Genomic DNA, 72,089 nt, shown 5'->3' on the forward strand with positions numbered 1-72,089 from the left:
TAACTTACATAGTTGCGAAGTTAGATTGAAATCGTCGCACATTATATGGCAGTCTGACGTGTGCAGCCGATTCATCAGCCAACCTATTACAGAGTTGATGGTGTCCTCATATGGACTGTTTGGGATGTAAATTACTTCTAAGTCGATTAGTGGGTCATTGAGCTTAATTGTGACCAGTAAAGCTTCAAACTGCTGAGTCTGGCTAGAAACAGTGTATATAGATTGTATCTTTGCATATTTCATGAACATAGCTACGACAGCATCCTCCTCTTGAACATGAGCGAGATGTGAATAAGGCCATATACGACGCAGCTGCGGCACACACAATCGTTTCTTGCACTGGTCAAAGCCAAGTTTTTGTAATGCAAATTAGATCTGCCATTTCTGACAAGAGTACCTGCTAGGGCACTAGGATAGTCAATTTATCGGGATACAATACAGCAATATTCCGCATTCTGGTAGAAGACTTTAAGCTTGGGCTGCTAAGGGACGGTTCGTAATACTGATGCTGTTGACGGTTTCTTCTTAGCCACTTGCTTCTCGGTTTTAACCGTAATAAGGATTGTGGTAGAGTGAGGTGCCAGATTTGCATGGATTGATGCAGGAGGGTGGGCAGAAACCTCTGTCCAGGATATATTTATGACTGGCAATGGATTTTCAAGGGGAGAAGTGGTGGATTTGGCACCGATATCCTTATCTTTATAATTCTTTAGACTATTACTAGGCCCAACGTTTTTATTCTCGTTGGAAGAAACATTTAGTTCGTCAATCATGGGTTGAACGGTGTCATGCTACTTATCACACAGAATTATTTCTGGCCTTGGAGCTGAAATCGGAAATTCGATAGAGTGTAGAGTGTGTTTAGTGTCAAACGGCACCAGGGATTTCCCCAATCTCCGCGTGCTATACGTTGTGGGTGTGAAACAGAACACTGTCAATGCCAGAGGTTTGAAAGTGTATGGATTTTGTACATGTGTAGTGTCGTGTACTGTTGTTCCTCTGGTCATTTAGCCGCTGGGCCCCTAATGGGACCCAACGTTGTCCACACTCTGCCTCGTGGAGGCAGACCAGGTACACCACTATTATAGTTATTTACTCTGGCAGGTCCTGCCATCTAATTTCCTGAGATTTCAGTGGCTAGTACCTTAAAAATACTAATAATAAATAAATAAATAAATAAAAATAATAAAATAAATAAAATAATAATAATAATAAAAAAAACCGTTATAAATAGGGGTCAGCCAAAAGGAGTACTATTTATGCGAATAGATGTTAAGTTTTTGGATGTAGGGCTCCAAGACACTAGTAATTATAAGTTAGAGAGAAAGGTGGGGAGACTGAAGGCTGGGGGGAAAAGACAGAAATAAGGGGTCCATAGAGAAGATGACTACCCCCAAATCAGTGGAGCAGGCCCATGCCCCACCAAAGGGAAGAGAGGAGCGGCGATGGGGGAGCCCAGAAGTCACCTCCCCCTCCCGCCCGGGGAGTGGAGGCAAAGGGCCATGCAAGGGTGCGTGGCTAAGGAGGAAAAAAAAAACACGGCAGGGAAGGGAGGGGAAAAAAGTCTAGTCCCCCCTGCCAGGGGTTTTGATAATTAAAAGTGAATAGGGTTAGAGCACCCTATTCAGATCACCCAATAGCATTTGGCACCAGAGGTGCGATCTGTCCAGTTGTCGCAGTCTGATCAATTATAAGGTCATTCGTGGGATAAATCCTATCCGTGCAGTCCGGTGTTTGGAGTCCATCTGTGGTTTGTCAGGTCCGTGGTATTAATCTTGAGCGGGTTCATTCGCTACCTTGGATCGGGTCCTGCGAGTCCTTTATTATGCTAATTCAGTCCCAAAGGAAAGTCTTGTATCTGGGTGATAGCCAGTTTGGTTGGGTCGAACGATGGTTAGTTTTGTCGTGGTGCCTGTTCTTGATCCCTGTAGATAGCAGTAAGTGTCCTCCTTCGGGTGAACAGTCCCTGGGTGGATTTTTTGTCAACTCCTTAAGTCAACTCTTGCAAGTCCAACAGGTTTGATTCCCTGCTGCGAGGGAAGTAAGTCAGTTTTGTTGTCAGGAGGCAGTGGAGATCCTCATAGTTTTCACAGTTGTACATTATGTGAGACCACATGGCCTCACATAATGACTTCCCCACAGACACAGCGGGGATCGTTCACTAATTTAAAACTGTTTTGTTTGGAATTCAGGGCCCCATGACCTGTTAAAAGATACGTAGTGTACAGTCCAGAGTGAAACCATGATGGTGCTTTTGGGTATAATCTTCCGACATTAGGCAGAAATTTCCTCGTTATTTCCCCTTTTGTGGATTCTGACCACCTGTCCTGCCAGACCTGCTGCAGATGGGTGGTGAGTTTTGTTTTCTCTCTTTTCAGGTTTCCTGTAGGGTCAATGGAGTGCCCCAGGAAGGTGCAGGGAAGCCCTTTAGCGAGATGCTGCACCATGGCACAACGCACCACTTCCAGGTCAAGGAGGAGTGCTCCCGTCAGAACCTGCAGAGCATGTGTACTCACAGTGCAGCAGGCCCGTGTAATAGAGAGGGGTATTGTCCGCTGGATGGAATCTAGTGTCCGTCTGTTAACGGAAATTCAGTAGTGGGACTGGCAATGGGCGGAATCTATTGTGTTAGACATGAAGCTATTTTGCCCGTACGCTCTGTCCAACAAGCGCGGTCTACGCGAAGTGATAGCCGAAAAGAAGCACTGGACTGGCTTTTAAGGCATTTGAACAGTATAGTTTCTAGTTATTGCAGGAATTCTAAATCAGCACCTCTGGAGGGTGTAGAATACTGAATCCAAGTGGGATAGACGGAGCAAAATATGAGAAAGTCGAAAAGCCAAGCAAGTAAAGATCTAGTTAATTTGATTTTTAATATAGCGCAATCGACAACATTAAACGCCTTACTGATATCAGCGTAGAAAACGTCAACCAAGTTCCCCACTGTCAATTTCCATGAAAACAAACTAACAGAAGGAAGCACGGTTGGTTGTCACTGCGCGACAACGTCTCAAGACGACCAATAGGTTGTCGTCAACCAATCTACATTAATTTTGAGTGTAATTTATAAACTGGGATAGTTTTTTCTATGAATTATAGTAACAAACATTTTCGCTAAAAACTTTAATATAATGTAATGGAACAATAAATTTTGCCATCAAATTTAGATTCTATAGATTTTTTTTTTTTCGTTATTGTCTTTCAATTTTCGTTTTACTATTGTTGTTCATTGGTTTTTTCGTAGGTTGATGGATAACCGAAAGCTTTAATCCCCATGCTTGCCGGATAACAAAGCCTTTAAGATGTAAAATTTCGTTTACCAAACGTTAGTGCTGACCGATTTTGCATCCCCAAAGTAACTTACACTGCTTCATTGGCTGAGAAATACAGAAAAGCGCTTCCGTTAACGGTTTGACATATCTGAAATAACACTTGAAACTTTTTTCATGGAATATAAGATTGCCTTTATTATTTAATTTTGTTTTGAAAAAGAAAAGGTAAGAAATAGATAATTAAAATAGTTCACAGACTTGGACTAGCTTTAGATAGCGCTTGAAAAATCAAACAAAATACATCTTCTGATAATGCGAACGTTATTGCAGTACAGAATCAAGAGACAGATATACAAAATGCATCCGGAAGAGAAATGTCCTTTCAAATCCCGTAAAGCTTCTGTCTGAAAGGTTTGTGTGAAAGTTTAATAATGTTAAGTCTGAACACCCGACTTATAAACGTGTTCAATTTATTTCCGGACAGTTGTTAATTATACTTACAGTTAGGACGGTAATGGCATCGCCATTACGTTATTTGAGCGCCTAACATCCATCTTCTCCTAGAACTGATGACATCAGAAACCGCAGGCGACAACCAATAAATGCATAGTGTTTTCGTTCAATCAACAGTTGTTTCGTAAGGTTACCTTCTACAAGTACATGACCTTTGAACTCAAAGTCGTTTCACTGGAATGAAATTAGATAATAAATGGCTTTACCAAAAGTCATATCTCATGCCTGGAAGCCGACTTTATATTGATTGGTCATACAACAACCCTTGATGAAAATTACTGATCTGCTGTAGTAACTGAAATAATTGTACTAGTATTCAAAACTTAAACAACAAATATAAAAAATAATCGAATATATAAAATACAATAGGGTATTTAAATGCGAATTTTTGTTTTTAGATTTTGTTCCAACGCCATTAAGAGTTAGTGCATTATTTCTGCTTATTGAGTATGCGTTCAGTTTGCCTGTTTCGTGGATGAAAAATACCATTTTCCTGGAGTAAAATCATGCAACTTTCTTCTGACTGGTTAATCCGGCCATTGTATGAAAAAATAAAAGTTAAAAAAAAAAAAAAACAGGCATGGAAGTGTTTTCCTCTGGATGGAACACGACCCTGTTTTCTAAGCGGTGTGAAAAGATGGCGAACGGTATTGCGGGTGTGAAATGTGGGCATCATCGGGAGTTGTTATTATAATAAAGAAAGAATGGGAAAACAAAATATTAGACTACTCTTGGATATCACCCAGAATATTGAAATTAAGACTAAAAATTCTATCTTGTACAATAACAATCATTGGCAACATTGATGAAACCGCAGAATTTTATGACGAATTACAAAAGATCATAGACCAAACTAACAAAAACGAGTATCTCATACTAGCAGGAAATTTTAATGCAAGGGTGGTGCTCAATCAGTAGACAAAAAATGTATATGATCAGAAGGCGAACCCGTGGTCAACAATAATGGAAGATGCCTGATAGACTTCTGCATTTTTAATAAACTTAAAATTACAAATACTTTTTTCAGACACAAGAATATCCATAAATTCACATGGGAAGCGAGAAACGCAAAGTCTATAATAGATTATATTATCATTAATGAAAATTTAAATGACAAAATTAGAGACACTAGAGTATTCAGAGGCAGTGAAATTGACAGTGATCACTACCTAGTAGAAAGCACTTTCAAAATAAAAAGAAATTATCTTAATAAAAGAAGAAAATACCAACAAAAACTATTAAGAAATTAAAAATACATTTGTTGGAAGATGAAAGCACTAAATTAATTCCTGTATGAAAGTCGATTGAAAGATAAACTCAAATCAGATGAAAGTGATGTTGAAGAAATCTGGTCAAACATGAAAAAATCAATTCTGGGAGCTGCTGAGAAAGTCTTGGATATAAACCTATAAAAAATAAAAACTAGCTAAGAACTTGGAATGAAGAATTGAAACAAACAATCAATGAGAAAAAAAAGACCTATAAACTGTTCCTACAAACTAAAGACCTACATCTACACATAAAATATAAAATGCTTCGAGAAGAAGTCAGAAAACTAACCAGAAGAATCCGACGAGATGACTGGGATAAATTTGTTAAATCTTTAGAACGTGATATCACGGGCCCACAGAGAAGAGGTTTTAAAATTTTTAAGAAATTACAACTAGACACAAATGATCAAATAAAAACTAACTCCATCTCCCAAGCAGAATGGAAGCAACACTATTCCAAACTATGGCATAACCCAGGCACTAGGGAATTGGAAGATGAATCTGTGATAACCAAAGATGAAGAAAATATAACAATGGAAGAACTAGAGTTAATATTACAAAAATAAAAAAACCGAAAAAGCCCAGGCATAGACAATTTTAATGTAGAACTATTTAAATATGGGGGCACCTTACTAAAAAGGCACTACTAAAATTATTTAACATCATATGGCATAAGCAACAGATATCCAAAGATTGGGAAACATGAATAGTAATCAATTTACACAAAAAAAGGCTCCAGAAATAACCCTAACAACTACAAAAACACTGCTGCCAACTGCTGCAAAGCTATACTATAATATACTAAAGAATAACTTAATAAATATAGTGAACAATTCTTAGAAGAAGAACAATGTGGATTTAGAAAAGGGAGAAGCACAATATATGCCATTTTCTCACTACAACAAATTTTGGAGAAAAGAAGAGAATTCAATCTACCAACATTTCTGCTCTTTATTGATTATGAAAAAGCATATGACAATGTAAACCGGAAAAAACTTTGGCAGATTCTACGTGAAGAAAATATCCCAACTCAACTCCGGAAAGCGATCCAAAGCCTATATAAAAACTCAAAAGTCTGTATAAAATATTCTAATGGCCAACTATCAGACCCAATTAACACAAATAAAGGAGGATGGATGAAACAAGGATGTGGACTATCACCAAATTTATTTAATATCTACATCAATAAAATTCTTAAAGAATGGAAACAAACAATTAACAACGGAATACAGTTGAACAACAGGAATAAAATCCAAACTATATTATTTGCTGATGATCAAGTTATAATTGCAAAATCAGAAGATGAACTAACTACAGATAGCAGCAAATGAACTTAATAAAATAGGTAAAAAGTACGAGATGAAAATCTCCACCTCAAAAACAAAATCAATGGGATTATGTGGAAAAAACATGCAAAGAGTCAAAATTGGTATTGATGATAAAATAAATGAACAAATATCTGACTTCACCTATTTGGAAAATTTAATATCAAATGAAGGGAAAGACATGCACACTAAACTACAAAAATATAATAAAATGAATGGAACGATTAAACACCACTTTGGAAAACAAATGACAACTTAAACAAAATTACCACTGCACAGCATCACTTCAAAACCAGCCCTCTTCTATAGCTGTGAGACGTGGGTCATAAATAAGAAATATGCACACAAACTAAAAGCAGCACAAATGAGATTTTTAAGACCATTATTAGGCTTTACAAGGCTAGGCCACCAAAGAAATTTAGATATACGCGAGAAATTAAAAGTAGATAACATAATAAATGACATAAAAATGGATCAGCCACATAGAAAGAATGAACCCAGACCGGATCCCAAAATTAGCCTTTAACTACAAACCTACAGGCAAGAGAGATGTTGGTCGACCAAGACAACGATGGCGAGATCAAGACCACCTCCAAGAGCTACAAAGGAACAGGTCTTAAAAGACCTAAGCCGGACCAAGTTCATGATGAGGATGATGACGGTATTGTACAGGGTGGCCACTGAAAGACTGAAGGGTTGAAAAAGTCATAACTTGTTCATTTTTAATCTTTTTTATTTTCTTTTTTTACAGGTTATAGAGCATCCCTTGGAGATTAAAATGGCTACGTATGATGTCCAGCAACGAGTAAAACTCGTTGGGTTTTTCTATTCCAGTGAAAGATCAATTATTGAAACTCAGAGAAAATACCGGCAACATTTTAAAGTCCTCCTAGCGATAACATAATTCGGAATCTAATCGCCAGGTTTGAAAGAACTGGATCAGTCGGCGATCTTCCAGGAAGAGTTTCTAAGCGCACTGTGCGCACTGGCGCAGCGGTGGAAGTTGTACGGTAGAGTGTCCTTGAGGATCCATCTGCCTCTACCCGTCGTCGCTCTACTCAACTAGGCATCGCCAGAATATCACTTCAGAAGATTCTGAAAGGGTGGTCAGTCTTTCAGTGGCACATTTTACTCACCAAGGGATGCTCTATAACCTGTAAAAAAAGAAAATAAATAAGATTAAAAATGAACAAGTTATGACTTTCTCAAACCTCATTGTGCCATATGTCCTGGACATGTTATATGTTTATTTCACTTCATGACATTGTAATTCATATTACTTTGAATCTGTATATCATCTGTATATAATATGCACGTATGTGTATAGCGGATTTGCCAGTTTCTGGCTAGGGGCAGCTTGTTAATAAAGAATGTAAAAAAAAAAAAAAATGTAAAATGTCCAGATCCTTTTTGGCATAAATTTAACAAAACATCAAGAAAGCATCATAATAGCATGTTTTATTTGATTTAATTATAGAACTCCTACTTCTTGCCTATTACAGAAAGCGAAGAAAGTTGCATTCAATATAACCTATAATATAATTTTTAAATGTCACACTTCAAATTAAGGGAAGTTACAGAATTGCAAGAATAAAATAATTGTTGCCTTCCACAAGCAGTAAGTATTTTATTAGCAGTTTTTTTAAATTAAAATTAGATTAACTTGTTTTGATTGTCCTATACATTTTGTTATTGCCTTGAGTAAATTGTTGCTTACTCAAGGCAATAATTGTGGCCTGCTTCCTCACGGCGTGGCCAAGTACCTGGAGCAGCATCCTGGTGTTAAAAAAAAAAAAAAAAAAGTCGACAGAAACAACTAAACAATACAACAACATACACTCTGCGCAGAACTCACTTCTGATCATTTTACAGAGTCTGTATCGGCACAGTATACAACGCCGGAAATGAACTAACGTTCAGGAGCCATCCTCCATTAAGAAACAACACATGTCCATACTTTTTGTTGTTTACATCGTACTTTGCATTCGTACATATCGGAAATTTTAGTTTTATTTTTGTTATCCCTTGGTTTTTATTAGATTGATGAGAAGCCCGAAATAATCGTAAAATTTAGATCACTGGAACGGCCAATCTTCTTCCCCCACGTCTGTGTCTGTCGGATAAGAAAGCTATTACGGTAGTCTGTTCCAGATTTTTGACAACAGATCACTCTCTTTCCCCTTTGAAATGGATTCTTTGGTATAGCACTTAGTAACGCAGGATCCACAACGCGTGTTGCATTCATTCGTCGGTCGGAGTGACTGTAGTTTCATTGTCGTTAGTAGACGATCCCGGGGATATCACAAGGTGTTTTGCTTTCTGTCACTGGCGATTCTCAGTTTTCTGGGGAAAGGAAATAAAGATGATGATAAACGTAACTGACAGTGATTAAAAATCAAACTGAATAGAGAAAAATTTTGAAATAAATTAAAACTAAGTTTTAATCATATTTTTGGATATTGTGCGGAAGAGGCCGGAATTCGAATACCGTCAATGACGCGAGCAATTTTTATGGCCTTTTTTCGCAAAATGACTGAGTTTGGTATCTGGCGACAGTTGGATGATTTTTTTTTCTCTGAAAATTTGGATTTTCCGTCCAGCCAACTGCAAATTAACCGAAGGGGACCCGTTTTTGACCTTCGGAATAAAAGAATCACCACTATGCCACTGCGGTGAAAATCAGACATGGACACATCTGATACATGAATGTCCCCTCTTTGAGGATATAAGATGTCACTTTATAACAAAAATATTTTTCAACCCAAAGGATCGGGAACACCTTGTACTTTGGGAGGAGGAGGAGTACTGCAGAGCCCTCTCGCAATTTGCGCACGAACTGTTCAACAGACTACGAGCACTACCACAACTTCCCTAGACTCGACACTGGAACTCTGACAACTGAAACGGACAACAATGACTAGGACTTTACTGGATGAGATCTAGATCCCATTAGTGACACCATTCCACACTGACATCCTGATTATTGGACCAGCAGTGGACGGGATCCTAGCCCAACACTGACCAACTATTGGACGGGACACTGTCACGGACCTGACGAAGCCACAGCTTTGCTGCATACACGCCATGTTGGCGATTTGAGCCGGCTCCCTTGTTCGGCCCTTTCTTCTCCCTCACCCCGGCGGGGGAGGGGGGAGGTGACTGCTTTTCTGTCTTCTCCCCTCCTTGCCGACCCCACTCTTCCCTCTGGTGGGGCATGGGTATGCCCCACTGATTCCACCTGGGGTCGTCTTCCCTATTGACCCCATTCTTCTGTCTTTATCCCCCCAATCTTCATTCTCCCTACCCAACTCTATCTGTATGCAAGCGAATGCCCGACACTCCAAAAATAATCGTATCTAAATTACGCTGTTCGCCCACCATTTTGACTTTTCCAATTCTAGCGCAATATCCCCATACAATTTTTTTTAAGGTCCTAGCCACTGAAATCTCAGGAAACTAGGTGGCAGGACCTGCCAGAGTGCAAATTTAAACTAGTGGTTACCTGGTCTGCCTCCACGGGGCGAAATGCGGGCAACGTTGGGCCTCAGCTGGGGTCCAGCGGTTAAATGGCCAGAAGAACAACGGTACATAACATAACACACTCACATAATCCACACACTTTTAAATCTCTGACCTTCCCAGTGAACTGGTATACTCACAATGAAAGCAACGCAGAGATGGGGGAAACCCCTGGTGCCGTTATCACTTAACACACTTTGCACTTTGCACAAGATATACTTTCGCCTTATAGCCTTAGTTGCTTTGGCGCTAAACGCGCACACCTGCCGCAATACTTGTGAGATAACTCCGTATATGGGCAAATTTTGAGCTAAATTCCATTTTGTTACACATAGACAATATCTATGAAGCGTTGGCATTGTTAAGAGGTCTTCTGAATCGTATTGTATTTTTATATGTCAGAATCGTATTCTTTTAAATACGCAGAAATGCAGCTTACATAAGATAACAGAAACGCTTTCCCCATTAACTGGAACCAAAATTGTTAAGATAATCAGGTAAACTTGCTTTCTTAGAAGTTTTTTTTTGTTATCGGAGTAATTTCGTCCTATAATCTGATTTAAGTATCACTGTGTGTGTGCGTGTATTATCTTGACATCGACTATAGGATGCTAATTGCTAGCAGAGATACATATTACTCTGGCCTCCAGCCACCCTTATGAAGAAAGCACAGAAAGGAATCACCATGCTCTTGGAATCGAGCCATCTGGAGGTTAACTCTTGACGGATTAGTCCCCCTTTCACTTCCCTTCGGGTCACTTGACACCGTTGATGTGTTTACAGATGTGTAAACACGCTTCCCTCTCATTAATACAGCGATAATTACAATTTCTTGAGAAATATCTCGGGGGACAGGTTTATAGATATATGGGTCAAAAGTACTAAGCGGAAGTCTGAGAAACATTGAACACAGTTACTTTCAGTAAATGGCGTAAGTCTTACTAAGATATACACTGTTACCAAAAGTATTGGAATACTGCGCTCAAATATAAGATTTTAGTACCTAGTTTTTGAGTAATATTTTTCGCCAATTTTTATAACATTTGTCAACAGAAATATCTCTGCATTTCTCCGGATGAATGTTGTTTGTTGCGGTGTTTTAGGCGTATCAGCAACTTACTGAGCCATAATGCGTCGTATATAATATGCCTGTAAATTTCATGTGTTCTGTAATATATTTGCGGTCTGCTGTTCGAAAACCCGAGTTTCCGGTAGAAAAACCATGCTCCCCTCGCCTGATATCGACAAACTCAGCCACGTTGTGAAAAAGACCCATAAAAATTCCTTGTATCAATGATGGGATTCGAACACGGGTCTTTTCCATCCATTGTGGGCAAGAAGGTGATTATACCAACTGTGCTACCCACGTGGCCCGTTTTTCTAAAACAATTATAAATTGGACCCATGGTATTGGCCTTGTGGGAGAGCCCTTCACATCTTTCTATTATTTTTTCCCTCCTACAGTAGTTTTAATGGATGGATATTGGGACTGCCAGCAGCCCAATTCATTGGTACCACTGTTTTACCTAAACTAAATCATCATACACCTAGGTTTTTTTCGCAACTGGAACATTTTTCCTTTGAAAAATGTAAGATCTTGCGCCATACAACAAATTGCATAATAAAAAGTGAAAATGAGACACCCACCGATGAGTGAGCCAACAAGCTCCGAAACGTGTCTGGGTGGTGGTGCTCCCTGAGAATAAATAACAGTAGTCTCCTCTATTAGAGAAGCGTTGTTTATTCGAAGTAGTTCAATACCTGTATCTCGTTGTGAAGGTAGCCACAATATGAGATAAAATCAAACGATGCCTTTACACTAATACATGTAGTTAAACTTATGGGTAAACTATGGTGTATTTACGCCAATATTATGTAGTTAATTTCAACCAATAACATTATGCCTTGCGCATTGTCTTCAAAATAAGACATGTACATACGAATCACACTCGTCTTCATTAGCTTTTCAGTGACTGACGAGAAAACAGTTGATGTAAAAGGCCTAAAGGGCGGCAAATTATTTCTGGCACCCAGGCGGCAAACACCTGTAAGCGTTCGCTTACTATGGAAGCATGGAGCGAAGCTATACATGGAACCTACTTCAATAGAAATGCGAGAGGGAGAAATTTCTGAGAAGTAGAGCTGTATTGGTTCTATCTCTCTCTCTCTCTCTCTCTCTCTCTCTCTCTCTCTCTCTCTCTCTCTATTTCTATGAAAGGGTCAAATGGATAAGGGAAATAAAAGGGCACAAACACGTACTTCTATTGTTGCTTCTATTCTAGGAAGAAAAATTTAGTATGATGCCCAAGGGCAGATCGGATTAAAGAGGATTAAACAAGAAAAAGGGGAAATGGGAGAACATTTCGAGATGTAAGGGACGTACAGGGGGGGAAAAGGGGCAGTTTCAGGTGAATTTGGAGTGGTGTTTTTAGGGGGTTGTGAAAGTCGAATGGGGTATGGAGAAGTGTAGTTGTGTGTAGGAGCAGCCGCGGAGAATTTTAGAGCCGTGGTCTTAGTTAGTGGCATTGGCTGTAGTTAAGTTAGAGAGGAAGGCAGTGTAAGACACAAAGTCTTACAAGTTAAATTTAAATATAATTTAAGAAAGAATGCTAGATAGTGATATTGTAAACCACAAAGGAAAACACTTAAAGTCACAAATATTGTTTAAGATAATGGGTCTCGTGCTAATGGAATTAATTTAAGAGAAGGTTAAATTTAATGTACAAGCAAATATACCTTGAAGAAAAACATTAGAAACAGATATACGATCAGTGCCCACACCGGAAATAGCAAGCGAAGATAGCAAGACGGAACAGTGGGGGGTCAACTGATAGTATGGCAAGGGACGGTTTGGTCCAGAGATGACAATAGGGGTACCAGCGGGGGCGCTCTTGTTTACTGCAAACAGAGCAGGTGTGGTCATTTTTATAATAAGGCGAGACGAATCAAGAAAATGGACGCAGATGTTTTCCGGATGGAGTCTGAGCTCCGAAATTCTGGTCTTTTCCAGAATATTCGAGAATTCTCTAGAAACGGAAGTTATCTCTACACCGGAAGGGGACGATGATGGTCAAATAGAAATGATTGGTCGAGGAAAAGAGGGGCGTTACTAAATTTTGGGAAATAAAAGGGGAAGAGCACGTGCAAAACGGGGTGTGGAAAAAGTGGAAAAGGTGATAAGATGTTTTAGATAAGTGATGAAGTTTTTTCGGAGGTGAAAAAGTTTTTTCGGAGATGATAAAGTTTTTCGGAAGATGACAAAGTTTTTTTGGAAAGATAGGCCCAGGAAACAGTCTCCGGAAGCGATCCACCAGTAGAACCAGTTATGGTGAGTTCACTAAATTCTGATGGCTTTAACAAAGTGTAAATAAGTTACGGAAAGGGGAACTTTCTCGAGATGGAACATAGAAGTCCGAAAGCGTCCACCGAGAGATATATTTGAAAGGAGGACAGCGAGAAGAACACCGTACCGTCCTGTAGAAATAAAGTGATGGGAAGCGACTCCTACTAAATGATCCGGCCCAGCAAAGAAGGATACGACACCAGGATGATCGGCAAAGCGAAAAGTGTCCCTGGCAAAGTTTAGCATTCCAGATGAACGTTCCCAAACCAATGGAGGACCCGATGCAGAGCAGAAAGTCACAGGCCACACGTATTAGCGGTAAGATCCAAATCCCCAGAAGTAAGTGGTTAAACAACGAATTTACCTCTATGTAATTGCAAAGGACTGCAGGGAAGATAGATAAATATTAAGTGAGATTTAGGGAAGCATACAGTTAAGAGTTAAATTAAGGTATAGATAAGTAAGGAAATATCATAGAAATAGTTTAATGAAGGATGGTTTACAGTTATGATTTATTTACTGATTAATCAATGGAGTAAAAGTAATAATTTTGGACGGGTTAGCCTATAGAGCAGGTACAGTTGTATGTTATTTATATAATGTTACTGAAGTAGAGAAATTAGTCGCTATATGCTGAAGTTTACCTGAGGGAATGAAGAAATAAATAATCCCATGTATATTTCATTAACATGTAACTTTAAAGTGCTGGGGAGAGAATAGAATAGAATAGTTTGTAGAGTGGACTTAATTCCAGAAGAAGAATTGTTTCAACCATGAAGAAGAATGTAGGATTGTGCTAGATAGGTATGAAAAAGGAAGATATAAATAGATAAATAATAAATGTCAATTGTAATTAAGAAAGAGTTAAATTAAACTGATTGTACGAGATGTTAGTGGGCCTATAGTAAGAAGAAGATGATGGATGGGGGAGCCTAATGACCAGGAACGTGATCCATGCTTTGTACCTATATATGAAGTGAATAATGTGTAATGATTTGTCTTATCTTTTATTTGTAAGTATGTATAATAAACTGATTGTATTTCACTTAATGAAAATGGAGTTTGGTCATTTCTGAACACACAGCAAAACCCAAAGGAGGAGTGCTCTAATATAGAAACTCCCTCAGAACCGGAATTCTTCTGTGAGATAACCAGTCAGATGCAAAGTGGGGAATATAAATAACAAATAATAACAAAATAAAAAGTAATATAAAGATATATATAAAGATAGAAACCCCATCCCCACAATTGGCGACCCAGCCAGGGATAAATAGAGATAGATTGTTTCATCATTAAAACCCCACCCCCACAGCAGGATCAGCTTTTCGGAATGTGGATGAACGTCGGGTCCAAAAGAAAGTTTTCATAAAGTTATGAGGAACATTTTGGAAGCTTCAGGAATAAGAGAAAGGGTTGGAGATCCGGAGATAAGAAGGGGAAAAAGCATAAGAGGCTCAAGAAGATTCGAAATGAAGAAATATCGCGCTTAGCAGACTGGTCTGTCCTGGCAAACAAAGAAGGGTCCTGAGGAATAATAATAATTTGCTAAAAAGAACCCCTTAAGAGGCAATCGGTGTTGCTAAAAAACCCTTGACTTTGTACAAAATAGTAATTACAAATGGAATGAGTCTGAACTCTAGGAAGAAAGGTACTTTATGGTGATTGTAAGGGCGGTCCCTAGACCATAAATGAATAGAGATTTTGTTGCGTGATGAATAGTAGCTTGGATTTACTATGAATAATTGCTTGTATAATTTTAGTATGATTAGCATATGCAGAAATAGTACGTCATTGAATTTGATATTGTGAAACCCCATTAGTGTAAATTGTGTAATGAATGTTTTATTAAAAATTCTTTAACCATTACTAGTGTCTGGAGTGAGTTGTGTCACCCTACTGAGTTTTCTAACCGGATTTGGAACTACCATTAGTAGTCTGAGGCCCAAAATCAAACACTGATTAAAATAGGAATTATTGACTTTAGTTAGCTATTTTTAGCAATAGGCTTCAACCAGAGAGAAAAAGAGAACGCCTACACACCCTTGGCGCCCCCCTCCCCTGCGTGTTGATCAGGGTTCGCGTGTATCAACACCGCGAGCGTTCGAGAGAACAAAGGTGTGCACTTGTGATCCGTTAGTTCTAAACTTACGATCACAAAGTGGCGTCTTTAAACTGTGCGCACACACGCGTGCACTGTGTCATAATGTGACAGTGCGCGTTAATGTTACCTTTCGTGGGTCAGGAATGAAGTGTATCAACGTCTTCAGCATTCGAAGGAACAGGGTGTGCGCTTGTGATCTGTCAGTTATTCGTTTCTCATTAATTTGATTCAAAACTCGCAATAGCCATCCACACTAGCGCACGCGGTGTTAGGTAATAGTCTGATGTTTCGTTAAAAAAAATAATATGTGAATAGAGCTTGCCGCAAACAGAAAAGTAACTCCGTCCTTACTTGAGCGTTCATTGTACATTCTGGAGTAACACGTGTTTGTGTCACTCCAGAATGCTGAAGCGTGGACACGGTGAAATTCGTTTTCGACGTAACATATGTCAACATAAAAATGAAACCGAAGGTATTCTGAGCCTCGAGGACACCTTCAGAATATGCATTCTGTGAAATAGCTTGGACTCTTGGAGCGCTGATTCTTCGGTGTAGTGTGGTGTACCCATTGCAGACAAATGAAACGCAGCCTTCTCTCCCCTCTCTTAACACGTGTTTGTGTCACTCCAGAATGCTGAAGCGTGGACACGGTGAAATTCGTTTTCGACGTAACATATGTCAACATAAAAATGAAACCGAAGGTATTCTGAGCCTCGAGGACACCTTCAGAATATGCATTCTGTGAAATAGCTTGGACTCTTGGAGCGCTGATTCTTCGGTGTAGTGTGATGTACCCATTGCAGACAAATGAAACGCAGCCTTCTCTCCCCTCTCTTAACACGTGCATTTCTGTATTTAACTGTACTTAACACTGTATTTCATTGGGTTCCATTTCTTTTCGATATCTTATACATAAATAACACAGGCACTCCATTTTTTCGCAAATTTTCGAAAATTCTTTATTTTTCCTCCCCAGTGACTGTAAAGAAAGTTAACTAAGTTTTCAAGAAAGCGAAATCTGAAGCCTACTATTCATTTCTTAACCAATTAATTTATTACCGCTTGTGCAGATTTAATTGACAAAATTAATTAACCGTGAACTTTTTTGTAATAATTGAATTTTAACGTCTCCCAGAAGGATCGCGTTTAAGCCAAAGGATTATACTGTAGCGTTCTTGGCTTAATACGATCTGGTCTTATCTCTGGGGAGAGTTTAACATAATCTGCTTTAATTTAATCCACCTTACTGTACAGCGTATGGTATTAGAGGCTGAAGGCATCTAATTTTGGAATGATTATTCAAAGTGCACGTGCGTTAGAAACTTTCATCATCCTATGTGAGTCCACACAAACAAGTAGGCAAGCTCGGGTTAGACTTAAATAGAGCAATAAAAAACAGAAGGGGTGGGGAGAACATTCATAAAAATGTACACTTCATAAGTTTACAGTGAAGTGCATTGCATGCACCGTAATACGGCGAAAGCAAACTGCCTTCCTTCTCCTCTCTCACCACATTCCTTATCTTCTGTTCTCTCCCCTCTCTTTTTTATACAATAAAAATAAATATCACAGGCATAAATAAAATAAAATTATTTCGTTTATCCAAATGTACTTTTTATAATAAAATGCACAGAATAATGAGAGAGAGAGAGAGAGTGTTTTTTTACGTCAGAAAGAAGGAATATACCTAGTCATGTTGCTTATTAATGCAACAGTAGTGTAGTAGTGAAGGTTGGCTCCTCCATATCCAGGTGGGCAGGAGCAGCAGTGTGTAGTACACGCTTCCTGATTAGATCGGGGTTCGAGCCCATGACCACCAAATACGGAGGATGCGGAAGGTCAGGGAATGACCACCGCATTTCCCCAGTCTGAACAAAGGGTGAGGGGTTGGCATCAGGCCCTAAAAATTGCATGACAAAACAGTAAAAACGCTGACCTCATATATATAACGGGAAAAAGGCGAGAACAAAAAAAAAAAAGTGTGGTAGTGCAGATTCACAGATATCTTGGAATAAATTCTAGGTCTCTTTTTTTTATTTTATGCATTACATCAGGCAGTTCCCTTTTCCTGGAACAACAGTAGTCTACCTACATGTTTGTGTTCCATCTTCCTTGGTAGCTTCTTTTTTTCCACCTCGTATCTTCAACATCCTCAAATTTTCAAGGATATTTCATAATTAATATATTTCTTGTTCCCAGAGAATTTGCGAACAACATTTTTGAAGTAAATTGATGGCACTCTTTAAACTGCGATCATGACCTCTTCAAATTGCTTGTCTAAATTTCTTTATTATCTGTAGCCTAACGAAAATGACTTCTTTTCATCAGAAGAAAATGTTGAATGCAAAAATTCTTAAATATTCTTTTAGCAGCATGGTGCGCAGGTATATCAAAAAATAGGCAATTGGTGAAATAATGAGCACTTAGACCTGCGTGGAGTGTAATCTGCCTTTAATTTCTTAAAGAATTGCAATTTATGGTATCTCATAGTCGTATTGTTATCAGACGTTTCTTGGTACTTCCTGTAGAAGTGGTGTAGTAAGTGCTGCAAAACGGCTGAGAATAATCTGTAATTCTTCAGAAATACTCTGTAATCCTGTAGAAGGTATCTCACTGAAGAAGTACCTCCAAACGTCTGAGAATAATCTATAATTCTTGAAGAAATTAAAGGCATATTACACTCCACGCAGATTGAAGTACTGTACTCATTATTTCACCAATTTCCAAAAACACTTAAAGCAATTACCATTCATTCCTAAGGTCTTTGCACATTGCGTCATTAACCTTAATTTGATATGATGTCGATGTAATACGGACTTTCGTTCCCCACACTCTCGCGTTTAATACATTTTGAACTAGGCTGCATCTGAATCCGGTAGAGGACTCTGCATGGCCGCTGCTTCTTGCCCAATGCCGACATCCCATTCACTTATGAACACACCGATCTAAACATTCTGACTTCTTGTCCGTTTATGCAGATGGCTCGAAGTCTGAATTATTTGTTGGATATGCAGACACGACGTTGTATAAACAGATTCCCCATGAGTGCAGCATATGCAGAGCTTCACGCTATAGAATTAGTCCTTGGATCATATAATGACTCACCAATACCAATGCTATATTATATATACAGACTCATTAAATGTATTACAGACTGTACAGCGATGAGGTAAACTACCCATATGGTCCTCTCTCTCTGGTTCGGCAGAAAATGCATTACATTTATTGTGGCTAAGAGGTTGCGGCCAATATTTGCCATCCCTATCGTACGGATCTTGCTGTCGTAGTAGTATCTCGTAGTCGTGTCGTACCATCGTACTACCTTAGCACTATACAACGATCGTCTAAGGCAGCCACCACCTAGTTTAGTCACTAAGGTAACAACGAGCTACCATCTAGAATCAGTCACTAAGGCATTAGAGTAAACAACCTCCAGAATCAGTCACTAAGGCATTAAAGTAAACCACCTCCAGAATCAGTCACTAAAGCAACACAACAAGCCACCATCCAAGATCAGTCGCTAAGGCAGCACAACAAGCCATCATCTGGATTCGGCTGCTTGGTATTATCACCAAGTTAACACAATGAGCTACATCTGAAACGAGTTACTAACAATGAGCAGCAATTGAGGATCAATCGCTAATTTAACACAATCAGCAGCCATCCAGGATTAGCCACCAAATGAGAAAAACAATCTCATCACTGATTATTTGTTCAGCCCACAATTGTTTACTTTCCCAAGTTGTATGGCACTCTGAGACTTGATTTGGTTAGTATAGTTCACACAGCCATGTTTTCACTACGATGAAAAAGAACAGGATCAGGGTTCTCCACAATATCCTAACGACTAACGACTGTGAGTTACCCCGAAAAATTCACAACATGAAACCTCTGACATGCAAACTCTCCTCAACTTGTCGCTTCATTTCATCTCAGATTCAGGCAACTTTCTCTGTTTTTTGAAAACAGTTCTCGCCAATTCCTGAAAGGCAGCGTCCTCGACTTGTCGCTTCAATCATTTGTTACATCAACGATAGTCATGCATTAAATTAGGAGTTAATATTTTACCTCTCATCCATGCTTACTCCTAAGATATTTAACATAATAATTGCGCAGCAGAAGATACACTCTATGAACATGAACGTGATATCCGTTTCTGTTGGATCCCTAGCACATTGGGATTAAGGGAAAATGATTTGGCTGATACCGCAGCTAAATCAGAAACTCCCACGAATCATCTTGATCTTGTCAGTTTCCATACGTATACTACAAGCAAATATGACTCAATAAGATCCACTCCCAATAGCAAGACTCGTGGATGGACAGACTACAAATAAATTACATCATATCTCAAGTTTTAGCTCAAGTTGTGTTAGGTTGCCAATGTGCTATAAAACATCATCGTCATCATCACGTTATGCAATATAAAATTTTAGTGTAACCTGATTGCTGACTCAACATCGTTGATAGAACTTTTAAGTATACACAAAGTACCTGGTTATCCACACTCCTCCTTTAAGTGACCGAATGCACAGTTGGAACAGAGGCACAAATGTTCACCTTACGAAGCAAAACACCTTTCAGTTAAGTTCTCGCATATGCATATTTCATATCGCTGCCCCAATATGATAGACCATTTAGGTCACTGATTTTGTTGCTTAACAAAATATACCTATTTGTTTTGTTTGAGTTTGATTGATTGTAGATTCTGTTTTGTTTGTTTCTGATTTGTTGTACATTTTGTTTTAATTTCTTTTCAAAAAAGTGTATATGCAACAGCGATGTGAAATATGCATGCTCTTATACTGAGATGCAGATGTCGAAAGAAGAATTCGTTATTAAAAATTGCTAATCTTAACTTTGTCAAAAACAAACTGTGCATTAACTGTGCGTTGCTAACACACAGTTATATTTCCTTGTTTTTGTGTATTGCTGTTAAACTGCAATAATATAATTCATTCGAGAGAATTAATTCATTCCAAAATAATTCATTCGAGAGAATTATGTATAGAAAAGTTCCTGTTTAAGGAAAGCTAAATTGAGGGAATATAAAAATTTATTATTGCTGTTAAACTGCCCAAATAATTCATTAGAGAGAATTATGTATAGAAAATGAATCTATGGAAAGTTAATGGAAAGTTAAATTGAGGGAATATAAAAATAAAAAAATCAAGGCGTACCAGAAAAACTGAGGTCTGATATGACTGTGAAAAAAGCCAAGTAGACTGGAAAGATTATGCATGGCGCTTCTATATAACAACAACCACACAGTGATTCATAAAAAGTCTGCTGTAAAAAAAAATAAATAGACGAAATGTCTATAAATTGATTATTACATAAATTTTTATTGGCAGTGATTTATGTGTTGAGGAATTTGTAACCAATTTTTACTTGTGAAGTTTTTGTGCCTTATATGAGAATGGTTTATGTTACAGTGAATTCACAAATTTGGATCAAATTTACACTCTTTTGCTTCATTCATATTTCTTGCGATAAGTACAATGAATATAATCACCACCCACGCACACCGGTACAAAAAACGTCGTGAGTTATAATCATCGTCAATGATGCCAGGATTTATTATTATTATTTTTTTATTATTACAACGTGACCAACAGTTTTCGTTCCTCCTTCCTTTTCGTTCCTTTCTTTGGGCAATAATACCTATAATTTCATTTTGAATTTTTCCCCCTTAAATAAAGTAGCATTTTTTCAGCAAGATTGAAACCGTCCAGGGGCGATCCCAGGTGAGGACTTAAGAGGTTATAGCCATCTCATATGATCAGAATAATGAAAATATTATTATTTTTTTTTATTTGCTACACGACGATTACAGCTTAATAATTTCCCTAACACTGCTTTAGCCGCCCCCTTGAACTACTTTCGAAAATTTACAAACATTTTTTTTCCTAAAGCAAAAAAAAATTATTTTTCGCTTTGGAAAATCCTAGGACCATCCCTGAATGCGCTATATGTTCTGTAACAATTCGATCAAATTTTGCAGCCATATCTATTACTTTTAAAAATTTCTTTATTGTTTTCATATCGTTTTCACTGGTTGTTGTGCTAAAAGCTAAATGTTTTTAGCTAAATACTGAATTATATAACTGACTCTTTCTCTTACACCATTTTACCTTTTTCAATCTTGTACAATTAATTTTTTTATTTAAATTATCGACTACCTTTTCAGTTGTTAAAGAAGTTATTAATTCTATCCATTTTTTTTATAAAAATATATATGAATTTTATTTTTTTCATGTCTATTTAAATGTTGCGATAAATGTTGCCAATATTTAAAACCTCTCTTACATATTAATGGAATATCACAATAAACTTAAATATTTTTACAAAAACAATGCACAGAATTACTATTTTGAATAAATTTGCCAATCTCTTAAAACTTTCTTCCTTAATTTTGTTTAAAATTCCCTTAAGATAATTCTGTTGGAAACATTTTTAGGAAAATTATTATTTATTTATTTTTGTTTTTTTGTTGTTTTATTTTTAACCAATACCGATTTTAATTAAGTAGAGTCTGTTGTTATTATTTATTTGGTCTGCTGAAGTAAACATCGGAAATCAATAAAAATGAACTTTATTCTACAGATTCTTCTTTTATTGCGATTTCAACTTTGCTTCATCTGTTGTTCAGATAACTCGTGTGGAACTGTCTGAACAACAGAATTGATTAATTCTGCTCTTTTTAGGGCGGAATTAATCAATTCTGCCCTTTGTTGAAACAGGATAGCAAGGTTGCTATCCTGTTTCAACCTTTACGAGAATTTCGTCATTGGAGGTCGCATTAATTAATGTCCATAAACTTGAACAACGTATAATTGTTCAATTAAATACCATATACTTGTTGAAATAACTCGTTTTTCTTTATTTTTCGTAAATTTAACTACCGATCTTGAAAGTCTGACAGATTTCTTTTGATTAGTCCACTTATTATCTATTAAGGTACCTCTTATTATCAAAATAAGAGTTCTGAGTTACATAAATTTTGATAATAATGAATCCAGAGCGCACAGCCCTCTTTAATCATAAGGTACCTCTTATTAAATAAATCTTTGTAATCGTTAACAGTAATAATAACCAAATTGCTAATAAAAGGGCTTTTAGATACTGTTGTAATAAAGCTTGGACGGCCTTCTAAATAAAGAAAAAACAATCTGATTTAAAACAAAACATTTCCAAAAAAAAAAAAACGTTCATCACTAAATATTCCCAAATATTCGACTTTGTTGCATTTTCAGCAAATTTGGAAACGGGCCGATGACAATTGTCCGCACTGCACCATTAATAAGCCAATCCCCTCCCCCCGACACTAAATTCTATTACAACAAGGATTCGCCACTTATGAACAGTAACCATTCCTACATATAGAAAAATTATACAAATGTTGATTTTGGTTCAACCTTTTTAGGTGCTTCTGCATGCATATTTCATATTTTATCACATAAATTTAGATATATCATCTTAACAAAGTGTTATCTATGTCTTATAGCTTATGGACCAACATTGTAAAATAATTCGCCGTCGTGTGGCCACTGCTCTTGCAGTGGATACGTTTATGCGGTGTGCCCGCATATGGAGGAGATGGCTCGTCGTTAATTTTTTTTTTTTTTTTTTTTACATTGTAAGCGACAGAAACGGAATTTCCATCATTCAGTGAGGGATCTAGAGTGCCCTGAATATCAACGCGCTCTTGATTTAGCACAATTAAGGACTCATAATGGATGATTCCGATAAGTTTATTAGGAATAATGTTCAAAGAAATATAGTGCAAAAAACAGTTAAGTTGAAAATAAGCAAAAACCAACGGTCAAAGATCCGTGTTGTTTTAGATGAAATATGAGCATCTGCTGAGGCAGACGGCATTGTTATAATAGCACCGTTATTTGCGTAATGACGCAGTTCAGTAAAGTAAAAAGAATTGTGGGATTTCCTTGATATGCTAAGGTAATTCAGTCTGAGATTGAAGATTGAAAAGCAGAAATTATCAAGAATATTGATGTAGTGACAGTTAATGGTTTTTATTCTAATACTGCAGTTTGTGTTTTGATTTAAGTATTTCTCATTATCCTTCTATTTTATATAGCTATACTGTTCACCTTATGATGATTTTGAGTGGTCCCTGAATTACTTAGAGCATATGATGATATCGCTTATCCCGAATAAACTTATAATAGCATCTGATGTTAACGCTAAGTCAAGCTATTGGTATGGTTCTGCGACAGACTCTGGAGGAATCCTACTAGAAGAACTGATTGATAGTCATAACTCATAATGCGTTTATTGTGAATAGACCTAGTCCATTTACAACATTCTGTAGCAGTTGTTATTTTGGTTTTTAGGAGCATTAGCAACAAAGGCCATATTTCTCCGGGGATATGCGGTGGTCATTCCCTGACCTCTGTAGCGGTCTTGGGCAATCCAAGATCGAAATAACCCTTACTAGTTGTAGTTTTTAGAATTATGTTACTGACTGTTTGGTTCAAGCTGATTGGACATTAAGCGATCATAGGGTTATAACTTATAATATTAATGATAACATTCTTGGTAATTATAATGAAAACAGAACGCCAGAGTTTGTCAGATTTTGCATTAAAAACATTGACTGGCTTGCCTTTGAAACATCAATTCAGGCGGATTATTTATCCTATAATTCTGACGCAGTTGAGTTAATCCCTACTGAAGAGTTCGTCCATGACTCTAGCAGATCTCCAGCGTTTTACTGAAGGCGTCGTACAAGTTAGCAAGAAAGAAGCTTGTGATACCAGAAATCTGCTCTTGGTGAAAAAATGAACTTGCAGTTATGCGGAAGAATGTGCATTCTGCTAAACGGAAGTATCAACGGCATAGACATTGGCCAACTAATGAAGTGGACCAGTTACATGATGAATACTTTCCAGCTAAAAATACGTATACTAAGGCGATTGCAACTAGGAAACGGTTGACGTGGATGGAGATTGTCTGCAAGCAACGCGAACCAATGGAGTCTGCTTTAAAAGATTTCTAGTGATAAATTACATCCTACAGAGTCGTTTGGAACAGTTCTAAGTGGTGATGTTGAAACTACAGGATGGGCTAATTCTGTTGAAGTTCTAGTTAACAAACTTTCCTTCAGACGATTCTCTCTCTCTCTCTCTCTCTCTCTCTCTACGTTTATTTTATTTTTTTATTATTTTTTAAAATTCTTTTTTCTATTTACACCACAGGCTTTTCCCTCCTTTTTTTTCCTCGCTCTTTATTTTATTTATTATTATTTTTTTCTATTTACACAACGGGATTTTTTTTTCTTCCTCTGGAGTACTCCCCCCCCCCCGAGAGAAATGGGGCCCACCTTTTGGCAACATCATGTGAGTCAGTCTCGAATTGAGACAGCAAGTGCCTTAGTGCGACTGGCCGACTCCATTGTGTGGACGAGTATCCAGAATCATCTCTCCAGGTGACTGATGCTTTTTGGCAGCCAAGTGGCCAGAACAACACAACAGAATGCACACAATGCACAGAAAGTTACATTACTGACGCTGGCCCTTTTACAGAGGTACTATTCTTCAGAGATACCAGGTGGAGTTGAACTACGTTCTAGGAGCCGCCCCTTAGAAAAACAATGTCCACATTTCCACATACACTATGCAGACCAACACAAAAACTTACACTATCTCTGGCCTTTACAGATTTTGTACTGCAACACTGATTATACAAACACAGAGTTGAGAGTGGGGTGCCGCTTGTCAAACGTCAATGATACCAGGAATTTTTATGGGCCTTTTTCACAACGTTTTTCGTCCAGAAAAAAGACCACAGAACACACGCAACTTTCAGACATATTAGGTATATATACGGCGCAAATGGTCTAAATTGCAGATGCGCCTAAAACCCAAGAACAACCAACCAACCAGCAAGGAAATTTCAAGGCTGTAAGGCATCGAGACGAAGTCCTTGATCCTTACCTTCCTTTTGCAAGAGCAAGAGGTACACTCTTCTAATTAAATACATTACACGTCATCACAAAGCTATCTTAATGAATCAATACCTACAGAGGGAGAATAATGCCCTTATGGGCAATATTCTCCCTCAGGCCATTCAGATTTCTGTAATTCAATCCAACTGACAATGACTGAATGCAGAAGGATTGAAGGCAGAAGGATTGCCAGTAAAAGACCCCTCTCTCAGAATCCTGAACTTTCGTCAGCCCCTAATAAATAATGGAAATTGACATCTTTAGTACTAATAACAGCCTAGTTCTAAGAATGAGGATTTCCATGGATCCCAACACGTTTCTTTTTTTTGGCGGCTCATTAACTCTCAGAGTTTGCGTAACTCTGATTTTAGATCGAAATTTGTCCAGTATTTGTGCATTGTGAAGACAAGTTTAAACGGATGTCTCACTAAAATCTTTTCGTAATCTAAGCTTTTTTTTTTTTAATTTGTACTTAATTATCTTTCTAAGGCTGTATTCTTCTCTTAATGATGAAAGAAGCATCAAGCACAAGATTCTTACGTATAACACAAAATAGTAAACCGTTAAGTTTTATTTATCTCGCTTGAATCATGCTCTCTATGGTAAAAACGAGTTTCCATTGTTGATTTTGGAAATTTTATGACGCATCCACTTCGTACATCACAGTCTAAAATCCATCTCATCTAATTTCAGACTTTTTCGAGTTGCTATTTGGTAAGCGTATCACCTCGTCAGCACAGAATTGTATTCATCCAAGTGTGCCCCATTCGGAAACTGTATAATTATCAGAAAAATTTTGCGTTATCTTCATTCGTATTTAAAAATTCATGTAGCTTAGTTTAATAACATTTAAAATTTTTACCGTTAAGAATCCAGTACCGTTTCTTTGTATCTAAAATGTAAATAGTTCAGTTAAAAACGACATATTTTAATATGGTGAAAAACAGCTGAAGATCCTTGCAGGGCGTGGAAACATTCAGCTAGTGAAAATATTAAGTCAGTACCAAGTACTAAATTGCAAATAGTATTATGAATTTATAAACAGGTGCTGCTTAAGAAGAAAGTCTGTCTCTTCCTAAAATGTGTTCAGAAACTAGTTTAGTATAAAATATAAATACTGCGCTGTACATTAGAATGAAGAAAGCATATTTCTTTTAATATAAAATATTTCAACATCGGCTAATAATCCCTAGCTAGAACTTTATGATTCTTTGTTTTTGATACAGTTTCGTACTTTCACCTAGAACAACAGATTATAAAGTTACAACGTCCCCCTAAGTCATCCAGAGAAAGGGACTGCCCCAAGGATGTTGCGCGCGCGCGCGTGTGTGTATGTGTGTGGGTTCCTTCCCCAGGTGAAGTAAATCTCAGCGCTGTGTCGTGCACTCATTGATCTTCCGTTGGAAAAAGTCACACAACTCGTATTTCCATTAAGAAATTGAAGGTTTGGCCATAAAATGTACATGCTTGCTAACGGTGTTACACATTTATGTTTCTTCTGTAGAACATTTGGCACGAGCCTAACACGACCTGCATCACGTGCAGCTCGTAAAATGTGCTCTTTTCGTGTTATTTAGCTTGACGGTTAAGAAGTATTTTTAACTTACTAGTTGTAAACAGCTTTCGGCAGCTTTAAAAAGCACCCTAACAAATGGCACACTTTCGTTACTGTCGCGTGGCATTTCAATATAATCCATAAATACTTCTCTTACTTAAATAATCTGTCTTTAGTTCTGGTTGGACACGATTCAACCGTTTTAACACACGCTCTCGCCCACCCTGGATTTTTTTATGACTTCTTCCGTCGTGTTTTTCATTTATTGGAAATTGTTTATATTATAACCTAATGGCCAAGTTCTTGGTGGATATCCTTACCGAAGAGGGAGTGTTTGTAAGCATCCTGCAAATATTCTTCTAAGTAAACCACCTGTTCCATTTTCATGATCTCATCAAACGTACCATTTCAGTTTGCAACCCAGGTTACAGGCTTGCAGCCACAGATGTTCCAAAAGCAGACTCTTCTGATATTTTAGTGAACATCCTAAATTTTCAGCAGCAATTTACACCAATGAGCCAAAACATTGACCAGCGAGTCGTTATGCAAATCGAAGCAACTGCAGGTGAACTACGGCGCGTGCGTGGATCGGGACATGGTACAAAAAACACCTGATCGTGAGCTCCTTTAATTAGTGTTACTCTTGTTATTCAGATGGGAAAGGCAGCGGACTTAAGCGAGTTTGACAAAGGCAAAATTGTAATGGCCAGACGACCGGGTCAGAGCATATCCGAAATTTTCTTTTAATATAAAATATTTCAACATCGGCTAATAATCCCTAGCTAGAACTTTATGATTCTTTGTTTTTGATACAGTTTCGTACTTTCACCTAGAACAACAGATTATAAAGTTACAACGTCCCCCTAAGTCATCCAGAGAAAGGGACTGCCCCAAGGATGTTGCGCGCGCGCGCGCGCGCGTGTATGAATCAGATGACATAACAGGGCTGACAGTAGAGGAACCAGTAGCAGGAAGTGATCACGGAGTTCTACGGTGGATGATGACGAGAGAGGTAGCAGAAGTAAAAGGCAAAGGAATGGGTTTTAATTTCAGAAAAGGAAATTACGATGCCTTAAGGTACTACATGGCCTCTATTAACTGGGTAGATATCGCGCAGAGAATGAATACATTTGAACTGTGGTACGCTTTTAAAACATTAATCACCGATGCCTTGAATGCGTATATACCATTAAAAAAATACTCCACGAGAAGGGTTCCAAGTTGGATGAATAGTGAAGTTGCCACATTACTTGAGCAGAAAAAGGTGGCATGGAAACGTTACAGAGCAATAAAAAGTACTGAAGCCTATAACAGCTACAAGGTGATGTGTAATAGAGCCACAGAAAAGGTTCGACAGGCAAAGGCAGTTTATGAGAAATCACTAGCAAACAGAGCAAAGAGGGGGGGGGGGATAAAGAATTCTTCACATATATAAATGCCAAGAAGAGCAGGACAAACCAGATCGGACCTCTACGTAAGGGAAAGGGGATAGTAATAAATACACCAGCTGCCGTTGCAGATGAACTCAACAGTTATTTTGCATCGATATTTACAAATGAAAAGCCTTTTGTGGCAATGGGAAATTGTGGGAGCGAAGTTAAAAAATATGTAATTAATGATATTGAAATCTCGCAAGATTATTTAATGAAAAAACTTTCAAGCCTACAGACTAGTAAGGCTCCTGGAGTTGATGGAATATACCCTATAATCTTGAGAGAGGCGGCAAGCGAGTGCATTGAACCACTGAGGCTGGTTATGCGAGCATCACTAGACTCTGGGGAGATTCCCTTGGATTGGAAAAGTGCAAATGTATCTCCCATAAATAAGGGTGGCTCTAAAAGTGAAGTGGGAAATTATCGACCTGTCAGTCTGACTTCAGTAGTAGGGAAAATCATGGAGGCATTGATCAAGGGTGGAATTCAGGATCATTTGGATCGAATTGAAATTCTCAAGGATACTCAGCATGGTTTTGTAAAGGGAAAATCATGTTTAACAAATCTGGTTCGCTATTTCGAAAGGGTCACTCACGAGCTGGATTTAGGGAATAATTTCGACATTGTTTATTTAGATTTCAGCAAAGCTTTTGACTCAGTCCCACATGAGCGGTTGTTTTATAAGCTGGAACAGGTTGGAATCACTGGAAAAATCCTTAGATGGATAGAAGGATGGCTTCAGGGCAGGAGGCAGAGGGTTGTGATAAATGGCTATTCCTCAGATTGGGTTGATGTAAGAAGTGGGGTTCCCCAAGGATCAGTATTAGGACCACTGTTGTTTTTAATTTTCATAAACGACATTGATGAAGGGATAGAGGGCGTGATGTCTAAATTTGCAGATGATGTTAAAATTGGAAGAGTAGTTAATGATCACTGTCAAGCTGAGCTTCTTCAGAGAGACCTAGATAGACTTCAAGAATGGTCAGAAAAATGGCAGCTGTGCTTTAATCCAACAAAGTGTAAGGTATTACACCTGGGAAACAGTAATCCCAAAATAACTTATTCACTTGGTGGAGTTCAACTAAACCCAGTACTGGAGGAAAGGGACTTGGGTGTTACGATACGGTCAGACATGAAATTCTCTGAGCATTGTAAACAGGTTGCAAGGAAGGCCCATGGTGTCCTATCGATGATCTATCGAACTTTTGCAAATAGAGATAGGGACGTGATAATCCCATTATATAAGGCCTATGTTAGACCACACTTGGAATACTGTGTTCAAGTATGGAGACCGCACCTAAAGAAAGACATCGAGCTTCTTGAAAGGGTGCAAAGAAGGGTAACTCGCCTGGTGAGATCGGCAAAAGGGCGTCCGTATGAAGAAAGACTTCGAATATGTGGGTTGCAGAGTTTGGAAACTAGACACCTTAGGGGAGATTTGATTGAGGTGTTTAACTCTCTGAGAGGCATCAGTAAAATGAATGAGGACAAAATTTTCAAGATTATAAATGATGCTAGAACTAGGGGACATAAATTCAAGTTACGCGGGAAATGTTTAGATTGGACTGCAGGAAGTTTTATTTTAGCCAGCGAGTTATAAATTACTGGAATAAGTTGCCTTCATGGGTGGTAGAGGCCGACAGTTTGGGGAAATTCAAAGGTCATCTGGATAGTACTTTCGGGTAAGGGAAGCGCATAGGATGATAGGATTAATTTCCTTTTTATTTAATTTTTAATTTCATTTTATTATTTTTATTTATTTATTAATTATTATTATTTATTTATTTATTTAATTTTTGTTTTTATCATTGTTTTGTTCGGATTTTTTTTTTTTTTTTGGCTGGTGCAGCATAAGCCATAGGCTTTCTTGCACCATACGGCCGTTACTAATACTAATACTAAATGGCACAGCTGGTGGGATGCTCACGGTCAGCCGTGGTATATACCTACCGAAGGTGGTCCGAGAAGGGGAAACCCACGAACTGCCGGCGAGGTGTTGGACGACTACGGCTCATCGATGCTCGTGGTGAGGAAAGGCTCTCCCAGATGATATGTGGCAACAGAAGGGCGACTGTGGCGCAACTCGCCGGTAATTGGAATGCTGGTGACGGGAGTAATGTGTCACAACACATAGTACATCGAACCCTGCTGAAAATGTGGCTGCATAGCCGCAGGCCGCAGTGCCGATGCTAACCACGGTTCACCGGCGACAGCACCTACAATTGGCACGCGAGCATCGAAACTGGACCTTGAGTTCGAAAAAGGTCGTCAGGTCTGATGAATGACGTTTCCTGTTGCACCATGTGGACAGTCCGTTACGTGTCCCTCGTTTACCTGGGGAAGTGATGGCGCCTTGATGCACCTTGGGACGAAAACAAGCCGGTGGCGGCAGTGTCATGCTTTGGGCGATGTTTTACTGGGATACCCTAAGTCCCGTCATCCATGTGCCGGGCACTCTGACTTCTGACTGGTCATGGTGCCATCAAAGGAAAACTAATTACTCTAGGCTTGACTGACAACACACTTTGCTCCTGTGGCCTCCTGGAATCCTGGGAACACATAATGTACCACTGTCCGCTATATGAAGACCTCCGCTGCATACTGATCACAACCATCCATTTCAACTCGAAGGATCAGGAGCACTATCTTCTGGAATCATAGGAAAGATACAACGCCGTCACAAAATTCGCCCATGACCTGTTTGAAAGACGAAATACAAGCCTACCACCATAACATGATTCTCCCAAAGGAAAAATCACCACTCATATGCCAAAGGAACTGACCATACCAAACTAACTGGTCGAAATCAACCACACCTTCATGACTATGAATCTAAGACGGGATTCCTCTAAGAAATGATCCTAACATCTTGGAAACCAAGGCTGGGATGCTGCCCTAGCCACGGCTTTTCTACTGGATGTCAATCGACAGCTATTGCCAATGTGCCATACAAATTAAATTACTATATTAGGGTTACCCGTAAATGATTACATTAACCTGTATTCGTGTCTGTAAATTGCGTGTGTTCTCTGGTCGATTTGCCTGTTTTGCTGGACGAAAAAACCCCATTTTCTGAGGGAAAAAACCTTGCTATCTACGCCTGAGACCGACTAACTCAGCCACAGAGTGAAAAAAGCCCACTAAAGTTCCTCGCGTCATCGACGGGATTCGAACCCGGGCCTTTTCCACCCGGTGTGGGGAGGACGGTGACGATACCACTGTGCTACCCACGCAGACTCCAATGTGCCATACAGGCGATATGAGCCAGCTCCCTTGCTGGCCACTGTTCTCCCCTTTCCTGGGCGGGGAGAGTAGACGGCCTCGCTATCCCCCTCCGCCGCCTCCACTTTCCCCTCTGGTAGGGAATGGGCATGCCCCACTGTAACTCTAGTTGTCTATCTCCCCCAGTCTTCAGTCTCCCCCCTACTCTACCTGCACGCAAATGTATGCCCCAAAACAAACTAAATTCAACAATCTAAAATCAATTTCGCCCACCACTGTGGGCGAAATTGATTTTAGATTTTTGGCTTTCTTCTAGCGCTTCCCCGCTACACTATGCGATCACTTTTTTTTTTTTTAAACCTAGCCGCTGAAATCTCAGGAAATTAGGTGGCAGGACCTGCCAGAGTAAATCTTAAACTACAAGGTACCTCGTCTGCCTCCACGGAGCAAAAGTTGGGCAACGTCGGGCCTCAGCAGAGGTCTGGCGGCTAAATGGCCAGAAGAACAATGGTACACGACACCCCACACTTCAAGATCCATACACTTTTAAATCTCTGGCTTTTACAGTGATCTGTATCACCACACAATGTAAACTACGCGGAGATGAGGGAAATCCCTGGTGCCGTGTGACCCTAAATACACTTTAAACTTACCTTACAGAAGTGAGCTGATGAAAACAATCTCTGCATATCCTCAACCAAGACCAAGACCAACTCAGTACTGCTAAATGGTATCCTGGACATCAGGAGACCACCCCAAATCCGCATCCAAGGCACTACAATTAAGCTCATAAAGGAGATAAAACACCTCGGGGGTTGTCCTAGACAATAACCCCTCGTTCACCCCTTATCTGACCTACATACAGAAAAAGATCAGAAGATACTCTGCTCTGTTCATGAGGGTTTCCCGCATGGATTGGGGCCTAAGGAGGAGAGCCCTCGGTTATTCTATAAAACCGTCTTCCTGCCTGCCATAACGTATGACGCTGGCGTGTGGTACAGGAATGCCACCACGGCCGTCAATAGAAGAAAACTGCAGTGGTATATATTACTTACAATAACAAGAGCTTTCAATATTGTAAGCACTCACGCTCTCCAGGCCCTGACAGGGGCTCTCTCCCCTAGACCTGGAAATAGTCTTCCGCGGCCTAACATATCAACTCTCACTTCACCTTCACCAGCCTCGAGAATTCACTGCACAAAGTGCCAATGATAGCAAACAATACAAACCAGCAACTAATTGCCTCAGAGAGAGCAAAAAAAAAAAAAAAATAATAATAATACCCCACAGGTCAAAATTTCATATAATCCAAGTTAAATTCGCCCACATTTCGGTCTTTCAATCCAGCGTTCAACCTAAGCAAACAAAAAAAAAAAAAAAAAATTATTTATTTATTTATTATTATTATTATTATTTTTTTTTATGTTTTAGCCACTGAAATCTCAGGAAACTAGGTGGCAGGACCTGCCAGAGTAAACTAAAATATCTGGGTATCAGGCGAAGTGTGGGCAACGTCGAGCTTCAGCAGGGGTCTGGCGGCTAAATGGCCGGAGGAACAACGATACACGACATCATACACCTGATCCATATACTTTTAAATCTCTGGCCTTTACAGCGAACTGTATTACACCACAATGTAAACTACGCGGATAGGGGGGGGGGACCCCTGGTGCTGTTTGACCCTAAACACACTTTACACTTTACCTCAAGACCACTGCTGACCAGGTATACCCTTTCATGGCAAGGGTCTTCCCCTCTGGCGGTGCCATCTTTCAGCAGAATAATGCGCCATGCCAGACTCCCCCGGAATGTTCGAGACAGGTTCGCGGAACATGAGGAAGACTTCCAGGTATTGCCCTGGCCTCCAAATTCCCTAGACATCAATCCCATCGAGCATCTCTGGTTTGTGTTGGAATATTTTGTTATTTGGTTTTTTTTTAGGAGCATTAGCAACTAAGGCCATATTGCTCCGGGGCGGGGATATGCGGTGATCATTCCCTGACCGTTCCGCATCCTCCATATTTGGTGGTCACGGGCTCGAACCCCAGTCTAATCAAGAAGCGTGTGCTACGCACTGCTGCTCCTGCCCACCTGGCTACGGAGGCGCCTGTTAGAATAGCAACTCCGATCTGTGGCGTTTCAACCGCGGACCTTACGGGAGTTAAAGAATCTTCTTTAACTCCCGTACACAAGGATCCTCGACATTGAGGTTAATCTGGATGATGACCCCAAGGCTGAGATGACGCGTTGCTACAACGAGCTCTTCAACATTTAGCAAACTCGATGGCATAATTCAACACTGGGCATTGTCACAAAAAGATTCCTACCTGATGTAACCTACACTGCTACTAAATCTGTACAGTCTTGGTTCACCCCTTCACTAGAAACATCATACCCAATTACTGGATACGGATCCATGAATGAAAAATTACATCATATGGGTCTCCACCCAACAGATCTCTGCCATTATGGAGCCAAAGAGAACTGGTGGCATGTACTGTTCGAGTGCATTACGTATGCTGATCTGAGACACAACCTTGTCAGCTGTACACAGATCTCTGGCGAGCATCTAGAGCTCTTCCTACAGAACCCTAACAACCTCCCTGCACTGCAAACCTACTCAGCTGAAGTGCATTGCAGGGAGGTTTGCAGTACAGGGAGGTTGCAGCTGAAGTCTTTAAGCGCAGACGAAGGATTAACAAGCCCCCAGTGGCAAACATCGATGACCCAGCAGTGAACTGAAACCGACCATGTATTTCCCCTCCCCCCATCCTGCTACCTGGGCTGTGGAGCTTGTTTCTGCGGCCTGTGTTCAGGAAGGAAAACACCATCTCTCTCTTTCTCTCTCTTCCCCCCCCCCTTTTTTATTTTTATTTTTCTTTTATTTTATATTTTTTTATATATTTATTTATTTTATTCATTATTATTTTTTTTATTTATTTTTTTTTTCTCTTCGCGTTCTACAATCAGTTACGTGGTTGTTTTTTTTTTTTTGTTTTTTTTTTTTTTTTGTTTCGCGTTTTACAGTGACATCTTTTTTTTTTTTTTTTATATTTATTTTTTTCTTTCTTTTGCACCACGGGAAAATCTAAATATATATATATTTTTTTTTTTTTTTTCCTCTCTCTCCTCTGGAGTGGGCTCCTAGAGGAATCTGGCCCACCTTTTCGCAACATCAGGTGGATCAGAGTCTCGTATTGAGACAGTACGTGTTTAGCGGAGACTGGTCCACCTTCCCGTGGTGTGGACGAGTACCCAGAATCATCTGTCTGGGTGACTGATGCTTCTGGATAGCCAAGTGGCCAGAACATAACAACAGAACACACACATAATACACACAAACCGACGTCACACACATATCTGGTCCATTTGTAGTGATACTGATCTTCACAGAGATACGAGGTGGAGTTGAACTAACGTTCTAGGAGACGCTCATTACAAAAACACATGTCCACATGCCTCGCCAGGTACAAGCTGTTTTGGCTGCACGTGGAGGACCAATATCATATTAGGTAGGTGGTCATAATGTTTTGGCTCATCGGTGTATTGCGGTTATTAATGTTACCAATGACATCCAGTACTAGTTTTCATAAACTACCACAATTTCTAGTAAAATACCTCCTCAGCCACTCAGACACACCAGTTAAATCTGCAGTGCTCTTTCAACTCGGTACTTTCTAGAGGAATGAAAACCTACCTCGTGCAACCGCATTTACCTAAAACCATCATATTCCATCTCAGACCAATAGTCAAAACCTCCTGTTTGCTTAAACTACATCCAATCTCAACACAGCACCTCACGACGAATGATCCTCTTAGATGCATCAGATGTGACAACCTCACGAATAAAATGCATGCAGGTTGTATGCATTTTCGTGTTGTCCCTGACAGGACAATGCGAAGCTTCAAAGAATCTTCTTTAACTGCGACGAAATTACAGTCGTAAAAGCATAAAATGCTGATCGCCTCTGATCACAAACCTGCAGAAGTAATATTCTCTCTTCTCTGTCAAGTCCATTAAAACGCCTTTTACAATTAAGGTACAGTCGTAGTGATATTGATCTTCATAATAAAGGAATAAACATTAAAAATGATAATAATAATAATAATAAGATTCTTTATTAACATAAATTTTATACACTAGTGATTCCTTACACAGAAAGCCAGAAGAATCTTACAATTAGTTGTTTATACAAGTGATTTTGATTTATAAAAAAAATAAAAAAAATAATAATAATAACTAAATAATAATTAATAGATCAAAGCAAAGATAATAGTCAAAATGTAAAAATGAATGAAGTAGTAATTACAGCGAAAAAGGACTACAAGTTGAGCAGAACATGAAATTACATCAGCTAACTAAGATCGGCACTTACATAAATGTCCTTTACAAACAGCAAGATAGGACAAGATGCTATCGCGATATGCCTTGTCTATAGTCCACAGGTCGATGTCGATGTTGAGCGAGTTGAGAGTGTCCAGAGTCACATTAGGGAAGTGTCTTTTGAAATTCTGTAACCGCTGGAGCCTTGAGCATAAGGAGGGAGTACTACGGAGATGTCTGCCTGGCAAACGCCAACCAACCGTGTTCCAGATGTTGATGTGATCCTGCTTAGCTGAGCATAGATGAAGGAATGACTTTATTTTTAGCACATGGGCTCTGTGGACTATGGGCGTATATTGTAGGTTGCAGCAGAGAGTAGATTTAGACGTTGTGTAGATAATAACTTATATGGGTTACCTAAGTGCAATTTGCGTCTAAGTTATTGGTACATGCGTTCTTTGGTCAGTTTGCCTGTTTTGCTGCAGGAGAAAAAACAGCTTCCTGGAGATTTAAATTCTGCCATCATACGATTAAATCTCCACGCTGTGAAAAAAGCTCACACGTTACTCTCGTCATTGTCGGGATTCGAACGCTGGCCTTTTACACACAATATCAGAGGAATCGATGATTATAACTGTGATTCCTATAATTGTGTATTTGATATTTCTCATATGTGACTCGATGTAATGTATGAGAAATATCTCATATGTGACATCGGCACAGCTGGTGGCGGGTGTCGATCCCTAACTCGCTTTAAAGAAGAGTTGATTGAGAATGCGTGTTCCATATACTCTGCTCCACAAGTATGTTGAAGTCGCTATCCAGTTCTTGAACAAGATGCTTCCACATGAACAAGTAAACATCTGAGATGGCAGTAAACGATGAGAAAGGTGAAGTCGCGTTTTGTGGGAATACATCTTGGAATCTGCTTTATGAACTGCTGGTAGGACTCTCCAGCAGCCCTTGTGTGTAGCCCAGTTGATGTAATCATTGTCCTTCCCACACACCTGGTGGTAAAAACCCAAGTTCGATTCCCATCAATGACGCCAGGAATTTTTATGGTTATTTTTCACAACGTGTCTGAGTTAGTCCATCTCAGGAGACATAAGCATAGTTTTTCTCCCCGAAACTCGGGTCCTGCAAACAGCAAAGCGACCACAGAACACCTGCAATTTACAAATATATTGTATACAGTGCAAATTGTATAAGGTTGCTGATGCGCCTGAAACGCTATAACATCAGATCTCTCCAGTAACGTATATACCAGAAAGATGATGTGGAAATTTGGCCTATAATTAGCATAACTGTAGTGACGACCACATTACTCCCAAGAGAGTGTGGCTGGGGATCAAATGTGTGATGGTGCCATAAAGTGTAGGCTGGGTAGTGGAAGAAATCTGTCCCAACGAGAAGTGAATGATTTTTAGACAACACTGCACGAGATATACAGTGATATGGAGAACTCTGTTGATGGACAATTCTACTCGCGTTAGAGCGAGTAGAATTGGAGCGAGTATTTTGATATCTTCGATGTAATTGCTAAGATTCATCCTGTTACTGACCGGTGGGAGATGAGTCCCGTTAATACGAACCTGGAGAGAACCATACACTGTGGGACTCCAACCTTGATGTGCTTAGTGTAATCTCTGTTCATCGCTGTTTGTTTGCTTTTTGGCTCATCAACGCCATATTGCGCCGTATATATATATATATTATGTCTGTAAGTGGCGTATGTTCTGTGGTCTATTTGCCTGTGTTCTGGACGAAATACCTTAGTTTCAATGTGGAAAACCGTGCTACCCTTGAATGAGCTCAACTAATTCAGTCACGTTGTGAAAAAGACTCAAAAATTCTTCATATCATCGACAGGATTCAAACTCGGGTCTTTTCCACCCGATGTGGGGAGGACGGCTATTCCACCAACTGTGCTCCCCGCGAGGGCTTTGTTCGCCGCAAGGTGCGTGATTGTCCTGTTACGAAGTTAGGGTAGAAAGTACAGAATATTTCCACCAATGGGGATTTTTTTATTATTATTAAACCGGTAAAACAGCAAAAGTCTTTCACAGGAGGGACTGGAGAAGGAATTTCTGTGAGCTGGAATTTCTTGACGGTATCGAATGCCGTTTCAATGTCGATATATATATATGACTGCAAACTCAGCAGAGTTTTATAAAGTGAAAAGGATGAAGTTTGTGGCAGTAAAAAGACTGGTGATATTAGGTCTGTTTGGAATGGAGAGTAATGGATCTGTGGAAGAGATCTTGGAAAAATCTGCTTAGTGAAAATGTACAACAAATGAAAATAAGCAACTTTGAGGAGAATGGAGGTATTGTCGGACGGTCTACAGTGGGTTAAATATGGAAGCGCGAGATTTTTCCAACGGTATGACAACATAGACATTCAGTTAGGGAGGGAAAAATTAACTGGAGAGGATGGAGTTCAATGTAACTAACAAAGAATTGATGAAGCAAGGGTTGAGACATTTTAAGCAAGAATTGAGGGAATCCGTCGAACTGTCGATACTGAAAGCATTCCCGTTGAATCTTATGCGATGTGCTATTTATGGAATCCAGTTGTCACATCTCGGTCTCAGTCATCATGAAAGTAGGGAGTTCTTCCCCCCCCCCTTCCTGCACAGGTATCACACTATCCTTACTGCACTCAAGACGATTAAACTCCTCGAGTTCTGGAAAGCGCCTTCAAGCCTTGTGTAACTGTTGTGTTAACTGGAAACTGATATGCAGATATGGAGGGGCGTGTCCACCAGAGTTGTTTACTCGTTGAAATGTTTCGCGGATGGCTGCGGATCTTAGCCACCCACGAAGATATCAGAGAGATAAGTCGACGTGAAATAGATATTGGTCATGAGAAAGATATTGGTTATCAGAGAGATAAGCCGATGTGCAATTCTCAATGATCGTTCTTGGTATTACTGAAGCAGCTGATATGTATTTCTGGATATTAAGAAATTTTGGACTCGTTAGTAGTTGTGTTCTGTATTATATTTCGTAATATATTTCTTGTTGAAAAATTTAGGAAGTGGCAGTTATAAGTGAACAATAATTGGCACATAAGTATAATAAAATGCAGTATCAGGCGGATGATCAGTAGTGCAAGGCATTGAGTCAGTGATGAGGTCCAGTTGGTTTTCACCTCTGATGGAGAGGCTACGGACTGAGTGGAGAGAAGTGAATGCAAATTATGAGAGATATCTCTTAAGGTTGGTCATGCGGATAGCTAGATTGAAATCCCGGCAGACGAGATGCAACACCGATGGATGTAGCTGACCGGGAATCCATTCAGTGGCATATAAATTGATGCCATTGGTCGGAACTGGAAGAATGTAAATTACAGTGATTTTTATTATTATTTTTTATTTATTTACATAAATGCAAAAATACATAAAGAGAAACACTCTCTATTTACAATCATTCGAACCTGTGTAAGAAACTCCAGCAGAAAATGGACCTTCTCTTACAAAATTGCAAAACACAACAAAACTCTCAAGACTCAAAAGTAAAAGAAATGCATGTATGCACACTCAGTGACATTTATGTATGTGTGTATGTATGTGGCCTGTTTGTAGCGGCTCCAGGACCTGGGTCCATCTCCTCAAATTGTCCTCTCTTGACTACAGAATCTGTGTAAACAGGGCCTGAAATGTGAGCAGGCCAACACCTGAGGAACTGCTGCCTGATGCCCGTCCCTAGGCACGTGACGGGCATAATCTACTATCTGCGCCTCAGTAGTGCGCTAAAATCCAGCATCCACTGGAGGTAGTGCAATACCAGTGGATGCCAGCAATCCCGTACTCAGGATGCCCAGTCCTGAGACCAGTAGAAAGAAAATAAAATCATAAATAAATAAAAAAAAATAAATGAAATATATAAATTAATAACAATAAATAAATAAAATAATAATAAAATAATAATAATAAAAAACACCAGTGGTTGACATCTCTGACAACCTCAGAGATTAAAAGAATTCAAGTCCAGGGTGACTGGTAGGTGACACAGGGAACAGCTCAGCAACAGCTTGTCGAATTATCCATCTGCATTCTTCTGCTGAAGACTTCGTTGGTGAAGATTTGAAGGGCTTGAAAGTTAGTCTCATTTCAATTAAGGCTTTTAAGATTGATTTCTGAGATGTTCTGAACCTTATTTTTAAGTGTTGTCCGTTGTTCTTCGTAAATGGGCCAGGACAATAGTATGTGGTTCCAGGATTCCTCTTCCCCACAGGAGAAATGAGGATTTGTCGCCAGTCCGAATTGGAACAGTTTCGCTTTAAGAGCACCATATCCTCTTAGGATGTAGGACGTGCTCGTGGATGGGTAGAACCAATTACAACGCGGCTTATTCATGGTAAAGGTTACATCCGGGATAAAAAGTCTAGTGACCTCTCCAGTGGGACTTTCATCCCATCTAACCTGCCAAAGGGAGAGGAATTTATTCCATAGGTTTATTTTTTCCTGTTTGATGTTTGTAGTAGGATTGCAGTCTATTCAAAGGAGTTCAAATCAAAGGTATTCAAAGGAGTGAGGTTGGTAGTCCTTTTTTGTGTTTGTAGATGCAGCCTCTATAAGCTATATATAGGTCCAGGGGAAGGGCCCTGATAGAACCTGCAGTGCATTGTTAAGGTTGTTCTTTGTACTCGGTGTGTCGCAAGCAGCATGGTTCTTTGCTCTTTGCATGGAAAGGAGTTTGGCCCGGATTTTACTGTTATTGACGCTATGGAATCAGACCCCAGCAGCACAGAGGGCATTATAGTAGAGAGAGAGAGAGAGAGAGAGAGAGAGAGAGAGAGAGAGAGAGAGAGAGAGAGAGAGAGAGAGAGAGAGAGGGGAGGGGTTCTTTTGTTGAGTCCCCAGTCCGAACAGGAGATCCTGATGACGGCTGCAGTGAAGGCTTTGTTTTTATTTGCTAAACTGTTCACGTATGGTTTAAAACAGTCTGTCGTCCAATATTATACCAAGGTGTTTAGTTTGTGCCACATATGGAATTTGCTTCCCGTGAATAAGCACTTTAGGGAGTCTGCGGTAACCCAACCTGTTTTTGAAGATCATTAGCTTTGTTTTTTGTGTTTGATATTTTTAATTTATTTGTGAGGGTCCGGCTTACCAGGTCATCCAAGACAATCATTGCTCGGTCCTCAAGGGTTCTCCTGGATCTTCCTGCATCGCAAATAACCAAGTCGTCTGCATAGACGAAATTGACGCAGTTGTCAAAGCTTCTGGTGAGCCACTGGCCAAGTACGAAGTTCCAAAGTAGTGGTCCTAGCACTGATCCCTGTGGGCAACCTCTGTTTATAAATTTTGAATATGACAGGTGTTGGGCAGCGACCTGAATTGATCTTTGATCTATTACTGAAGTAGGATCTTATGACTTCGTAAAGATGAGAGTAGGGAGTGCGTGGGTTGAAGGTTGAGAAAACAGAAGATACTCCTTGACATTAGACTTAAATTTGCTTGGTAACTGAATTTGCACTAAGCTTTCGCTGGTGTTAGTTTAATAAATAGATTTAAAATGAAGGTAGCTGTTTATATCAGAAACGGAAATTCCGACTTCGAAATTCTTATTGGACTTTTCTAGATGTTCAAGAGTGGGAGTTGTCAAGTTTTGGTGCTCCAGGCGAGATACTCGATAACATTCCTAGAGTGGATGCTTTGTTAAGATAGCAGAAAATGTAAGTTCCAGCATGATATTTCTTTCATTTTTGTGTGAAACTGAATGCCTTGGCTCCAATAAATTTCATAATTAATATATTTACATTTGTATGTTTACTTATTTAATTAATATGCCTTATTGAGAGCAGTCCGTCCTTTTCAGTGATCAACTGGGTCTCCTGTAGCTTGGGCTAGTTCTGGTGGATATCCTTCTTAAATTTTATATTTTTATTGTTTTCTCTAAGTTGAAAAAAAAAAGACTGAAGACTTCTGCTTTTATTTAGGATATTCAAACAACATTTGGTTTGGAAAAACATTTTGCAGATGTAATCAGCTGATACAGTGTTTTTCATTTTCTCGAACTTCACAGTTATGAGATGGTTGAATTTGGATATTAAATTGGTAAAGAAATTATGCAAATTTAGATAACTACCGAAGTGCTCTTACAGCTCCTTGCAGTGCTTCCAGTGCTGTGGTAGTTCAGGGGAATGTGACACTTTAACATCACATTGGGAAGTCCTGATGCATCATTTTGTTAGTGGTGAGCTTTCTGAGGTTTAGAGGTTTCTTGCTGTAATATAATATGATTGATCCATGTTTGGATATTAAATTAGGTAAAGAAATTATTATTTTTTGAAAATAGCAAAAGGCGACATGTCTTCGTGTTAAATCACCTCAAAATCTTCCCTGTTCAATAGTAAAGAAGTTCTTGGGGAATTGCCGGAGGAAAGGATCAAAATGGCGAATTCAAAGGCGGTAATAAGGTTGGGATTTGAAATTCCTGTAGGTTATCGTTGTGTGGTCTTGTTAAGCTCGATTGCTTTCGGTTCTTATGGCCACTAAGTGCATCGAAAATGTTGAAGAATTTGTCCTAGGTGATCCCGAAGCGCTTCTTAATCTAAATTTTATGGAAGTCCTTCCACTGTTTGACTCTCCTGACGTTGTTAAATCTTTGTTTTTCAAAATGAGCCGGTGAGTTCTGCTTAATTTTGAGACCGAGACAATGATTATGTTTCAAGATACAGGATGATATTATCTGCCATGATGAGATCAGTATCTGATGGACTTTTTTGAAGTTATGAAGCTTTTCAAATCATCTGTTTCATAATTGCTAAGGAATGGTTCCAGCGTTGCTGCAACTTACATTGCAGTGCATTGCCTTATAGAAATACATAGACGCAGGTAGGGGCGCCTCCGTAGCCAGGTGGGCAGGAGCAGCAGTGCGTAGCACACGCTTCTTGATTAGACGGGGGTTCGAGCCCGTGACCACTAAATAAAAACCAAAAACTCCTAAAAACCAAACAACAGACGCACGTAGAGAAGTATATGTTCACATAGCTTCATAACTTGAGGCTTTTGTCCTAGACTTAATTATGCCTACTTTACTAGTGCATCATGTTGCATATCATATACTGTTGATATATCTCGTTACTGGATTACTTAGATCTTTATAATGCCTAACTGCTCACCGATGAGATTCCAGAGTTGAAACCCTAGTCTATGTAGTGACATGCACTTTAAATAAAAAATAGTATACTTCTCCATTGGAGCTGTACCTTTTATTTAGAGGAGTGCATTGCCAAGACAACTCGTGGTGAAGTGCCTCCACGTAAGGGAAAGGGGACAGTAATAAATGCACCAGCTGCCGTTACAGATGAACTCAACAGTTATTTTGCATCGATATTTACAAATGAAAAGCCTTTTGTGGCAATGGGAAATTGTGGGAGCGAAGTTAAAAAATATGTAATTAATGATATTGAAATTTCGCAAGATTATTTAATGAAAAACCTTTCGAGCCTACAGACCAGTAAGGCTCCTGGAGTTGATGGAATATACCCTATAATCTTAAGAGAGGCGGCAAGCGAGTGCATTGAACCATTGAAGCTAATTATGCGAGCATCACTAGACTCTGAGGAGATTCCCTTGGACTGGAAAAGTGCAAATGTATCTCCCATACATAAGGGTGGCTCTAAAAGTGAAGTTGGAAATTATCGACCTGTCAGTCTGACTTCAGTAGTAGGGAAAATCATGGAGGCAATGATCAAGGGTGGAGTTCAGGATCATTTGGATCGAATTGAAATTCTCAAGGATACTCAGCATGGTTTTGTAAAGGGAAAATCATGTTTAACAAATCTGGTTCGCTATTTCGAAAGGATCACTCACGAGCTGGATTTAGGGAATAATATCGACATTGTTTATTTAGATTTCAGCAAAGCTTTTGACTCAGTCCCACATGAGCGGTTGCTTTATAAGCTGGAACAGGTTGGAATCACTGGGAAAATCCTTAGATGGATAGAAGGATGGCTTCAGGGCAGGAGGCAGAGGGTTGTGATAAATGGCTATTCCTCAGATTGGGTTGATATAAGAAGTGGGGTTCCCCAAGGATCAGTATTAGGACCACTGTTGTTTTTAATTTTCATAAACGACATTGATGAAGGGATGGAGGGCGTGATGTCTAAATTTGCAGATGATGTTAAAATTGGTAGAGTAGTTAATGATCACTGTCAAGCTGAGCTTCTTCAGAGAGACCTAGATAGACTTCAGGAATGGTCAGAAAAATGGCAGCTGTGCTTTAATCCAACAAAGTGTAAGGTATTACACCTGGGAAACAGTAATCCCAAAAAAACGTATTCACTTGGTGGAGTTCAACTAAACCCGGTACTGGAGGAAAGGGACTTGGGTGTTACGATACGGTCAGACATGAAATTCTCTGAGCATTGTAAACAGGTTGCAAGGAAGGCCCATGGTGTCCTATCGATGATCTATCGAATTTTTGCAAGTAGAGATAGGGACGTTATAATCCCATTATATAAGGCTTATGTTAGACCACACTTGGAATACTGTGTTCAAGTATGGAGACCGCACCTAAAGAAAGACATCGAGCTTCTTTAAAGGGTGCATAGAAGGGTAACTCGCCTGGTGAGATTGGCAAAAGGGCGTCCTTATGAAGAAAGACTTCGAATATGTGGGTTGCAGAGTTTGGAAACTAGACACCTTAGAGGAGATTTGATTGAGGTGTTTAAGGCTCTGAGAGGCATCAGTAAAATGAATGAGGACAAAATTTTCAATATTATAAATGATGCTAGAACTAGGGGACATAAATTCAAGTTACGGGGGGAAATGTTTAGATTGGACTGCAGGAAGTTTTATTTTAGCCAGCGAGTTATAAATTACTGGAATAAGTTGCCTTCATGGGTGGTAGAGGCCGACAGTTTGGGGAAATTCAAAGGTCATCTGGATAGTACTTTCGGGTAAGGGAAGCGCATAGGATGATAGGTTTAATTTCCTTTTTTTTTTTTTTTATTAATTATTATTATTTAGTTATTTATTTTATTTTATTTTTTGTTTGTTTTTATCATTGTTTTGTTCTGATTTTTTTTTTTTTTTTTTTTTGGCTGGTGCAGCATAAGCCATAGGCTTTCTTGCACCATGTGGCCGTTACTAATACTAATACTAATACTAATCTGAGATCGATGCACTAAAGAAGAAAACCCAGTTTGCTTATAGGTATGTACAGAAAGAGACATATGCCTACGATGACCAATAAGCTTGAGAAAACTAACTGGAAAACCCGTTTGCTGCATCTAGATGTTGGTCAAACAGGTGAAATGTAGATAAGGGAATGAATGGTGTCCTAGGCAATAAATGAATTGTTTTGAACTTCTTCAGTGATTGCTTTTTAGATTTTTTATTTTTATAAGCAGCTGCTCATCAGTAGTTATAAAACTAAGCGTGAAGTATGTTGCATACCTTTTGGTGTTTGTCTTTGCGCTCCGATTTAATTAGATATTTTCTACAGTCCGAGAAATGTGATTGATTTTAATGCGCTCATTAATGACGATGGTCAAGACATCATTTGACAGAAGCCATACAGCTTTCTCTAATCAACACGGCAATTCATGCAGCTGGCTGCGCCCTTGTTTTAAAGTTTGTTTTGACTATTCGGGTGATGTTAGGTGTGTTTGTTAGGTGCCAGCGCAGCTAAGGTTATAAGGATAAGTATGTTATGTCCACAAATGCATACTTTAGTCAGTTTGCTGAGCGAACTGATTGACATTTCGAAAAAGTCCATAAAAATTCCTCGCGTCATTGAAGATTCAAACTCGACTCTTTTCCATTCGGTGTGGGAGGACTGTGCTGTACTGCAAGCTTGCTGAGGAGATTTTGTTGTGCTACATCAAGTTTCAGGGATGGTTTACGGTTGAACATATTAGAATGGAATGTTTTATATACCTTATCAAAATTACTTGGTTGTTGCGTCTAACTGCAAAGAAACTCTTAAGTGAATGTTATGAGAAGTGAAATGCAGTTTTTTCAAAGGCATGAAGCTTTTGTGTGAAATGGTGAAAATATAATTTTTTTGATTTCTTTGTTTGAAAGAAAAAAGAAAGTAGTTCCCTTCCCCCCTAAAGCTGAAGGATTTTTGTTTTCTTGTAAAATCTGATTTGATTGATCCGTATCTCGAGGTCGCGGGCATCCACTTCAATTCTAAATACTGGACAGCTTCCACTACGAACGGGAAATTGTTCTACTATAGCTATTAGATTCAGTTTTTCTTTCATGACCTGTGCGATAATGTCTTGTCGATAATATTTGGATCCATGTGTGGAAACGAAAATGCTGCGACTCATATTTCTTTGTAGTTGAGCGGCTTGAAGTCTTGACGGTGAGGAAGTGCCCACTGTGCCGGACTTGTAAGATTGATGATTAGGGCTCAGCATTGGGAAATGGGAGGGACAGAGCCACAACGTCTAACATCGAGAATTACTAGAAGCTGGATATTGGTCAGCTTGCAGGCAATGGTGGGTGAGAGCTGGGATTACATGAAGGATGTGCAGCTGTTGTTCCCCACCGGCTAGTAGGTGCGCTATCCTGGCATCATCATTGCCAAGGTAGTGTATCAAGAAGAAGAAGAAAAACTCTTTATTGTATAAAGAAGGCAGATTACTGTACACAATTCCCTTCACGGTTGCAAGCCAGGGGTTTACATAAAAGAAATAACACGTTTTCCCTTTCAGGACTAACGTGGCTGGTTGTAGTGGAGCTGGACGGCACAGTGGACTTCGGAACATCAGTCTATGATCATACGCGGAAGTTGCTTGCAGGGAGATGTCACTGAGTCGACCTCTGTTGGTGAAAACAGTGACTAGATCAATTATGTCACAAATGCTACAAGAAACCGGCTATGGCTTTTTGAATACTCTGTTGAAGCTGAGCTGGGAAAGCACTACGGGAAAGAAAGGATGTAGTGAAATCGGGTTTGGTATCGGTGTGGGCATATATGCTACTATAGGGTAGTTTTGGGTTAGCTATTTGACTGCATCGTGGAGAGTGAGAGCTCCTTCTGCAAGGACTTATTGAAGTTGACTAAAGTGTTATTCTGATTTTGTCCATCGATGACACTTGGGGGCGTGTCATGGTAGCTTGTAGGATCATTATTATCTGAGAAGTAGCTAGGAGAGGGTTGCTAGGAATCTATCAAAGTGGTAGTGCCAGGCAGGTTGTTGGTTCGGAGATTCGCTGCCTTAGAGATCTCGCAGCTGTCTGTGGCTGGTTATGACAATTCAGAAGACCGAGTTTTGGGAAGTTTTCTAACGGTCTGCTGAAAAAAGAACTCTTGGCTTTCAATGATTGTTGATTTATGTGTTTAATCTTTCTGCAAGAAATGAGGTTATTGCCATGGTGCATGTGATATGCGAGCTTGAATCTCCACTTTTCTCCGTTATATACTTATGTGGCAGAGGTTACCAGAGTATTTCGTTGCAAGTATGAAAATGGAGGCATGGCAGTATGTCTGCCATTTTAATGCTTCTATTTCTTACATTTGTAGTGAGATTTTAACACCAGTTCTCAAATAACACCACTTTGTTTATCTCTTTAGAAACCTCAGTGGCAGGATTAAACTGGAGGGATCTAATCCTGCCTTTTGAAGATGTTAACTGCCTCTGCCTCTGTCTAGAAGTAGGGATGGCAAAAAAAAAAAAAATAATAATAATAAAAATAAGAATAATATCGATAATATGATAATTGAAAAAAAAATATCAATATTAGCGATATATCGGAACCAATATGTAAATATTTAACATATATCGAAGTTTTAATTATTATTCTATTTAAGTTCTTGACCCACCGATAAGGTAACTTAATTGCTTCAGGGTATGCCCACTGTAACTGGGACAAAAATGTTAATCGTCAGTTTGAACTTTTGGTTTGAACACGTCCGGCAGCCCTAGTTATACCAATAGAAAAGAAAGGTTGAGCGATTAAATATAATTATTTTAGGAAAATAAGTTTGATACTCCATGCAGCGCAGAGAACTAGTCGCAACTTATGCAAGGAGTGGAGCAAGATTCTAGTCTCCACATATTAAAAACATGTAAAAGTTGTGTTCCCTAGAGACCTATTAACGCTTTAAAACTAATGGGATTCATACTCAAAAGTCGTGTGGAATACAATGCATGTTAAAAGATAGTGTATACAGTATGTCTAATTCTAATTATATTAACTTATTTTGTATGTGTGTGTGTGGGTTGTGCATCAATCATGTCAGACTCGGCTCACGATCTTCAAGAGGTAAAAACCTTCCAGTTTATTTGCTTTTTTGTTGTTATTGTGTCTCCTCTTTTGTTAATCCTCTGGTCCTTTTCCTTAAAATGAAATTTGTAATCAGTGTTGCAATAAAATGTTATTTATGTAATGGTTAACCTTCCCTTGTCGTAATGGCTACAATGGCTGCCTTTCTACATCGTACGATTCATTTTGGTTCCATTTCCTTCTGGTAATGAGTTTTTTCACGCCCTGGCCGAAGTGGTAATCGGGAAAGATATTAAAACGTGTAACTGGCCATAGAATGCAAACAGTACACCCGTCTTATGTTTTTGGTTGCCACTGATCTTATTCTAAATAACTCAGTGCAGCCCTGTCACCTAATTATTACGGCATCGTGGGTTTACTTAGAAGAATCGCCGTTCTCCCCACACGGTGGAAAAGACCCGAGTTCCAATCCCGTCGATGACGTGAGGAATTTTAATGGAACTTTTTCACAACGTGGCTGAGTTAGTCGGTCTCAGGCGAGAGTAGCATGGTTTTTTCCCTCCCAGAAACTCGGGTTTTTTATTCAGCAAACAGAAAATGCGAGACAGTATACACGGAGTAATATGGCCTTAGTCGCTGATGCTCATAAAACCCTACTACAACAATAACAACAACTAATTATTACAATTAAATAGACAAGAAGAGACACTTATACAAATAAAAAACTACATAGATAATAAAATTTATGCAATTCTCTCTTTATATGATGTTTGCGATGGTTTTGAGGACTTCTTGACTTCCTTTTTAGAAAGCAGCTACCTGAAAATCCAGTGGTCATCACAACAAAAATAAGTGCTTTTAGATTTTGTACCTGTTGTAGCTTATCTTTCAATTTTTCACTGTGAACTGATAATTTAAACTTAATTTTTGTTATTTGGTTGGTGGTGATGTCAGTTTACTCGGCAGTGATTCATCTTCCAGTATAAATAGTAATTATAAATATATAAGTATATTCGCATTCCCTTTTTTTATTCTGAATTTTATTTTGTTGGACAGTGAACCAGTTTTGTTGAACTTACTTAGAACCTTTTGAGAAAAAGCATCAAAGGATTTTTTCGCACTTTTGAACATTACCTGTTATTAACGGTTCAGTATTCGACTTCGATCTTCTTCGGGTAACAATATTTATAAAAGCCAGACTACTACGCGGGCAATTTGCTTATACTGATTAGCCACTTTATTTGGTAGTGGTCAGGAGCGGGAGTGCAGTAACACACGCTCCTTGAGGGTTCAACGAGCGTGTGTTACTGTCAGCATTCAGGGGCTTGAACCCCCTCCGGGGTTCAAGCCCCTAACTGCTGAATACGGTCAATCTGCCAATCCGCACTGGACCAGCGTGGCAGATTATGGTTCATTTCGCTTAACATGAATTGTTGAGGAGGCGTCCATCCTGCAGTGGGTTGATAATAGCTGCAGTTTACCTTTTTTTTTTTTTTTTTGGTAACCTTTTCATGAAACAGAGTGCTTCTTCAATAACATCTTCGCTATCCCTCTTCAGATGGGTAGATGCGTACAGATGCTGTATGGATTGGTGCAAGGATGGGTAAGACGAAAGATTTAGTGATTTTTGAACGGCATGTTATAAGACCAATATAAGACCAATGTTATAGTCGGTGGCAGATGCACTGGTATCAGTATCTCAGAATTGCAATATTGTAATACTGTTGTAATAGGGTATTTTAGGAGCATCAGTAAATAAGGCCATATTACTCCGTATATACTATCTGTAAATTGCGTGTGTTCTGTGGTCGATTTATTATCTCAAAAACTAATACTGCTGCTGTTTTCACATACGGCTGTGTCCATGGCGTATCGAGATTGGTCCTATAACCAAACAACATCCAGCCAGCGGCGATTTTTCAGCCCCACAACATGTAGGTAGTTCCTTGAACACACACTGAGATAAACAGAATATACTTACAATTATGAGCGCACGTTTGGGGACGGCTAAGACCAATATTTATTTATTTTTCAAGAGCCCAAAATTTGACGAGTCTGTCAAAAACACTTTGCACAGAGAGAGAGAGAGAGAGAGAGAGAGAGAGAGAGAGAGAGAGAGAAAGAGAGAGAGAGAGGGGGGGGGGGGCATAAAATCTAGGGACATTGTTTCGTACCGAGGTAAACGTGCCAACTGTGAATGAGTCATTGTGGATTTATCAAAACCTAATTAAAACGAGTGGAGAATTAATTTGAATCACAATATAAATTTGATACTATATTTGTATAATCTCATAATTTTCAAGACGTTGCTTTCGATTGCATTGACACAAAGCTTCTCAGCTTTGTGTCAATGCAATCTCTGCATTGACACAAAGCTTCTCAGCTTTGTGTCAATGCAGAGATGATAAGACGGCTCAGTTAACCTTCGCTCACTCGCATCCTCAACCTTTTATTCATTACAATAAAAAAAAAATCGTAGTTAATGTGCGCAGAGCATTTCATTTCAGGCGCGTCAGCAAACTTTAATAATTCACGATTTATAGCAAAAAGCACTATTTATGCGCGAACACAGAAAATTTCGTTTCGGCGCATGTCAGCAAGCATAATATCCAGTGCTTCAACTATAGTATATGGATAGCCCACGTGATATATATTCCTAAAAAAAAAAAGAAAATGATAATAATTATTGGAATGGTGTGATTTTAATGAAACATAGGAAGGATCGATAAATCTTTCTAACAGAGCAAAATATAAAATTTCCTTAAAATCCACCCACTGGGAAAAGTATGCGGGTAGATTTAATTTTACATGCAGACGGACGGACAAAGAAATAATAATTGTAGCATTTCTTTTAGTCCGATTTTAACGATATTTGGAATGCTCAACAAATCTTGCTAAAAGGCCCAAATATAAATTTCATGAAAATCCGTCCTGAGAGTTGAGTTGCTTAGCGGGCAGACGTCGTGAAGGCAATAGGCGCATTATGATATATGCTAACCTTCTTAAAAACGGTACCATATTTTACGAATCAGACAGTTAATTGCATTGTTAAGGTACGTAGGTTCTTTTCTTTATTTTTGGTGTGAACACATCTATAGCGGCACCTAGCAATGGAATGTAACGGAAATACCTTCCGTTACATATCTCCACAACATTTGCAACAATTCAAATGTTGTGGTCAAATAGTTGTATTGTTACAATCATACTTCCTATTACGATTTGTTAAATCCAATTAAAACATATCGAACGAAAATAAATGAGAGAAACCAATAAATAATGTAATAACGAAAGTCTTTGTCACATTTTCAAAATTTTTCCAGATCACTAATCCCCTCCCTGACTGAAACTCAGACCCTTGCGTGGGGTCTGGCAGATGCAACGTGAACGTCTGTACTTTTACCAACTGTGTTCGCCTTTAGCCGGTGAAATCAAAGCATAGCGGCAAGATTAGCAGTGGGTGGCGTCTCACAGATACCACGTGGGAATGGGAGCAACCGGGAAGATATTTTATTAAACGCCAAAAAAAAAATTAATATCTTGTAATTCATAGAATATTAAAATCAAAACCGAAAATACAATAAAACCAGTTAAGAATAAAAGTATGCGGGTAGATTTCATTTTATTTCTAGATTTAAAAAACAACAGAAAAAAAAAAAAAAAAAAAGTGTCGCTTGTCAGACGCCATGCTAGCAGATGAAGGTTAAAGGCCGTGTTCGAAGTTTCGCTGTTAGGTTGTGCTCGAAAATCTACATGACAAGAAGGATCTCCAACGATGCTCGATTCAGTCTATTTTGCAGAATCCTGCCGTTTGCAAATCGTTTCTTTCTATTGAATACAGCGCTTACAGCGGTTGAGTAAACCGAAAATTAAATTTGGGACACTTTGTCGAGTTATGTCCTAAACACTCTAACAACAACAACAATGAAAAAAATAGTGTAGTTTATGGCTTGTTACATCGTAAAGGTTGCACCTGTAAAAGAAACTGGACAAATTGTAGAAATTATGTATAATTGACATAAAAATGAAAGTTGCATTGTTTGTTTGTTTGTTTAATTGTTCCTTTTTAGTACGTTATCCCAATTAATCAATTTTGATTTAGAATTTAACTTAAGCCAAATCTGCCTTACGAAAATTTCTAAACACAATATTAGAAATTTTGGTAAGGCAAGTTGGCTTATTGCTCGAATAATATGTACAATTTGCACGTTGTGAGAAGGAAAAGCTGTAATGTATGATGTTAAATAAATAAATAAACATTGGATTTTAAAATAAAGGGTCGTCCAAATATATATATATATATATATATTTTTTAATTATCGGCTTATTAAGTAGAGTTGCGAAACAGCCAGTGAAAGTAGCCATGGCTACTCTAACTGGCTGACGAATTCAGTCGCGTTGCGTTTCTGTATTCTTTTCGAAGGAATTTTTAATCAGACTTAAAAGCGCAGCATGGAGATGAGTATTTATTATAATCATAAGTGTAGTGATCTGGTTGGTGTAAAGCCTTCACTGAAGGTCTTGAAAAATGTGGCTTTCGAACTCCCTGCTCAGTTACCGAGGACATCTTGTGAATTATGGGATGCAAAAAAAATTCCATCCTCGTTGATTTTCTTCGGACTTCAGACTTAACGCGGATTACGGCTGCAAGCAATTGACAGGATAAGGTAGAGGTCAACAGTCGAAAGGCATCCTTTTCTACCAAAACAGTTTCAATCCTCACGTAAGCCGCAGTGACAATGAATATCCCGAAGGATCTGAAAAAGGGGGTGCACTTAGTACCTGCTGATTCTCATTTGTTCGTATCTTTAAAAGATGTCTTAGACAGTAAAACATTTAAAAATAACAAGGAAGTTATCGAAGCTGCGCAATTCAATGTTTGCGAAAACGGGTTTGGAAAACAACTGCAAAACTTCGCAAGAAGCGTTCTGAAGTTAGTAACAAGATGGTAAGTTTAGGTAAAGATGGAGGTGCTCAGCAGAAGTAAGAATGTATTTTTGATTCTTTCGCCATTACATTTTTATACAATAATTTCATTCATATTTGAATCGCCCTCGCAATTCTGCTATGACAAAAGAAAGCAAGCTTATACAGCATCAGCCAAGTAGAGCCTCATCAGTTCATCACAGCGATTTCTGTTCCTTTCTGTCCATCGCAGCTTATTATGCAAGGTGCCTTGTAAACCGATTAGATGCTGAGAGTGGAGATTAGTAACTTTTTTTTTAACTTGTCATAGGTAGCCTTATTTATTTATCTGGTTTTTCCGTCAGTTGGCATTCTTGCAGTAATGACAATAAACTTGTGTATGTTTCCATTAGTTTGTGGTGTGTTATGCCTTCTCTGGTAGAATTTATCGAGATCAATAGCCAGATTGTTAATCAAATCTACCGTGTCTCAGGAAGCATGCGTTTCAGACCTTTGAAATTGTTAAAACTGTTTCTAAGTGGGGAGCATACGATCCCGAACTTTTATACTTTGTGCCACCCCCACCTCTCTTAAAATATTTCATAAATTTCACGGCTCTCTGTCTTCCAGAACAGGTGCAAATAAACAGATTAGCTCTGAGTGTACTTACTTTTAAAATATATTCAATACATTTAATCTCAAAGACTGAAATAAAACAAGCTTCATACTTGGATTAATGACCAAATTTTTGTTTGGCCAAATTTCGTTAAAAAATTGCTTCGTTATAACAAGTCGCCCTCCCCCCTACAAATGCGGCCTATACTTTGGGAACCACTCACCTATACCACGGAGATTTTTTGAATTTTTAATAAATTGGGACAGAGGTTTTTCTGAAAGGTACTGCAAGTAATCAGAGTTCTTTTGGAGTGCGGAAGATCCAGAAAAAATGTTTAATGAGCGCTTAAAACGCTCTTAAGGCTTACCCTTTAAGGTTTACATCCTCTTGCTAGTTGTTTATTTTGTCAGTGTAATATAGGGTTTCACTTATCAAGTCAACCTTACTACAAAGATTGCCAACCATTCTTAAATTTACAGACAGTCCATAATAAAAGTGCTAAAATCAGACACGCTTAAAATCTGGAAAAGTATTTAGGAGTGCTTAAAGAGATTTAAAATTTTCAGAGGTTTAAATAATATATATGCGTCTTAATATATATATATATATATATATATATATATATATATATGAGAATTAGAGAATATATAAAATATTTATTACATAATGCATATATAATAAATATTCATCTTATTCTGGTTTTCACTCATTTTTGAAAGTACTGAAGTTTGCTTTGGTAGTCTTCGTTCAGGCTTCAACATGTTGGAGCACGCAATGCGCATGACGGAGTCCTCTCCCCTTCTATTTTTCCACTACCCGTAACCTTCTTGCAGTAGTGCTACAGGTCATATTAAGTCTCGCGTGTGACCGGGTATCAGAGAGGCTTTTGTCTCATATTATTATTTTAATGTAGCGTTAATGAAACAGCGAAAGTTATTCACTTTGTCGTTTTTGCGCCAACTTGATATTACGTAAATTAAATGCCTGTACATTTTTTCCATTGTAGTTTTCAGCCGTTGGCAAACTTTATTGTTTTGTGCAATTTTGCATACAGTGTAATCGAAGTTTTTGCCTAGAATGTTCGTTGACGATGAAGAAATAAATAATTTAAGAAAAAAAGCTTTCTTTTATATTTCTCTATTTTTTTAGAAACATTCCCCCTTCCCTTCCTCCGTTTTTTCAGATTCGACTTAACATTATTAATTACGAGGAGAAATCAAAACAGATTTATATACTTTATATAAATTAATCAGCAATGTTGTTCTCCGTAATTCAATGGAGTTTACACGCAACATTAGTAAGGACGCATAAGATTGGATATTTATCACCTGTAACAGTTTATCGGATTCAGTGAATGATCTCTGGAGCCGACCGGGCTAGCCGAGTGGGTAAAGTACCTGCCCGGCAACCCAAAGGTCGCGGGTTCGATTCTCGCCTCGGGCTTGGATCAAAGTACTGCAAAAACCTTGGGAGGTGCAATATGGCCACAGAAGCCGATGCGCCAACAACTACCAAATCAAAAAAAAAAAAAAAAAAAAAAAATGATCTCTGGATTTAATTTCATGTAGAGACATTTTAGAAGTTATTTTTTCTTTTGGTGATTTTGTTTTGACCGTTATCAGTTTGTGGATGTCAGTTATCAAATCTTGATCATTTGCGATAGTCTTATTTTAGAAGGAATATTTCAGCTGTTACATCACACGTAATGATGCCTCTTTCTGAATGATACCCATTCTCCTTATGTCCCTAGAAGAGTAGAGAATCCCAGTAGAAAATGAGAAGCCTTAAGACTGTCGAGGCCATGCAATTAATGGCATGTAAGATAGTAATCTATCAACGGTGACAGTACCGTGTCAAAACTCGTTGGCTTCTCTCCAGTGAGAACTAAACGGAGGATGAAAATTAAACAATTTTGCATCCCAAAAAAGAAAAAAAAATCAGAAATGTACCGAAATACTTCTTCTACTAGGTTTAAAACATAATTGCGGTAAAAAGAAGGAACCAAATTTTGTGCGACGCAGTCTCTAAATAAAGCAGAGGGTAGTAATAAGTGATATAGTGTATGCGGTTTTTATAACTTTAAAAAGGAATAACGGATGAGGGAACTGATGTGAGCTGTTTTTGACTGCAGATGAACGGAATTTTAATGCAACCGTTCCGAAATTGGAATAGATTTCGAAGAATTTAACTTTTGTTTTAGTTATTTGAAGCTTATTTGAATTCGAGAAAACCGAACGTTGTGATGACCGAGTTTTAAAATGCACTATTTTAATGTAAAAACTGCAGCCATTATCAATCCACTGCAGGATTGAAGCCTCCTCAACGGTTTGTTGAGGGAAATGGACCGTAATCTTCCATGCTGGTCCAGTGTCGGTTAGCAGATCGACTGTATTAATGTACTTTACACAATTACAATATTAAAAAAAAAAAAATTATGAAATTACTGTACTAAGGAATTAATTCCGGCCCTATAAGGCCTGGTAGCTTTTTTCCATGTGCGTTAATTGAGTGTATTATTGGTGTGGTAATTGAGTTTATTATTGATAGCCTTATATTGCGTGTCTTAATTGAGTGTATGCTTTTGTTTCTCTCCAGTTTCGGGGGGAGGGGAATGATACCCTCAACTGAGACCGACTAATTTAGCCACGTAAAAAAAAAAAAAAAAAAATCCATAAAAATTCCCCGCGTCTTTTGACCGTCTTCGAACTCAGGTGTTTTCCATTTAGAAGTGCATCGATGGGTGGGCGAAGTAGATCAAATTTGCTACCGTGCGCTGGTCTTTGGGTAACGCCGCTATTTATTTAAGGACGTAAATAAGCGAGGTTTATGCCTCCGGAGGGCAAAACTCCCAGAGCGTTGTATAATTTAGCTTCCCCTCTGTTTCCAACCGCTGTGTGAGGTTGTTGATCATAAGTCGTTTAAGTTGTCGCGCTTTATACCTGCGAGGAGGACCTGCGCGATACCCACTGTAGCATTCTGTCATAACGTAACAGTGCGTTTCTGTTATACGTTAGTGTTATCCATGGTTTTACCACTTTCACTCTTTTAGAGAGGTCTGGGTTTGAATCCCGTTGAGACTGGAGAAATTTCTAAAGTTCTCATCAATCGAGGCTGTAGTTAGCCGATATGTGGTTCTTTAATACCTTGATATAATTGATATTAGCAATAACAACGAGTTCTTTGAGGAAGAGACACATTACTGCCATAAATGGAATTTCCAAAGAGACCTTTCAAGCTAACAGGGGAGTCTCACAAGTTTCTGTCCTCTCTGCTATTCTCTTTGCAACAGCACTGCATCCTTTCCTGACCCAAAATCAAAAACAATTTGTCGTATATGCAGACGACTTGAAATTTTTCGTCGCCTCGACTACAGGCCTATTGCAATTGGATATTGACTTCAAAAAATATTTGAAAAATCTATTTTAAATACCATCAACCATCACTGCATCGGGCATAGACCAGAGTACCTTCATTCAGTGATCCCACAAAGATCTACTACCACCAATCTTATGGAGACTCTATTTCGAATCGAACACGCCCTTAACTTCAGACAGCAATTGGATAGTCTTCTTAGACGTTGCATCCGCTTTCGACAGTATATCCATCTCAGCTATTACTACCATCTTGGAGGAATATTTCCATATAACTGGGCACGTATTAGCAATAATAGCGAGTTCTTTGAGGGAGAGACACATCACTGCCATAAATGGAATTTCCAAAGAGACCTTCCAAGTTAACAGGGGAATCCCACATGGTAGTGTCCGCTCTGCTACTCTCTTTGCAACAGCACTGAATCCTTTCCTGACCCAAAATCAAAAACAATTTGTCGTATATGCAGACGACTTGAAATTTTTCATCACCTTGAATGACCAAAACACATCCTTACAACGCAACAACGAAGCAAACTCCAAAATCGCCGAGTTGCAAGAATACCTTAATTGCATGGGGCTCCGACGAAACGAACACAAGACAGAACAAATGGTTTCACCAACAAGGTATTAAAGAACCACATATCAATAAGCGTGAATGGTAGCGTGATCAAAAAAGTCAGAACACATATTGATCTTGGTCTGAAATGGGACGAAAACCTAAACTTCACACCCCCATTTCGGATATCTAAAGAAGAAAACTTACGCAGCAATATGGACCTCCAGACAGGAACTGGTAGGTATCAGGAACCCTGATCTTGTGAAACAATATATTTTAAGATGCGTCATCCCCATCCCGCTCTACGCATCTCAGATTTGGTCTTCTGCCCCAGATACTACCATCAAGGCTTTTCCAGGTTTAGAGTATTGGATGCCGAGATGGTTAAACAGGATCGCTACGCAGCCATTTAAAATCTCAAGAGCCATTTTATATGCCAACTTGGATGTCACGCCTTGGTCTCACATTATTGTCACCAAGAACATTTTCATGCTTGCAAAATTGCTGACCGTGAGACTCGACTCGCCGAAAACTGACTACCCGCTGACTCGGCCTCGTATGACGCAAAGGTGGGCGAATAGGACACCATCCCCTCCACTCAGTAGCGCACTCACACAGCTGGGAAGCCTTCAGCGATTTTTTCCTTTTAACTAACACTATTAAGATCTACAACGATCTTCAAGCAGACCCCCAAAAGAGAATGCAGAAAATGAAGAATGAACTGGTCGAGACTGTTTATGCCCCTGTTATGTTTACATTATACGTCTTATCTTTCTGTGAACTCGCTGTAAATAGTGGTGTAGATGTGAACATTCTCTAATTCCTTGTAAAATTGCAAATTATGCTTATGCTCTCTTTCTATCTGCCCGTCATGTAAAATAAGGCAATGATATGTATAAATTATAAATGGATAATTATGTATATTACTTATATTTGTATATATGAATATGCACCCCCTGGTTAATAGTCGTAAGCGGGTGTTTATTATTCTCTTTATTTTCTCTTAGGAGAAAATAAAGAGAATAATAATAATATCAGGCAGACGGATTAGATTTTTTTTTCCTCTGTAAATTACTTCGAAATTTTCAGCCCCCATCACGTGCAAATCGATCCGGAACACATACTCACGGATTTCAGTAATCCCCGGAGGCCGTTAAAATAATGATAATAATAATTATTGCGTGTTACATTACAAGGGGTCAGAAATGTAGCAAAATATCAGTACCTCAAGCATTCGAAGAAACGGAGTTCGCGCTTGTGATTCAATTCGTTAAAATATGGTTTTTTACAAGTAGTTGTTGTTGGCTTTTATACAGTTCATTGAAATGAGAAGTTATTTAATTGCCCCACTCCAATCTACCCCATTTTAGCTGTTAAGATCGCGCTTGGAATACTGTATACAGATAAGGAGACCTCACCTAAAAAGATATTGAGATTCAGGATCGAAAGAGGTGCAGCCCGCGTGGTGATATCTCTAAAAGGGCTACAGAGCTTGATTAAGATAAATCTAATCAGGTAGTAATTGTTTGATATCGATAATGCTGAGTGCCTTATGAAAATGATATTTTAGCTAAGACGAGGGAAATAAATTTTCAACCTCATTTTAAGATGGAATTTTCTAATGCTATTATCGCAATATTAAAATCGTTACATATGGTAGCAATCCTTAGACACTGAAACAGAATAATATTGAAATTGACTTTTGTTTTTAGTTAATTCCTTTCTCCTATCTCATTTTTTGGGTGTGTATTTTGTACATAACACACTTAGTTGCTACTAAAACATGTCTATGAATGAAATTTTCAGAATGGTTGTACATGAATACTGAACACTGTAACTTTATCAACTGGGGGTCTTTTTTTTTTCTTTGTGGTAGGATGACGGCATCTTATTGGTGATATTTCATATATTTCGGCAACGACATTTGGCTCGGGCGCCGGTCTAAATTATCTCTCTTTCTGGCATTTAATTTAGGCTACTTTTGCCTTACATTTACCGTATAAGTGACCGTTTAGATCACTACTATCATCACCTTGAATAGTATGCATTCACCCACGTGGTCTTTGACTCCTGTTCCCGTCCTATGGTTAGTTTCACTCATATTAGGTAAGTTCTCTTTTCCAACTGTTTCGTCCATATCTCGTTTAGTTTTCATTACCCATATAATACATTATCTACCACGTGCTACGTATTTCTTCTTTAGTTTTCACTAGCCATTGTCTTGGTTTAATTATCTTCTTACACGTACTACTTACGATTATTCCTACCACGTGCTGGTTGCACCTCCGGGCTCGTTATGTTAATACTTCTTTATTTTAATTTAGTTCTTTAGCTGCCCATATATTTTCTGTCTATATATTTTTCTTTTGTTCCTCTATCGTGTCAACCGCAAATTACATGCCTGCTTTATATATCCTCCTTTACACCCTTCATTTTGCTTATATCTTTATTTTGTTATACTCTAAATTTATTTATCGACAACCTCTGGTCCTTGAGGTTGTCACAGACATTCTCTCAGATATGCCAGACAAGCTGTACTTGCTACCTGGGAGTCTAAAACGCTGATGGAACTGATATTCGGGTGACACTCAAGTCAAGTGGACCCAATTTCGGCGAAGTCCGGACGGTCTGTGACAGCCAAATCCTCTGATTACTAACAGTCCCACCTTCACGATGGTGGGACTGTTAGTAATCCTGGGTATAACCTCCATGCACAAGTACATGGTGGGTGACCACCCAGGTGTGAACCAACGTAAGCAGGGGTTGAGGTGTGGCGCCCACACCACATGGAGGAACGCCGCCCCTCTATGTTACCAGGCAGTACTAGGTGGTAGATGACTCTCATCAACCGGTGAAATACCACCACTTTGCTTATTGGAGGCTTGAAGTGGTGGAACCCATGTTTAGTCTCTAGAGCTAAGATCCGGTCAACCCTTCCCTATCTCTTCCATCATGCAGTATGATTGATGACTTTTGAGGTTATGATGAATATCGCAGCGAGATCCAATATTCCTTACATTTCGAGGGTACAGCTCTAAAACGGTGTTCGCAGGCCGGCCGCTAGTTAGTACACCGGACCGAACCTATTGGTAACTCTCTAGGAAGCTTCCGGATCAGCTAGTGTATAATCTTGCTACCTCTACTCTGCCAGATAGTGACTGGAGGGAGTCCGAGTAGTGTGTATGCGGGGAGCACTGTCGAGGCCACGTTATGTCAAGGATCTGGGTATATTCTTACCACATGTATGCCATATCCAAAAATTTCATTACTTCATACAGCATGTCCCACCTACTATTTCTTACTATTGAATACACCAGGAATTGTCAAACTAATAGAGCAAGCTTATTTGCGAAAAGATCTGAACCTCCCAAGGACTTCCTAATTCATTTCACAAATATACGTGGTCTCAATTCTAATCTCAACGATGTCCATTTCCACTTGCAGTCTGCCAAAACCCCATGTACTTTTTCTGACAGAATCTCAGTTATCAGTTGATTCAACTACTGCTCATTTCAGATGCCCAAATTATTCGTTGTATGATTCCTTTCGCCTCAAAGGTGGTACTTGTGCATATGTCCGTTCTGATATTCCCTGTCAGAGACTTGGCAATTTGGAATCTCCTCTCTTTGATCTTCTCTGGCTTAAAATCTCTCTACCTCATTGTGTCAAATTCATCCGTTGTCTCTACCGTTCTCCCAACTCCACTAATCACTTGGAGCTCTTCGACTTCCTCTCTTTGCAACTTGACTTTCTCCAGTCCAACTTTCCCAACAGTGAGGTAATTTTCCTTGGTGATTTTAATGTTCACAACTCCAGCTGGCTTCCGTTTTCTAGTCACACCGACCCAGCAGGTCGAGATGCTGAGGCTTTCGCAATTACTAATGACCTAGCACAGATTGTTCGTTTACCTACACGAATACCGGACAATCCTAATCATACAGCCAATACGCTTGATCTTTTCTCACAAACAACCCTTCTAAGTACACGGTCGAAGTGAGAGGTCCTTTAGGCACTTCAGATCACAACTTGGTGATTGTCTCTTCTCCAATGGAATCTTTATCTCATGGCTATTCCCAACCTCGTATTGTTTGGCATTACAAGAATGCAAAATGGGATGACCTGCGAGACTTCTTTTCTTCTTTTCCTTGGTCTGATTACTGTTTCAAAACTTCTGATGTCAACGTTTGCTCAGATCGTGTCAGTGAAATTATTCTTGCAAGAATGGAATCCTTTATTCCACACTCCACTTTAAAATCTCGTCCTTTATCTAAACCTTGGTTTTCCAATAAATGTGCTAAGGCTGTCCAAGAGAAGAATGTTGCATATCGTAATTGGCTTGTTTCTAATTCTTCAGTTTCATTTTCTGCCTACACCAAAGCTCGCAACAATTGTAAAGCAGTTATTAATCAGTCCAAACTAGAGTTTGAACAGGCTAAGAGTAGAAAACGTGCTTCTTGCCCTAATGGTAGCCGAGCATTCTGGTCTCTTGCCAAAGCTATTGGCCGCAACTTTTGCCCATCTTTGCTCCCACCACTATCCAAACCAAATGGTTCTATTGCCACTTCAGCCAAGGATAAAGCTGACCTGCTAGCATCCCATTTTTCTTCCAGCTCATGTATTAATGATCTTGGTAAAACACCTCCCACCATTCCCAACACGCTCCATTCAATGCTTCCTGTGGTCTTCCGTCAAAATGATATCAGAAGGATTTTGATGAATCTTGATGCTAAGAAAGCTCCAGGTCCTGATGGTATTTCTCCACTTGTTCTCAAAACCTGTGCTCCTGAACTTACTCCTATTCTTTGCCGCCTTTTTTTACTTTCTTATTCCAAAGGTGTTTTTCCTTCTGCTTGGAAATTTGCTCATATCCAGCCAGTTCCTAAAAAGGGTGACAAATCCCTCCCATCCAATTATCGCCCCATTGCAATTACTTCTACTCTTTCTAAAGTAATGGAAAAATCAATTAACCGCCAACTCTTAAACTACCTAGAAACCTTCCGTCTGATCAACGATCACCAGTATGGATTCCGTCAGTGTCGATCCACTGGAGATATTCTGGCTTATGTTACCCATTTATGGACTAATTCAATGGAAAGGTTCGGTGAAACACAAGTAGTTGCTCTTGACATCTCAAAGGCTTTTGATCGTGTTTGGCATAAAGGTCTTCTAAACAAGCTTCCATCTTATGGTTTTCCAACTGTTTTTAGTAATTGGTTATCCAGTTTTCTCTCTGATCGCTCACTGAGGGTGATGGTAGATGGCTCTCTGTCTTCTAACTTCTCCACTAATTCCGGTGTCCCCCAAGGTTCAGTTCTTTCCCCCACTCTTTTCCTCTTGTATATGAATGACCTTCTTCCATTAACTGGAGGCGCCACCGTAGCCAGGTGGGAAGGAGCAGCAGTGCATAGCACACGCTTCTTGATTAGACCGGGGTTCGAGCCCGTCACCACCAAATACGGAGGATGCGGAAAGGTCAAGAAATGACCACCGCATATCCCCAGAGCAATATGGCCTTAGCTGCTAATGCTCCTAAAAAACCAAATAACAACAATAACAATAACAACCATTAACTGGAAATCCTATCCATAGTTTTGCCGATGATAGCACATTGCATTCAACTTTCCATTTTGAGAAACCTTGTCCTGCTGAATCAGCTTCAACGTCTCGAAAATCTGCTACCAATTCCTTAAATGCCAATCTTCAGGTAATTCTCCAGTGGGGCAAAGACAACTTAGTTGATTTCAACCCTTCTAAAACTCAGTCTTGTCTTATATCTCGCAAAAAGGATTCTTCTGCTCCTATGCTTATCTTTAGTGACACTCCGATTTCTAGACAAAATGATATATCTCTTTTGGGGATTATCCTGACTTCTAATCTCTCTTGGCACAAGCACATTACAAATATTGCTTCCTCTGCATCTAAAAAACTTGGTTTTCTCTTTCGCTCTCAGCGTTGCTTTTCTTCCAAACAGCTGCTCACTCTGTATAAATCGCAAATCCGCCCTGCCATGGAATATTGTTCCCACATCTGGGGTGATGTCCCCAAACCTCTCTCAGGCTTCTTGATTCCATTCAGAAGAGGACAGTTAGGTTAATTAATGATTCATCTCTAACAGAGTCCCTCCACTCGCTGTCTCATAGACGCACTGTTTCTGCTGCATGCCTCTTCTACAGATACTTCCATGGGCACTGTTCTTCTGAATTGGCTTCTATAATTCCCGCTCTCTGTTTCAAAACAGTCCGAACACGTGCCACCACCAGCCAACATCCATTTACTGTCCAACTTCAAACCCACAGAACCAACTTTTCATCTTCCTCATTTATTCATTCAGCTGCCGTTTTCTACATAAATACGTATGAATGGAACAACCTTCCTTCATACGTATTTCCTGAAAATTACAGTCTACAGAAGTTCAAGTCCAATGTCAACAAATATCTTCCTTCGTCTTCTTAATCTCAAACCCAAGCACGGTACTAAGTACTATAGGTTCTAATACCTCTCGTGTTTGGGGTACACATAAAAAAAAAAAAATTATTTTTTATCATTTATTGTTTTGCTTTTTACTTTTAAATATGTAGCTATACTACATCCTCTCATCTTTCCATTTTTGTCTTCCCCCATTTTTATTTTCTCTTCTCTGCAACTTTTATCAATACGCAATATTTATACACATTATATAAATATTATTAATCTGTCAGTGGCTCTTGTTCATAAGTTTCCCCTCTATCTTTCTTTTCCCTTTCCAAAAATTGTTTTGTACTTATAAATGTAAAGCAGGAAAAAAAAAGTGAGGAAGAAGGAAGATAGAGAGTAATAGAGGGAGACAGAAGATAAATAATAAAATATCCATAATAAGAAATAAATAATTACAAATTTGATAAAATAACTAGAAAATTGGCAAAATAAGGATGTTACCACATACATCCTTAAAAAATCGGCCTCTCATCAGGTGCCAAAGGCCAGAATTGCAAGCAAAATAGCAACATGTGTCTTCAGAAGACGTGTTGATTTAAATGTTGTGGTGCAGGCTGAAAAACCCCGAATAACTCCCGGTGGACAGCGCTATTCCCTTCGCCTGTAATCGGCCAACTACAGCCCTGTTGATGAGGCCTTTAGAAATTCTCCAGTCGTCCACAGGAATCGAATCCAGATCTCTCTAAACGAGCGATGAAACCACTATACTATCACGGAGAACCCTCTTCACTGTGCACAAAACAAACAAAAAAAACTGTCATATTAGGGTCCATCTCATCTGCCCCTGTATAATGTTCCCCCCAAATTGCGTGTGCTTTCTGGTCTATTTGCATGTTTTGTTAGACGATAAAACCCAGTTTCCGAGGAAGCTGGGTTTTATCGTCTGTTAGACGATAAAACCCAGCTTCAAAACAAAGGAGAATCTTGCTATCCACACGTGGAACGACTAACTCAACTACGGAGTGAGAAAAGCCCATTGAAGCTCTTCCCGTCATTGAGGGGTTTCGAACCTGGGCCCTAGACAAGAGTGCAATAATAATTCAGACACAGCATGGGTTTGTTAAGGGAAAGTCTTGTCTGATAAATTTGATTGGAGACTACGATGTGGTTACAAAGGAACTGGATGCAAAAAATAATTTTGATATCATATACTTGGATTTCAAGAACGCTATTAACACTGTTGCGCATTAACACTGTACAAATTGAAGCGGAGGTGGGGGGAAACCCCTGGTGCCGTCAGACAACTAACACTGTACAAATCGAAGCAGTGTGGTATTAAGGATAAGTTGCTAAAATGGATAAAAGGGTGGTCGAGTGGGAGAAGACAGAGAGTGGTAATCAATGGACGCTGCTCTTCATGGACTAATGTAATTATTGGAGTGCCCCAGGGTTCGGTGTTGGGCTCACTGTTGTTTTGTATATTTATCAATGATATTGATGAAGGTATATCAGGTTTAATGTCGAAGTTTGCAGATGATACAAAGGTTGGCAGGGTTAGTAATGAAGTGTGCTACTGCAACAGGATCCAGAAAATCTGTGCAGATGGGCTGAGAAGTGGCAACTGAAATTTAACATTGACAAATGCAAAGTACTGCATATGGGTAGAAGTATAAGGCCTTGAATGGGTTGAGCACGCTGAATTCTTATGGGATTCTTCCGCTTGGTCAGATTATGAACCTGAGGGGGCATAAATTCAAATTTAAGATTGTTTGTTATTGTTGTTTGGATTTTAGGAGCATTAGCAACTAAGGCCATATTGCTCCAGGGATATGCAGTGGTAATTCCCTGTCCTTTCCGCATCCTCCGTATTTGGTGGTCACGCGCTCGAACCCCGGTCTAATCAAGAAGCGTGTGCTACGCATTACTGTTCCTGCCCACCTGGCTACGGAGGCGCCTCAAATTTAAGAAAGACAGTTGTAGAATAGATGTGCGGAAATTTGCCTTTAGCCAGCGAGTGGTTAATTGCTGGAATAAACTTCCATCTGTCGTTGTGGGAGTTGATAGCTTAAATAAATTCAAGGAAGAACTGGATAAACTTTTAGAGGAAATGGATGTGTGAAATTGTTTTTTTTTTTTTTTTTTGGCTGATGCTACATTAAGCTCGTTCGTTTGCTTTCTTGCATCAGATGCCTCCATTACTATTACTATCTTCCAACCGGCGTGGGGAGGACGGTGGTAATAATAACTGGGCTACCGTGCACACTATCAGTGCGGATATGTAGACATGTATAGTATCTTATGCAGGGCGGCACCTGAACAGCAGTTCTACTCCTCCTTGATACACTCTGATAAATACAGAACTCTTTGAAAGGCCACAAATGTCTGTAATTTTACGTTTGTGCAGTGTATATGTTGTTTAGTTGTTTCTGGCCATTTTGTCACCAGGAACACGATCACCTGCCCACTGTCCATCTACAACACAGGGAGATGGGCCACAACTATGCATGTACTCTGGCGGACGTCGACTAACTCATACTGAATGCTCAAAACGAATTTGGGATCATTCAAAGAGAGAGAGAAAAAACAGTCCGCATACACTGGTGGAGTGTAAGATCAGTGGATGCCACTGCCACGATCCCGTACTTAGGGAGTCCAAACTCAGGGACCAACAATATTCATCCTCGAGCGAAGGGCAAGAGACCAGCAACAAAAAAATATAAAAACTATTAAAAATAAAAATAAAGAATATAAATGATAAAATTAAAATAAATATAAATAAAATGTGAAAAAAAAGAGGGAGAATGAAAGGGAAGGGTGGAAAAAAGAGCATGGTCCGGTGGAGACGTCAGTACGTAACCAGGCGAAAAGTTGAGTTTGGATGGATTAGAGAAGTGGTAAATCCCACGCTGCCTTGCAGTGTTAGCAATGACGTCATTGTCAAGGTAGCAATTACTGGAGAAGCCAGAAGACATCGCCGGCGAGCGATGCTTGCTTTCTTGCATGGAAAAGCTGGAAGTTTTCACTGCTAAGTCTTCACTTAGAAAATAAATCTCAGTTCTGGGAACAGCTGCACAGATGCGAACGAGGAAGTGAGGAAGGTCCTGATAAAGTTCACAGTGAAATAGGATGTGCTCCAAATCCTGAGGATGGCCATAAATACAAAGTGAGAACTGTAAAAGATTAAATGCAGCCAGTTTTGCATTAAGAGAGCCGTGACCGGTCAGAAGGTAGAGCGTATATAAGCTTGAGTAAACCATTTCAATGTAGATTTACGGATGATGAAAGATATCAGTCCCCCTAGCTTATTGCTCTCCAGGGGGGGTGGCTCTCGAGTAGAGCAATAAACAGATAATAATAAAAAGAATATATGGAATAAATTTAAGTGACCCGTCCTTTGGTAGAGACCTTCCACCTGTCTTGCCACAGTTCCAAATAATGTTTCGGCAGCATCTCTTTTCAGTCTTGGACCAGATGTAACGCTTACGGATATATCAAGGATTTCAAGAGAGATCCCATGACGATATGATACCATATTCCTCTATATAACAAAACGAGGTCAAGCGGGAGACATCCATTTAGAACGTAGCGCTACCGCAAACTCAGTCGATCGGTTTCTGTCTTTCTGTGGATGCGGGATCCTTTGATTAGTCCTTTTAGACCGGTCACTACATGCACAATTGCGACCCGCCTCCTCGTGGCATGGACGGGTATTAGGAAGCATCTTTCCTCATTATTACTGTTTCCTGGTAGCAAAGTGGCCAGAAGCAACTAAACAACATACAAACTGCCTAAACACAACAATGTAGTCTGTCTAGTCATTTTAGTGTTCTGTATTCTTCACAGAGTACTATAGTGGAGTGGAGCTAGCATTCAGGAGCCATCCAACGTAAGACACAACACACGTCCATGTGTCCATAGCTTCAAGCTAGTACACTTAATCGTTTCGGCGTAATGTTTACATCAACTGCTCAAGGAATGCGCGAATGAATTGCGAAGGTGTTACTATCATTCGTACGGTTGGGTTCGCGACCCGCTTTATCTGCTTGATGAAATATCAAGGAAATTCGCTTCCTTTAGTATCCATACACAAACACCTTGGTGTTCCTCTAGATCTTGGTCTAGCCTCTTCACGACTCTAAAAAGATTAAGAACTTTACATTAATGCTCTTCAGAATTTCTAGGAAAGAATGGGGACTAAAAAACAATACTCTGCGTATCTTATTCGTGCTATCTTTATCCCAATGATATCATATGCCCCCTGTATTTGGTTTCAAAGGGCCAGCCTTCTTACTGTAAAATCACAACTGGAAACTATACAAAGATCTTTTCTCTTGGTATTGCTGAACATGCCGTACAGTCTTTGCAACGGTGCTACAAGCTATCGCAGGCACTTTACCCGCTGACCTTCATGTTATTTACAAAGGTCTCTTCTATTATATTAGGAAAGGGATACCTATTACCTTACTAAATATTACTGTCGATCCAAATGTTGTGACCCAAAGAAAGAAAAAGAGAAATGCTGGAATCTTCTCACCGACTGTTGGCAATTCCGGTGGTCCTTGTCTACTAAAGGTATTGTTACTAAGTCGTTTATACCTGACATTTAATTTACTTGTTCCAACGTTATATAGAAATGGCTCTTCCCCAGTCTCTGCACATCATACTTAATAACAGGACAGCGATCATTGAATGCGAAGCTCCTACAGTTTAATTTCACCACAATAGATTCTTGTTTATGCGGTGGCATCGAGGACTGGCAACATGTGATTTATTTTTGCCAAATCTCCCAAGATCTTTGGCAACAAATCTCAACTACATCCTGGAAATTAACACGATTTAATTGCAAATAAGGAAACTTTTGAAATCTTCCAAGAATTTGCAAACGTAAAGTTTTGACCATCGTAAAGTTACACGTAATGTGAAATCACTGTTATGTTACGGCAGAGGGTTGGTGTAGACATTGCCTTAAGATGATATACAACTAGGAACTCATTTCTCATCGCTTTACTATTTAAGCAGAATCTACTTAAATCTTCTCTACATTTACGTATTTTTTAACGTATCATTAGTTTTAATGGCAGCTATGCCTTTTATAATTAAATATCTCTATTTTTAACAATTTCTGTTTGAGAAGAATTTAATTAACGATGGCTTCAGTTCAGTTCTACTTCACTACATTCATGTACCGGGCACTCCAGTGTATTCTGCATTTTAAAGTTGATACTCCATAACGTTAGAGTATTTTAAATGCTCTTTTCTCTGAATACTTCTCGCATAATTATTGGAATCAACACGTAATAGCTTTTAACTTTCGCAATGAAGTGCGAAAAATTTTAGAGAGATTTGTTGTAATTAAATTCTTGCCTCAGAAAAGATTTAAAATTGAAATAATAACTTCAGAAGAATCGAAATTGCATTCCCGCTCACCTTATCATAACTAGGCCGAACTGTTATTTTTTTCCAAAACAGTGGTGGATAAACAGAATCTTCCTATCCGGTTTACAGTTTGGGATAAAATATTATGTATTTTCTGGTGAGTGATGACAACATTAAGGATTTTCATGTGGCAATTACATAAGTACGAAAAGTATAGCAGGATTTTTTTTTTTTCGCTTGCTGTTGTCTGTGGATTCTCAGGCTTGTCTGAAGATGCGCATAACTTAAAATCTTTCTCTAAATCAATAATAAATATGATACAATTTATAATAAATATGATGGAAAACATAGGCAAATATGAATTATATGTATAGGCGAACCGGCTACTGCTAGCACCCCAAATTGCTAGTCAGCGCCATTAGGCCTTAATGCCTGAAATGCCTTCCATCCAAGTTATAAATACGCAGCAAACACGAACTCAAAAAGAAACAGGACCATGCCCTATTTAACGTCATAGGATCATGCCGTAAGTAAAATATGTGCGTATAATGTTTAATTGATAATTATCACAAGAGCATTAACGCCACATATCTGCAGCATCAATCTGACAATTAAAAACACCAATTTGAAAATTAATAGTTTATTCCTTTGTAGCACATGAAACATAAAATAAATAATAAAGTTCACACACACATATATTAATATCCGGACACCTCCAAATAACTTTTGTTTATAGGAGAACTAATAACCTGTGCTGAAAATTTTAGCATTTGTGACAGTCTCTAGTCTTCTTGAAACACACCCACACTAGTTTTTCGTAATGTCGTTATTTTCCACCATTCGGCCTTCGAAGCGGCGACCAGTTCAACTCTGTTGTTTGAGGGATCTCTTCTCACACACCCGACGACCCCATTCATCCAAGAAGTTCTCTGTAGGATTCAGGTCAGGGCTCTGGACTGGCCAGTTCAAATTTTCGACGCTAATGTCCTCAAACCAATCTGTTACAATGTAAACAGTACAATAATGAGCGTTGTCCTGCTGACATAGGTGTGGGCCTTTCCTGAGTGCTGCTACGATGCAGGTATGGGATTGTTGTCCATGATGTCTAGATAGATCTCAGCATTCATGGTTTTATCCAAAACAATCTAGGGTCCCATGCTCATGAAAATCAGCCTCAGACTATCACGTTGCTTCCGACAACATCTACATCGAGATGATACAGTCCGGCAGTCAGTTTTCGCCGGACATCCCATCCGCCAGATCACTCATGACCGTCAGACTGATTGACCATGAACCGTGATTCATCGCTCCAAAGCAGAACTTTTCCATAGGTTAACGGTCGAAGAACGGCGCGACTAACCCCATGCTGGACGGCATCTGGCATTAAGTGTGTGTGTGTGGGGGGGGGGGGGTTAATGGCCTGTGGACGGCCATATCATGCAGCGTCCTGCGTACATACTATACTGGTGCTGATGTGTTCCAATGGTCACACTGAGGACGTATTTGTGTTGCTGCTCCGTCTACCTGAGTTCCGAGCGGACGATACTCTGCTGTAACGTTCCATCAGTTTCGGACGTTTACCGACTCGTTCGCTTAAAGTTTCAGCACCACTCCACTTCCATTCGCAGGTCACATCACCAATCGTAGACCTAGGGACCTTAAATGCCATCGAAATGTCAAGTGCAGAACGACTGCTTATTGTTGAATGCTACTATCATTTCTCACTGGAATGATAATCGGATTGCCACATATCATTACTCGTTGGAAGTCTGTTAACTCCATCGATCGCAGCATCTTGCATTCAAAATCATACTACTGTCTCCTCGAAGCGCTACGAACATATTTATAGTCGGGTGCTTTGGTTAGACGTGACCAATCATCAACGGTGGGATATCCTGATATTAATGGTAGGGCCGTTTATATGTGACGTAGTCCAGTGGTTAGGAGCGAAATTTGCAGTAGCACATGTTTTTTGAATGTACTGTGGTTCAAGCCCGCGACTGGTAAATACGATTAACGATTAACCGATTAACGTTGGGCCACCTTTAGCACGGATGACAGCCACTATTCGCCGAGGCACTGACTCCACCTCCACTAGATGTCTCAAGTAGGGATCTGCAGTCATGCTGCCTGCAAGACTTTCCAGTGTTCGAATAGATGACGGTTGCCTCTCCATACGCGTCATCTCCTGTTCAATTGGATTGAGTTAAGAAGAATTTGGAGGCAAATAAAGATGGATGGCATCTTCACTGTGTTCCTCGAACCACTCGTGCACAGTGCAGGCCAGATAACACGCGCATTAATCTCACATTCGTTTCCAGTCCAAACAGCGTGCTGTTGACACCAGAGCATTCGCCGTCGACGATGATCAGCAGAGGAGAGAAAAGTCTCTTGGGTCGTCTGCTGCAGAACCCCATACGTCTGAGTGTATGGCGCAACATCATTTGGAATAATGTTCTCGCATTCTACATGTTGTATTGCGATGTCAGCTGTCGCAAAGTAATCTGCTGTTGAGCTCGTACAATGCGCTTCACCTTTCGCTCACCACGAACATCCTCCTTTGCTAATCCTTTACAGTTCTGTCGGCGGGAGGTGATTTGACCCGTTCGACACCATTATTTGTACATTGTAACCAAGTGGGCCGTGAGCAACCGACAAGACATGCTATTACCGATATGCAAGCACCGGATGCACGAAATCTCAAAATCATGTCCTTTTGAAACTCCGTGGTACCTTCACTACGTCCCATAACTGCTATTTATCATTCTTTGACTTGCACGGCCAGATGCAAATTACCATTGCTCTATTGT

The sequence above is a fragment of the Mastigoproctus giganteus genome, chromosome 10 (assembly GCF_048544385.1).
Source record: "Mastigoproctus giganteus isolate SK-2022 chromosome 10, ASM4854438v1, whole genome shotgun sequence".
Lineage (NCBI taxonomy): Eukaryota > Metazoa > Arthropoda > Arachnida > Uropygi > Thelyphonidae > Mastigoproctus > Mastigoproctus giganteus.